The 60,806-nt window shown below is 40.7% G+C and overlaps 4 protein-coding genes and 1 non-coding gene across 13 annotated transcripts; 4 read left to right on the forward strand and 1 right to left on the reverse strand.

Moving 5' to 3' along the window:
- Nucleotides 1-2,441: 2,441 nt before the first annotated feature.
- Nucleotides 2,442-2,513, reverse strand: trnaa-ugc (transfer RNA alanine (anticodon UGC)). The gene has a single exon. It is a non-coding gene; the product is annotated as a tRNA-Ala (tRNA).
- A 5,835-nt stretch (nucleotides 2,514-8,348) lies between these two features.
- tp53inp2b (tumor protein p53 inducible nuclear protein 2b) lies at nucleotides 8,349-17,650 on the forward strand. Of its 4 annotated transcripts, none has more exons than XM_078255148.1 (4): nucleotides 8,349-8,633; nucleotides 12,723-13,059; nucleotides 13,790-14,363; nucleotides 14,473-17,650. In XM_078255148.1, exons 2-4 carry the CDS (start codon nucleotides 12,936-12,938, stop codon nucleotides 14,738-14,740), a joined length of 966 nt encoding a protein of 321 aa, XP_078111274.1. In that variant the 5' UTR covers nucleotides 8,349-8,633; nucleotides 12,723-12,935; the 3' UTR covers nucleotides 14,741-17,650. The 4 variants fall into 4 exon arrangements, with proteins under 4 accessions (XP_078111274.1, XP_078111272.1, XP_078111275.1 ...); XM_078255146.1 differs by having other exon boundaries at nucleotides 8,349-8,629; XM_078255149.1 differs by having other exon boundaries at nucleotides 8,349-8,629; nucleotides 13,793-14,363.
- A 1,263-nt stretch (nucleotides 17,651-18,913) lies between these two features.
- ggt7 (gamma-glutamyltransferase 7) lies at nucleotides 18,914-29,690 on the forward strand. Of its 2 annotated transcripts, none has more exons than XM_078255151.1 (16): nucleotides 18,914-19,492; nucleotides 20,284-20,901; nucleotides 21,407-21,633; nucleotides 21,839-21,990; nucleotides 22,085-22,202; nucleotides 22,336-22,403; nucleotides 23,114-23,187; nucleotides 23,348-23,541; nucleotides 24,211-24,298; nucleotides 25,679-25,806; nucleotides 25,905-25,993; nucleotides 26,106-26,258; nucleotides 26,381-26,495; nucleotides 26,613-26,750; nucleotides 26,881-26,980; nucleotides 27,994-29,690. In XM_078255151.1, exons 2-16 carry the CDS (start codon nucleotides 20,682-20,684, stop codon nucleotides 28,164-28,166), a joined length of 2,037 nt encoding a protein of 678 aa, XP_078111277.1. In that variant the 5' UTR covers nucleotides 18,914-19,492; nucleotides 20,284-20,681; the 3' UTR covers nucleotides 28,167-29,690. The 2 variants fall into 2 exon arrangements, with proteins under 2 accessions (XP_078111277.1, XP_078111278.1); XM_078255152.1 differs by lacking the exon at nucleotides 18,914-19,492 and adding an exon at nucleotides 19,720-19,850.
- A 905-nt stretch (nucleotides 29,691-30,595) lies between these two features.
- On the forward strand, nucleotides 30,596-43,695 carry ncoa6 (nuclear receptor coactivator 6). Of its 4 annotated transcripts, none has more exons than XM_078255153.1 (17): nucleotides 30,597-30,745; nucleotides 31,537-31,862; nucleotides 32,168-32,323; nucleotides 32,470-32,592; nucleotides 32,771-32,896; nucleotides 32,997-33,824; nucleotides 33,980-34,111; nucleotides 35,786-37,106; nucleotides 37,220-37,338; nucleotides 37,478-37,947; nucleotides 38,060-38,293; nucleotides 38,426-41,450; nucleotides 41,827-41,883; nucleotides 42,035-42,065; nucleotides 42,523-42,564; nucleotides 42,803-42,936; nucleotides 43,314-43,695. In XM_078255153.1, the coding sequence occupies exons 2-17, from the start codon at nucleotides 31,577-31,579 to the stop codon at nucleotides 43,358-43,360; spliced, it is 7,131 nt and encodes a 2,376-aa protein (XP_078111279.1). In that variant the 5' UTR covers nucleotides 30,597-30,745; nucleotides 31,537-31,576; the 3' UTR covers nucleotides 43,361-43,695. The 4 variants fall into 4 exon arrangements, with proteins under 4 accessions (XP_078111281.1, XP_078111279.1, XP_078111280.1 ...); XM_078255154.1 differs by having other exon boundaries at nucleotides 32,771-32,890; XM_078255155.1 differs by lacking the exon at nucleotides 42,523-42,564 and having other exon boundaries at nucleotides 30,596-30,745.
- Nucleotides 43,696-43,802: 107 nt separating this feature from the next.
- On the forward strand, nucleotides 43,803-58,199 carry top1b (DNA topoisomerase Ib). Of its 2 annotated transcripts, XM_078255158.1 has the most exons (21): nucleotides 43,803-44,206; nucleotides 44,498-44,522; nucleotides 46,014-46,110; nucleotides 47,130-47,262; nucleotides 47,407-47,462; nucleotides 47,636-47,740; nucleotides 47,886-47,979; nucleotides 48,083-48,168; nucleotides 48,301-48,416; nucleotides 48,506-48,627; nucleotides 48,738-48,860; nucleotides 48,949-49,136; nucleotides 50,764-50,908; nucleotides 51,050-51,193; nucleotides 51,624-51,809; nucleotides 52,350-52,418; nucleotides 52,561-52,675; nucleotides 55,207-55,334; nucleotides 55,511-55,605; nucleotides 55,900-56,049; nucleotides 57,970-58,199. In XM_078255158.1, the coding sequence occupies exons 1-21, from the start codon at nucleotides 44,174-44,176 to the stop codon at nucleotides 58,070-58,072; spliced, it is 2,313 nt and encodes a 770-aa protein (XP_078111284.1). In that variant the 5' UTR covers nucleotides 43,803-44,173; the 3' UTR covers nucleotides 58,073-58,199. The 2 variants fall into 2 exon arrangements, with proteins under 2 accessions (XP_078111284.1, XP_078111285.1); XM_078255159.1 differs by lacking the exons at nucleotides 44,498-44,522; nucleotides 46,014-46,110.
- The last annotated feature ends 2,607 nt before the right edge of the window (nucleotides 58,200-60,806 follow it).

Below are 60,806 nucleotides of genomic sequence, written 5' to 3' on the forward strand. Positions count from 1 at the left end.
CTTTGAGCTCTGATACAGTATGTACACGTTGGGACCTATATAATATGCATGTTTCTAACCCTCTGGTTGACCATCTTTATCATCTTTATATTTCTGAAAAAGCAAATTGGGACACATTCTGCCAAGACATGTATTCTATAAAGTGACCTGCAGTTAAAGTACATCAGGCTGTTGGAGCTGCAGACAAGAGTGACTGATGTCTCTCCTGCTTTTTCACTTTAACTTGACACCATGTGACAATTATGTAAAGATTCTTCATTTAGGTCATAATGTGCAGATTTGTAGTGTGTGGGTTATGCAGTTATTGGCAACTGAATAGCACAAGTGAGGTTTTGACCCTCAGAGTGGTATGGCAGATAATGTGTCATGCAGGATAACCTCGACCAACTTGCTAAAAGCAGATTACATTAATCTAGGTGTCAACTTTTTTCTAGGTTAGGGGTCAATCTAAGTGTATGAGTGTTTGTGTGCTGCTCTTTATAACTTTATTCCCAAATTCCAAAATAAGCTTTGCTTCCAGGAATTCTGTCAGTCCTCTCATTCCTTCCTCTGACGGCAGGCTGAGACAGCAAACCTCTGATTGACCTCTGCTCTTCACTGCGGACTGGGTTTCTATGGCAATGAACGTAAAGAGTTTATCTTTAACAGTACATCATTTTTCAATATGAAAAAAAATCAGCCATCATCCCACACCATTTGTCAACACACATCCAGTCAGAAATGTACATACAAACATACATCTATAATTATAAATCATTTTTGATTTGAAAATCAACTGTTGTGGACATTTACAGTACGGCAGAAAACCTTGAATGTGGAGGCTATTCCTTCAGTTTTTCAGAAGGAATTTTAACAGTTACATGTTTGACTGGGTCCTTTTAATCTTAAATACTGTGGCTTCACTTTACGCTCTGGCTTAAGAGGCCTTGTGACCCCTTGGGCCCTTGGGCTTGTGCCATATAGCCTACACACAACAACACTGATGAAACATTAATACAAACAAAAAATTTGAGCTTGAACAAAAAGAAAATTGCATGTCCTGGCCCAATATATATATATATATATATATATATATATTGGGCCAGGACATGCAATTTTCTATGTAGCCATCTGTATTAAATTGCATTCTCATGGCCCATACTGCTCCATATTTAATATATTTTTCATTAGTCTTTTTTTTTTTTGATCTAAAACTTATTTAAAAAATAATTTTCAAATAGATTTTATTTCCTGTGACATTTACTTTCTGAATAATATAACAGAATTGTTGCACTGAAATATAAGTTGAAACTTTCAGAGCAGTTTACTGAGCTGGAAGTTATAGAGTGGGAACATGTAACTTTAAATGATTGATAAGTCCTTTTCGAGTCCTTTATCGTTTTTTAAGCTCGGATGGTTGTTAGTGTAATTCCTGTGTCATCGGATTACAGTTTTTCTTGATTGCTTTGACACAGCAGTCAACTCAAACTCCACATTTTTCAAAACAGTTAACACACAGGCCGAAACAGTGGCACTCATGGTCAAAATGACACATTTTGTTTGCACATGGCTCTAACTGTGCCAAAACATTTAAAAAACGCAACAAAAGCTAATTTTGCCTTCAAACAACACAACTTGCAAACAAGTGTATGAGCTCTTCCAATCAACCATTACACAGTGGACAACAAAATACTAAATACAGCACTCAGTATGAATCAATGCACCATTGATTGTCACTGTAGCCTATTACTGTACGTAGCTTTCATGCCAGTGACATTTGTTGACAAATTTGCCTTCTTGCAAAGATTTGGAACCAGAATCAGAAATGCTTTGATGCAAATTGTATTGATTCCATTGATTCTTATTTTCAAACTGTGGCTGAAAACTGAAATACTGTAAATATTACACAAAATACATGAACAATATATAAACCAAAATAGAATCTATTAGAGTATAAGAAATTAAGAAAATAAAAATAAAATCTATTCTACAGTAAAGTATAAATATCTATTACTGTAGAGTATAAGAAATAGCCACTATTGATACTCACTCTCTTCTGTCTTTGACCTCTTCCATCCATGTTGGCAAAGAACAACACAGACGCTGCACCTTTAAGGCCTGTAGACTGATTGCTAATTGAAGATTTGTGTGAAGGAGTGTCAAACAGTTGCTTCAGTGATTTCATACTTATGTATGTAGTTTCTAATAGTTAGGAACAGATGGTTTCTGTTTGGTTACCATAGCTAAAACAATGGAGTTTGGACTGCTGGAATGACATCCGTGTTAACTGTTTTGCAAAAGGGTGGGGGAAATGTTGTGTCTTCTGCTCTGCTGAGACAGTGATGATGAAAACCGAGTGGATCCCATTTTCTTTAAGCAGGTCAAAGCAATCAAGAAAAACTGTAATCACAACTACTCGTCACAATAGAAGAAAAACAAGTAAAATGCAAAGTCAAAAGGAGTGGAGATGCCGGGGATTGAACCCGGGGCCTCATACATGCAAAGCATGCGCTCTACCACTGAGCTACATCCCCCACTGAACGACAGGGGAACGATTAAAGGTATATAAAAATGTTAGCAGTGTTGGACGACTTGACATTTGTAATAGGAGGGGACTGTTGAGTGGGATGGCTATTCTGTTCTGACTGAGGCCAAGTTATGTAATTTCAGGTCGCAACCGTTAGCCTGGTTTCAACTCTTGACCCAGCTCCATGTACTGTATTTCTTCTGTGTGTGTGTGTGTGTGTGTGTGTGTGTGTGTGTGTGTGTGTGTGTGTGTGTGTGTGTGTGCGTGCGTGCGTGCCTGCGTGCGTGCGTGGGGGGTCCAAAGTGCTCCAGTTCAAGAGACTGAGCTGTTTTTAGTGGTTTAGAGGTTTGTAAACACAAGAAGTGAAGTGACGCCAGCCGTAGGGGGGGAAGTAGCCTAATGGAAAATAAACTGTAGCTCAGTTTTCTTTGATTTTTTTCTTGCTTTGTGCTAGTCTGCAGGTCATATTTTGGTTTCACATCTGAGCAAAGGGCTCCTCTTCCTCCCACGCTAACTTGGAAGGAGAGGAGTCAGAGGACACATTGGTGGGGATTAGGACCAACGTTGTGAAAGAATGAACATACAGCACAATATTTAAGATCAGTCAAGATAAACTCAGTCAAGTCACAGGTGTCTGAAATCCAGTGCTTTCTCTTCACCCAATGTAGCATACCTTAATCCTTTGGGGAATTTAAAATAGCTCCCCTAATGTTTCATGATATTCTCCAGGGGAGCGTGAATGAGTGGCTGTCGTCCCCCTCTTGAGAGCACAGCTTGTCCTCGTTAATGCTGTGTTTATCAGCACACCCGTGCCAAGGACACCACTTTTAGGCTCTGTTTGCTTAAGCCTTGTAGGGACAGACCCATGAGATGCCCACATGGCATAAGGGCTTTAGGAGGGCTGAAGAAGGGAACAAAAAGGAAAGACGCAGAGACAGGATGAGAGACTGACACCTTCCCAGCTTTTTCTCTCTCTCTGTCTGTAGAATGAAACGCCTGCAGAGGGGTCTCCCAGGAGAAGGGAGGAACACTGGTATCAGATCTGTTGTTGTATGGATTTGGATTGGTGACAGGAACCCACCATGTTGAGCCTGTGTAGAGGGGGGTTAGTAAGGGACTGTAGAGGGCTGGTGAGGGCAGTATGTACAGACAGGCTGTATGCAATAGGAGATGCAGAAAGAAATACTTTATCTTAGGACACAGACCTCCAGACGTTACAGTGGACAGTGCCCAATGGGAATGGCGAGGGTAGTAGCTAATAATAAACTAAAGCAAATGACACTACAGGTATTCATAATGAGTATGATCAGCAAAATATACTCAAAGCATTAATATGAAAGTACTCATTATGCACAAAAATGTCCCCTGTGAGGGATACATTATTAAATCATTAATACTGAGGCATTTTACTGCTGTAGCTGGTCGAGATGTAGCTAGTTTTAACTACTTTATATACCTTTAAGAAGTTTAATTTGTAGATTATGTTCTGAATTCATTGATTCATTGTTTGGTTTAGATGCCTATTGCAATTTCCTAAAATGCAAGTTGACATATTGTCCAATAAACAGTCCAAAAACCCAAAATATTCAGGTTAGCAAATATCAAACAGAGAAAAGCAGCCAATTATCAAATTTGAATGGTTGAAACCAGTGATTTTGTTTTGTCATTTTTGTCTTACAGTAAAACGCTTAATCGATTAGGCAAATGGTTGTCAATTAATTTCTTGTCAAATGACTAATTTTAGCTATTTATAAGCATATCATATGTTTTTTTTATGTGAAAACTGAATAGCATATATCGTACATGGAAATACAAGTATCTCAAAATTGTATTTGAGCACAGAACTTGGGTAAATGTACTTTGCTTTTCCACCACTGTCTCTCTCACACACATACACACAACACATTTGGACCAAACATCAAGGGCCTGCATCATTGAAGGCTTATGTTTGGCAACAGCTGCATGAATCAACTATTACATTTTTACAGATATTATTTTTTCCATACCCTATCTTGTTGTTAGGCATGTTCGTGTTTGTCAGTGTCTTTAGACATAGATAGAGATCTCTTCACCAGCATTTTAAAGGAAGTTTGACATTCAGGAAAATACTCTTATTTGCTTTTTTTTTAAGAGTAAGATAAGAAGATTGACAGCACTCTAATGTGTGCATTATCTATGTAGCAAGAGTCGTTAGCTCAGCTTAGTATAAAGACTGCAGGAAGCCTAGCTCTCTCAAAAGTTCATAAATACAGCACCAGCACTTCTAAAACTTTTCCATTGACATGTTATATCCTGGTTGTTTAATCCGCACACAGACACAAATGTAAAAACATTGAGTTGTAGTTACACAGGGAGTTATATGGTAAGTATTTTTGGCAGGTCTGATCTAGTATCTTCTGGGGCTGCTGTCTTATCATCTGCCAGCAGCAGGGGCTAAGAGAGGCCTGAGAGCAAAGAGAGACACGGAAAAAAGCCTGCAGAGCAGATGAAAAAGATGTTGATGAGGTCATATAAAAATTAATCTAAAGAATTAGTAATTGGACACCATTGTGAAGTTTAAGTTTATTGGATGTATGCATGATTCATTATACTTCATCAACCAAATCATGCCGTGAACCTCAAAGAAGGGAAATGAGTGTTCAAACCATTACCATTTACTTTTCCTTTCCATGTTTTTACATTTTCTCTTTTTAAAGAGAATTACTTCAGGAAGTTATTCTTGTCTGACTTGATTGTTCATACAGAAACTTAAATCAGCAGAATATTGTGTGAACAAAAAAAACATAAGGTGCCTCTGTGAACTTTGAGTAGTACTGGCTTCTACATACACAGCATCCCCTTAGGATCTGTTTTGTCCCCACTCAAGGAAGGGATGAGTTGTCAAATCAAATGACTTCTCACAAACAAGTTAGTTTACTGTCTGTTTCAAGCATCAACACACAGACAACAAGCTGGACTTCTGAGTCAACTTGTCTATCGCCACACCTCCGTCTATAACCACCAACAAGAAATACCAGTGTTTGCGTGCATGCCTGTCCTTGCTGGGCCTAGGACAGGCATGCTGTTAAACAAGAGCTGCATGTAACATACATGAACATGAACCCAGAGCGAGGGAGAGGAAGGGAGGGAGAGAGAGAGAGAGAGAGAGGGGAAACGACATTACTGTGACCTTTCACCTATTTCTCCAAGCAGCTTGGGAAACTGTGGGAATCCTGTGAGGCCAAGCAACTTCAGTGAAAGCTATGGCATGGATAAAGAAAAGAAAAAAGGAGGCAGACAAGGTCTTATTTGTGAATGACGTGGTTGTGATCCCATCCATTAAGGGATATTACTACACATATCTTGAATTGTATTACTAATTGTGCATCACAGCTACTGACATGAACACAATGACATAACAAGTTCCACCAGACCTGTGACTTCTTTTGACTAGTTTGAGAGCTCAAACAAAAGCAAAGATGAACAAATTGTTCTTGCTAAATGTTTGTGTTCACTGTGTTACTGGGGTTTAGACATCATCATCGCTGCAGGGTGTGTGTGTGTGTGTGTGTGTGTGTGTGTGTGTGTGTGTGTGTGTGTGTGTGTGTGTGTGTGTCTGTGTGCATGTGTGTGTGTGTCTGTGTGTGTGTGTGTGTGTGTGTGTGTGTGTGTGTGTGTGTGTGTGTGTGTGTGTGTGTGTGTGTGTGTGTGTGTGTGTGTGTGTGTGTGTTGCCTAGCACCTGGTAACTGTATAGCCGAAACCTTATCATCCTTCCTTTAGAGAGCTCATACTGTGCTGAACTCTTGTTATCGTCTCTCACTGCTGTGATAATAAAATGACAAAGTCTATGGCAGAAAAAGTAGTCTACGAAGGAGTCTGTATGAGACACATCTGGAGAAACAACCTTGTAAGGTGTTGTTTTTAACATTTGCATTTAAAACATCCAACCAGGCCTGATTACTCCCAAGCACATTCACATGTATTATAAAATATGAAATAACATACTGTAATCTAAGTGCTATGGATAGCCCTGAAACAAAACACAGTGTACAGTACACCTTACACTTAGTATTAGTTTTATACCATCTGCACACAGTAACGACAGTATCTTCTTGACAAGTAGCTATGTGTCCCTTTGGCCATGGAGAAACAGTCATAAATAAAGACAATGCATACAGATACATACATATTTCTGTCATTAACCTGGTTAAACTACCGGCTTGCCCTTAAATTTGATAGCATTCCAGTTCAAATATGATCAATCATGTTGGACTTACTGGGTAGCAGGGAGGACATCCAAAACCCTGGTACAGTACAGAGTAATGTGCGCAGACTGTCCGAGTAACCTGTCCAGGTTTGTGCAGACCAGAGTAGAGCCTCAGAGATCTTGAAACCCAGTTGTTGTGGACAGACTTTGGAGATACATTAAATTAAGTGCTCCCAGCTTTACTAAAAGAATTCCCTTTTCTGCAACAAGCCATGTCAACACATATATTATTATATTATATAATATGCGGACATAAACATGCACGTATTGACACATATACACAATCATACACGATGTATGTATGAACACAAGCACACTGTGAGTATACTCTATTGGCTTAAATCCATTAAAGTACACATGAGGATTATAATCTATGGACATTCAAACACAACACAGGATGATCTCTCACCTAGAGAGACACACACATGCATGAACACGCACACACACAGTCACCAGTTTGCACAATCTGCAATAATAAAGAGCAGTGAGTATTCTTTTTTTGTTTTTATCTTTGGGCTTTTTCCACCTTTATTTGATAGGACAGCTAGGTGAGAAAGGGAAAGACATTAAGGATATTGTTAGAGAGCAGAGTCAAACGCTGGACCTCTGCTTTGAGGAATAAAGCTCTCAGTATATGTGCTCCTGCTCTACCACTGATCCAACCCAGCCACATGGTGGATATTCTCAAAGCTTCACAGCAGACTGCAGTGTAAAAGTGACCACCAGGGTTTGTAAAACCTCTCCACAGCTCATTGGTTACTCAAATGCTGCATTCTGAAAAAAACACGTCTGATTGGTTCATATAGATTGAGTGGCACATGTAAGTGCTTCCAACTAAGGTGGAGTGAAAAGATGGATGTTGAGGGGGAGAGGAAAGAGCTCTATTTACAAAGAAATTTAAAGTTAAAGTAACATTCCCAGTATCACTGGACAAGGAAAGCTAATATGGTTGGTGAACTGGGACTATTCAACAATGTAAATATTCAAGGTTGGCATGAGCATTTGTTTTAGTTAAGGATCAATTGTATAACTCTGTCACAAGAGGAGAATATGCAAAGAAGATTAGGTTACACTGTCTCTTACATGTTGGACAATATTCAGCACCTGATGAAAAAACAATCACTAAAAATATGCAGTTTGACATTTTAAAACAAACATCCACAGAGTAACATAGGATACAACACAGAGGTTAAGAGTCCAAAGTCAATTAAGGAGGTAATATAATAGGTTAGTTGCAACAGCCTCGGCTCTGGGTTTTTTTCTGTAGTTGCTGTCAACAGATATTCATCGTTTCTTTCTACAGAAGGGTTGCATTTGCAGCTATGTGAGCACAGACTCAGGATCAGTTTACCATCCCCCAGCCGTGACTTCAAACAGCAATAATGGTGAAAGGATAAGCGGATCCCGGATCAGCCTCTGAGTGAAGTCACCGTTTCCATCTGGGTGCAGGTTGACAGCTCCTCTCGCCCAGCCCCCACCCTGTTACCTAGAAGCCCGGCTTGTGGCTTGTGTAATATTCTGATTGGCTGGTTTGTTTGGTGTGGGCGGGGAAAGGGGCATGGCCGATCGTATTGTGATCTCACAATCAGCTGTTTTGTACGTTCTACATTCTGATCCGAGGATCAGCTGGAGGCAGCAATAAAGCGAAGGAAAATCTGCAGCGGAAAAAATAGAGGAGAGGAGAAAAAAGCTGCAGATGTTATGATCTAAAAACATCAGTGTAACATTTTTACACGAAGCCCTTCTTCTAAGAAGAAAGCGATTTATTTTTGTATGTTTTAACTACCTCACTGAAAGACTAAAGCTATGCTTTAAGAATTATTGTTGTTTCTACTGTGTGTGAGATCTCGTTTACAACTTGAATAATATTGCAAAGGCAGGTAAGCTCTTCTTCACTTTGCTTTAAATCTGATAACTTGGTGTGTTTTGTGTTATGTGTGTGATCTTAAGAGGTATCAATTTGTCTCTGCCAGTAAAGCGACTGCATTCCTTAGCCTAAATATTCTAGGCTACTGAAAATATTCATCAGATATTAGCCATCATGAAATAGGTAGAATTACATAGCTTTGTTTTGTCAGTGACTCATTAAGAGGTTATATTTGACTGCTGCATTATAATAGGTAATGACCTATTATTAGGCCATGATTCAAAACAGCATAGCAGCCCAAACCAACCGGCTTAATTAGGTCGATTCGACGTCCTATATCCCGAAAAATGACACCGGCCTGCATACGAATATATATTACAGAATAGCAGCAGCTGTTGTTTTGTAAATTGCACCAAATGCTGATGTGGAGTCGATGGCGGATGTTGATGTTTTTTCTGGGAGGCGGACCTTGTAGGCTCAGGTTTTCTGCAATAGTTTTCTGTTATAGTCACTTATTTTATATTATGTGAAATATTATATTATAATGTAGGCCTATTATCATTAGCCTATCCAGCCGATGTCCTTCGTGCACTGTCGCTGAGCCACAACTGTCATTGCTTTGACCCTTCAGCTGTAGAGCTTATAGCCTAGGCTACGGATAATTCATTTTTAATCTGGATACTCTGTGTACAGAAAGTCTTGTCTTCTCTCGACTGGTCGGCTGTCGACAATCTGAGGCCGAGGTCGATGTTTTTTTAATTGTGTTACATCAATCTTAAGGTATCTTAAATGTAAACATTGTTGCTGTGGGCAGCGGATTTTTTTTTGTAGGCTAACGTCAATGGCTTTCGACTCCGACGATGACCGTCGACAGTAGCAGCTAGAGTCACATATGGATTGTTTTCGGCATAGTGTAGCAAAATGCAGATGAGCCATAACAACATATATGTCGCATACACATGGTCATAATGTCTTATATTTATGCTATGTTTGCTATTCAGATGTCTCAGATGTCTCCTTTTTCTTCGGTCGCCAAAAAGGCTGGAGCCTCTCTGTCAGCGTCAGTGACGTGCGCGTGACGTCACAGGCATCTTGTTTTTATTTCGTGTGTCCCCTCCCATCCTGCTCTGCTCCTCCTCCTTTAAAAAAAAAAAGAAAAGAAAAAGAGACCAATGTCAAAAGAAAGATCCATAATTCAAGGTCCTTTTTATATTTTAGGATGTGCAGTTGTACCTGTAAAGTCTTATTTATAGTGTGACTTTTGAATAAAAACCGAATATGAGGCCTGTCTGTACTCCTAATGACCATATCAGAATAAGGCAACATCTCTCTGCTGTAGTGTGTATGTCATATCATGTCTTTTAGGTTTAATCTGGTTAATGTATTAGATTTTCCCAGATTTTACTCATTTATTAGTTTATTTGACAGTGACAATGCTCATTGATCAACAAAAAAAAACTGTAAATGAGCCACAATTAGCCTAGAGGGCTAATTTAACGTGTTGACCAAGGCCAGATGTTGAAAAGGTATCCTAAAAAATAGAATTAAATGACCTGTCAACATAATAAATATTCACACGATAGTTCTGTACACATCCACCATTAATTAATACCACAGTGTAGTTACTACATTATAAGGACAAGTAAGGAAAAAAGCAAGGTTAGTTAGCTAGTTAGTTAGTTATATTTTATTTCTGTGTCATGCCAAACATTTTGGCCCATCCCACATGGGATTACAAGACAACACAAACTTACTTATTTAACAAACGTCTTCCTGTCGCATATGCAAATCATTCGGAGAAATACATAAAGACAAATATATACATATACATATATATACACACACATTACATACAAACAACAAATCCTCATCTGCAGTTAATCTCGATTAAGAGCTTTTTTCCTCTTCTCACAAGCTTTCTCAAGATAACTGGCTAATGTATATGTTTCATATGTGAACAGCCATCTCAGTCTTTGAGCATCATCCATATTTACCAAATCAATCTCTGCTTTTATCTTACGAAACAAAAAATCACGCTGTTCACAATAAAAAGGACAGTAAAAAAACAAAATGGAACTCATTTTCTATATCATTCAAACAACATGTGGGACAGATCCGTTTTTCCTCTTCTAAATTAACATATCGTCCTGTTTCAACAGTCAAAGGCAAAACCCCAGATCTCACTTGAGCACATAAAGATCTTTGCCTTTTTGTCAAATTATATACAATATAATTCTCTGTGCCATATTCCGGATTTATCATCACAAAAATACACAATTTTGGCTTAGCCCATATATCGTCGGCCCACTGCCTTTTGTCTTTAGCAAACACAGATGTTTTAAACAAACCAATATTCAGCTTTTCATTATTTAAAAACAACTCACCAAAACCATAATTACCAAACAATTTGCATATATCGTTAGACCAAGGACCAAGAATATGTTTATCCCAGAGAAATATTTTCCTCATCAACCTATTTGCGTCCATATCTAATAAATGATTCCATAACTGGAGGACTGTTGCCCTTTTGATGTATACCCTCCTGTTTTTACCTCTTATGAGTTTCTCCTAATGTCAGCAATTGATTTTTAATTTTTTTAGCAAGGACTGTTAAAGAAAAAATAGGACTGACAAAGACAGAGAAGACAAAACAAGAAAGCCAGACATAATGCTTCTACCTATGCCATATATTATGGAACTGTCTCCTCCAGGATATAGGCCATATCAGTGTTGGTTATTTGTTCTCTACTGGCAGTGTCAATAGCTATTTTACACCAGTCAGATAGCCATGAATTAGCTGGTACAGCCACCAGATAAAATAGTTTTATCAGGGAAGTGCTACATGTAGTCAATGTTGAGTGTGTGTGTTTTGTAAATGTCTGCTGCACCTTATGCAAAGCAGGCCTCAGGCCTTGTCACCAATTTTTCAGGATTGGTCATGGTCTCATGACTTAAATTTATTAAGTTCAGGAATGCATTAAAACAGGTTCAGACTCAGTTTGTATCTTTTTGGTTTTCCTTTGCAACCCCCCACCTTTGAATCTGTGCTCCTTTATTAATACCAACCTCATGCAGTCGGTGAAATAGTTGAAAGTCAGAAGCACATATTGGATTTCCATAAAGATAGATCAGTCGGTGGGTCAAACAGATCGTGGACTGAAATAGTTTACTATCTGGAATTTAACTATCTACAACTTTGAAACTACTATACAACTAAACTAATGCATACATAAAAGCATATGGGAAGGAACCAATTTAACCTAAAAAATCAAGAGATATCTTTAAGTGTGTGAGCAAGTATTGGCAGAGGTTTGCTCTCTGTGATCTCTTCAGTCATTCCTTCTTCTGCACTCACACAGTTTAAGTAAATAAAACTCAGCCTTTGAACATGTAAGGGTTAGTCTTGTAAGCTATGATGGTTCAACCATCTGTTCAACATTACATCATCATGTTCACATTTACGCACTTTTCCTTTGCCTCAGTACCTTCTGTCCTAATGACGGCTTTCTGTCTTCGCATTTCAACATTGTGCACATTCACTTTGTTTGACTTTTGTATCACCTCCTTTCACTTCCTCCCCCTCTTCTTCTCTGGCCTGTCCATCTGTCCTGAACCTGTGCTGACTGGTCATCTAAACTTCACAGGGGAGGGGAGTGCAGTGCAGCCATTGTCCACCAGCTTCTTGCTAGCCTCAGTGCTGTTAAATTATTTTGAATAAAAGTGGGAAATGTGTTGCTTCATTCAAGCCAATCTTAAGATCTCCAGTTCATCTAATATGCAAGCTATACAGCATTGTTCTTCTGTATTTAATGGCACATTGTTTATAGGCTTGTCAACCTGTCATTACAATACAGGTCAAAATTCTTTGTGGTTTGAGTCCAAAAAGTAGTCCCAACTTGTTGTAATGTGTCTTGAAATAACCTGAAGCTCTTACTACACACATTTTTCATTGTGCATATCTAGTGTTCCCTGACTAAGCATTAGAAAATTAACCCAATAAGTGACTTCTCTTTTTAAAGATAGTGATAGTGATAGTGAAGTACCTTATCTTCTGATTACACTGACCACCCTCTTCTTTCTCTCTCTTCCTCTCTCTCTCCAGGCCTTTGCTCCAAACCAAGTGAAACCTTATATTTGCACTACTGAAGCCTGTCCACTCCTGTTTGTCAAGACCGAGATCCAGCAAAGGGCTTCAAGTGAAAAAAAGAGACAAAAACGTGATACCTAAAACACAAATAAGAAATTCAAAAAGGCAGCTACAGCTTTTTCTTTGTGGAAAACAAGAAGTCATCAACACTTGACAAAACAAGCAGTCATGTTTCAGCGTTTGAGCAACCTGTTGTTTGGGGAGGTAGAAGAGGTGGAAGCTGAGCTGAAGGGACCCAACCCCTGTGTGACGGAGGCCGACGAAGAGGGATGGATGCTCGTCAACCTGCCTGGTGAGTCTCAGCAAAGGGAGTGCCGCAGTAGCTCGGATAGGTCGGTGTAGCGTTTTAGAGCCACGCCAAACTGGGAAATAGTCAAATTGTGTTTGATGTTCAAAGATTGAGGTAGATGTTCCCTTTGCATGTATATAATACTAACATTTGAAGTCTAGAAGTAATGATGGGGATGATGGGGTGAGGTGAAGAATCAGTTGGGGCGTGGCGCAACTACACCATTGTTTACCCATATTGCTGCAATACCAAAAGTGTTGTCTGTCAGTCAATGGAAACACATAATTCTCTGTGAACATACATCTCCTTCCTCTTTATTAATGATCTCAATCATGATAAAGGCAATGACTGAGTATGAACATTTGCTTTAGTGCCTTTTCAGAAGCCAACCAAACATCAAAAGCAACATAAAAGTACCTCTCAGGAGAGTCAAATCAAACATTATGTCACTGACATAATCACAACCTTAGAGGGTCAACACAACTAATGATGTGACTCTTTTATGTTTTGTGTTTCCTTACCCCCTCTTCTTCCCCTCCTCCAATTTTTTTAAACTCCCTTACATTACCCACACTGGTATGTGTGCGTGTGCGTATGTGATCCCTAAAAAATTGCCCCCTTCAACCTGCATGGCTTTTTGAAAATGTACCACATCTGCATCATTTTTGCAACGTCCCCCTCCCACCTTAAACATCTGTCTTTATTGACCGTCTCATCGCTGCCATGTGCTCAGAAGAATCTGACTACATGGTGCAGGCGGAGGATGAGACGGGAGCCCCACTGATTACACAATCATTCCCAGACAGTAACTTATCAAATCATCAAGTCACACATACAAGGACTGAATGCCCGGCCCCCATTCCCCACCCCCCTCACAAGCGCCGCAGGACACATAAAGGTCGGGCACGAGGTGCAGTAGCACTATCAGACCCCATGTCTTGTCCAAGCGCAAGTCCGTCAGACTCGGGTGCCACCACACCTGTGACCCTGCCGAGACGGGCCAGACTATCCACACCCTTCTCCACCCCGTCATTGTCCCCTGGCTCTGGAAGTGAGTGTGGGGGCAGTGGGGGTAGAAGTAGGGCAGGTCCAGAGAGAGGCTGCATGGATGAGAGCTGGTTTGTCACCCCTCCCCCCTGTTTCACTGCAGAGGGAGCCACAGCAGAGGCCAGCCCGATGGAGGACCTACTCATCGAGCACCCCAGCATGTCTGTGTACGTCTCACCAAGCAACTTCTCCATGGTCTCCAACAGCAACCTGTCTGTGGTGGGAGAGGAAAGCATTGTCAGCCTGGCGAGCAGCGTGAGGTCAGGAATGGCGCTCTTTATGCTGGCTACACTTGACCTTCAACTGCTTTTTCAGCATTAGCACAACTATCACAACAATCACACCTTCATTTTTTCTTTCCCCTTACAGTAGAGTGGCAGAACCAGCTTCTGCCCCCGCCAGCCGCAGCACTATGCCCACCAGGGTGAGCCGTGGAGCAGCTGCCCAGGCTGGAGCTCTGGCCAAGGTCACCCAAGTGGCCAGGGTCCAGCGTAACAAAGCCCGGATCGAGCGACGCCATCTGGGCCGTAACCGCATCCAACGCCAAAACCGCACCAGGGAGCAGGTCCCGCGCCACGCAGCCCACGCCAGAAACACCTTCCTTCACCAGCCCAGCAAGCGTAACATCTGCCACTAAACCTCCCAGCAACCAGGGGGCATTGTTTACTCTGAGGGCATTAGCAGTGCATAGTCAACTCCAAGACACACAAGATTAAATGTATTCACCCACTGCATATTTGCTTTCATTTCTGCACATTATATTATAGTCAGATACCAGTTGACCAGCTTTTTGTTTTGGTCTAGTAGTCACAAACTAACTCCACCTGATAGTTATGCCCCGTTCTGCTGTTATGAACCAAGCCCTCTGAGTAGTTCCATGTAGACCTTCATTATACTTGTTGTCTATTGCAGTATCCAAACAACTAAAAATGTCTTCATAATATTGATACAGGTTATACTTAGAAACAATAATGTCTGAGAAAACAACAAAAAGTTTAGCTCTATTGATTTTTTCTCCTATCTTAGTAAAATATTATTTTCTTTCACTCTTCATCAAGGCATGTTTTTTAAATAATTTAATAATTTAATCCCTAAACTACTGTTTTAAATTTGGAGATAATGATTTGAAATTTCAAACACCTAGTGTACCTAGTGTACTTTAAGACGTTTCTGGTGGAAACCATGCAAGACAGAGACAAGTTAATTCATCATGTATTCAAAAGCTTTACTACACAGGTGATTTATTTTTTCAGAAAAGGTGGAAGGATATACCGTTTGTGACGAGTGGGAGAGGAAAATCATTAGACTTTGTTTCTCTCCAGTTTGGTCTGTCAACATGTAAAGTAAAAGACAAAGGCAAGGAAACATGGGGCAACCTGTTTCATCATAGGAAACAAATATTGTGATATTTCTGTCTTCTCACTTTGTGAAGGATGAGAGAAAGTAGAAGATGGCGAGAGAGCAAAACAGACTAAAGAGTAAAAGTAATGTCATGAATTATAACTAGACGTTAAAAAGAATGTGGTTAACATGAAACAGTCATAGGAAAGTGTTATGTAACCCTGTCAGCAGCCTGTGAGCATTTAGAAAATGATTTTCTGTGTTGCTCTGGATAAAGAATAAGGTTAAACCTAACCCTTTTTGTGAACATGAAGATTGGTGTTATGGGCACCCTTAATATATACATAAATAGAAAAATGTATAAGGAGTATGAATGGAGTTCAAGTGAAAGAATACAGGGCTTGTCTTTGGGTTACAGGGTATGGCAGGTTATAGTAAGTGCAGTGCGGTATTGATGGCAACTCTTTATTTTGTTTTGTGACATTGTTTTCTGCTCCTTTTGTCTATTAAATCAAACATTATTTTACAGTCTCTCTCTCTCTGCATGGTTCCACCATAGACAGAAAAAAAGCTTGTTCCGCTCAGACAAAGAGAAAGTACACTTTTGGCTTTTAAGACCAACAAATAATTTAAAAAAAATGCTCCCTGTGGTTAATACACAGCATGATGATCATTAAATGTGTGATCTGTAGACTGAAGCAATGTGCCCAGCACACATCAGCCATTTTCATCCGTAGTGTGTGCTGTGATCTTACGTTATCCATGTGAACATCAAAAAGAAAGTACAACTCATTTACACATTAGGCCATTTCATTGAAAATTCACTGACCGCCCAGGAGGCAACTGTCAACAAGCCTAATCGTCTTGCATATGGTTGTGCAACCCATTGCTTTCTAACATCTACTCCATTGCTGTCCACTCCTTTCCCGTTAGCACATCCAGCTCTAACAGTTTCCACTTAAAGATCTAGCTTACTGATATGTATTCAACAACAATAGTAAACAATGGTGCTGAAGTGCATACTAATGTTTGTAAATTATTTGAGACATGGATGTAAGTTTGCACTGTCATACATTTTGTGAGTCAAAGTTTTAGCAGTGTGCTGTGTGCTTGTTTTTTGTTTTTCTTTTGTGATAATTATTTTATTTTTGTTTTGATTCAAATTGTGTGTGAAAAGGTGTACTGACACGTTGCTAGAAACTCTTAAAAAAAACAAAAATAATAGTCATTTTCTTGTAAATATTACAAAACAATTTATAATGCTCCGTTAGATGTCAAAGCCTCTCAGGACTTGAGTCCACAACGTTGTGTCCAATGGGATTAATTAGAATCCTCTCTCTGCCTCACCTCTGTGCTCATTTTCAAATCAAGAGGGCATTTCATTGGCCAAAAGTGGTGTGTTTGCCCCAACTTCAGTCTCATCTCTTTGAGATGCACCATAAAACAGCACTAGATTTAGAGTTGATATGCTATAGGTAAACACTGCCCTCCAGAGGGTCCACTTAGCACAGCTGTATGGATGCTGGTGAGGATATGTACAATGACATGGTTTTAATACAAAGTGTTCAAAGGACATATTGTCTGGGGAGTCATGTCAGATTGTTTGGAAAATGGAAATGTTTTGTCTCATTTAGATCATCTAAATGAGTAAAATACATTATTTCCCTATGAATGATGTACACCACCATTTTTTCATTTCTGCCAATAATCCTATACATGACTGTTTTATCCAGAATATCTGTTAATGTATGATATAATATGAATTGTATATTTTATTCTGTTTAAAGATGACTATTATGTATCCTGTTGATTCCTCCGAATGGTGCAGGAGATGGATCTGAGGGAATGAGTCTAACATGCACACACAGACACACACACATAGTGATCTCTATTAAGGCTTACTATTCTAATTGATTGTGTTTCCAAGTTGAATTCTGTTTGTTTGTTGTAAAATACATACAGAGTGAAAACAGAGTAATAATGAGAGATCACATGTGAGTATGTGTGTGTGTGTGTGTGTGTGTGTGTGTGTGCGTGTGCGTGTGTGTGTGTGTGTGTGTGTGCGTGTGCGTGTGTGCGTGTGCATACAAAAATGTAAAGACCACCACAGATACCCCTCTGCCACTACAAACCTGTCCTGTTTGCTTTCATTTTATGTCTTCCTTTCTCACCCGCATCATGTAAAAAAGGAAATGTGTTCTCAGTATGTTGTGTGTGGTTATTGGAAGATGTGGTTTAAGGGTGAAAGTCAACAATGGGGAGAGGGAGTGGTCACCAGGTGTGTTGATCTTATATGATGTGGACAGGGAAAGGATGAGTCAGGAGATAATTTATATATTAAAAACAATATTAAATGTATGATAAAAAATACAATAGAATATGCTTGTATTTTCCCATATAGTTATTATAACAGTGGTTCACCAATAGGACGTTTTAAATGTGAGGCATTGAATGTCTGGGGAGTTCCATATGTTTTATGTTGTGCCCTAAAATGATGGCAGCTTAACACTTGGGGTTGCGCCCATGTTACATCTAAATTAGTACAACCATCCCCTCATAAAAATGAAATATAGAGACATATAATATTTGGTGTATCTGATATTTACAGTATGGTGATTGTGCCTTTCACTATTTCTGCATGGTTTTTGTGATGTATTGATTTTTCCATCCCCAAAGTGGACGGTAGTCCACTGACAGGCAAGACCTATGCAAAAATCAACTGATGGGTTTTCCAGCATCCATTCAGAAAACACAGGTACACGCCAAAAAAACAACAACAATAAATACTCAGGTTAACACCTGAATTGTGTCATTATTTTCATGTGGGATTGAAGGAGGGAATAGAATTAAAGCAGAGAGCTTGTGATCTATTGTCAGTGGTGGAAGGTGGATCCTTTAAAAATTACCACAATATAAAAGTAAAAGTTTTGCATTCCAAATAGAACTTAAGTAGAAGTAAGGAAGTATTATCAGGACATTTTTATATCAACAAAAATACTCACTATGCAGCAGAATGGCCTCTGTCAGTGTCATAATACGTTTTATAATTATTACTGATGCATTAACATGGAAGCAGCATTTTTTGGTTGAAGCTGGTCAAGTGAGCGCTAATTTTGGTTAATCTTAGTTTACACTGATGCAGATTTACCAGTGACCAGTTTATATATAATTTATATTTATATAGTCTATATTTATATATAAACTGGTGTAAGTAACTCTTTAGCTGTTAAATAAATGCAGCGGAGTAATAAGTAGATCTACTATATGTTAAGTAAAGTAGAATATAAAAAAAACATGGAGTGAATAAATGGTAGTACTCAGTAAAGTGCAAGTATCTAACAATTGTACTTTATGTACACGTATTTTGTTAGATTCACTGCCCACCTTGTAGATGACTGTGAAAAAGTAGGCGGAAGTTTACAGTATGCAAAAAGTGAAGAGGTGAACAGACGGGTGTGGTAAGTGTAAATAAAGCCTACTATGTGGAATGAATATGGACGGAGTGCTATCATGCACAACATGGACTTAAAGTGGCTTGAAAAAGGAAGACATTAAAAATAAGCAAACTATGAGAAAAGTAGATTGATTAGTGATTAGGTGTAAACAAGCAAAAGAGAATAAGATCTATTTTTGCAGCAGAGTGCTCTCAACATTGTGTTGTGCTGAGACATATGTTGTTGAGTTCCCCTGTAGTGTTACTGCTTTTCTGTGGATTGAAGCAGGTAAAACAATATCCTGTTGAGGAATCAGTATCAGTATTCTCCACTGTCAATTGAAACTGTAGATGATCTTCTGCTACTGAAAAGTGGAGGAACAAGAAAAGAAAAGGGAGGGACAGAAGGTTTGTAATTGGAGCATGTAGGCTATTCAGACCTGCTATGACCTGTCTATCCGCTTCACCAGTATTAAAATACTCAGTGTAGAGACTTGGAGGGCCTGTGTCCTGGGAGAGTTTTCTATTACACTGTCATACTGGATTGGAAATTGCTTGAAGCACCTGTGCTGGAGAAGAGGGGATTCAGCTGGTCCCAACGCCATTTACTATGAAGTAAGTCTCATATTGGCACAGGCATCACCCGCATATCCTATGTGAATATGTGTAATTTAAGAATATTTCCTCTTGAGTTATACATTTAAATCATTCCAGGTTGCTCGTGGTGTTTAGGTCACAGAAGGGAAACATTTACTAAAATTCTAGTTGGCTATTTACCTAACAAGTCTTACCGGTTTTACTGAGCTGTAACATAAAGCTAACATTCTGCCGTGTGGTCGCGTGAATCAGGTCAGGAGCTCTTGTAGTCGTGGTGACGGAGAGCCTCCTCTCATCTCACCTGCCATGTTCAAAATCCCCAAAATAACACCGTCAATGTTTATCTTTATTTGACTGCACGCATTTTCCGACAACGGTAAGTAACATTAACTTCGCCTTGAGCTCTTTGTAACCGCACGTTTGTGCGTAATTAACAGAAAAATGTGTAAGCTAGCTTGTGACAGCGGTAAACCGGTGAACAGACAGCACAAGTAACGTTAGTATAACTGCTAACGCTTCGGGGTTTATCTCTGTTTGTGTTTTAAACGGTAATAATGCTGTTGTTTTAAAATATAATGTCAATGTGAATGTAGTTTACCGCTTTTCGGCATCATAGATAAACGGATGCAAACATATTGTCGCATGTCAATATTTGCGGTAACGTTAGGCTAACGTTATGTTTACCTAGTGGAATGGCCATGTAGCTAGCTAAATAAAAGGACACATCCTCAAGACAGACAAATGCTTCTCTAAGGAAATTCCTTGCTGAAATCGAGTTGACCTAACGTTACATTGTTTATCTTATGCAGGTGGCAGCCTACATGACTGGAAAAGTGCATCATCATCGGAGCTAACGTTAAACACCCGTGTCTTGGCCTATCAAAAATATTCCCTTAAGAAGTAAAAACTGCAGAGATCTTGTAGTAAGGGTTGTTATATCATACAATAAAAACTACATATCCCTGTAGGGGGGTTGGGATATACTTGGATATTAATAATTCCATCAAGTACTGTAGATGCAGTAATTCCTTAACACCACAGCAACAGTGGTCCATAAAGGCATATTACAGGGATTTTTCATCTGGATGACAGTAGCAGGTGTGTGACTAATTATCCCAGACAAGAAACACGTGTGACTGGAAATATGGCTATCCTAACCCTCACATCCTAAGATAAAGATAGGTTAACTGCAGGATAAACAGTAGTCATGCACAGCCCTGCTCCTGAAATTGTGGCAGGGTACCCAAGTGGATGTGTGGCAGATAAAGATGCCAATCCGGAGACAATCCTGGGGAGTGCCTACTCTCCGGTGGACTACATGAGCATCACCAGCTTCCCCAGGCTGCCAGAGGACGACGCACTGTCTGCGGAACACACCGTAAGGTCACGCAAAGAGGATGACAACGTCCTGAGTGAGCAAGATACAGGTGAGTCAGCCAGGTCAGACAATTACTACAAATCTACCTTCCACAGACATAGTTGAGTGTGTTTAGGTCTCTGGATTTGGATTCATAGAGCAGCATTGTTTCTCAGTCAAATCTCCGGAGTTGTTTGCACTCCTCATTAGTCACAAATTATTTCTAAAGGTTGTAGTTGAACTAGGGCTGCAACTAATAATTATTTTTAATCTCAAATAATTGCCCAATTATTTTCTCAATTAAAGGGATACTTTGTCGATTTTCAACCAACCTTGTATCATAACAATGTGGGTAGTATGTGTAAATTAACTATGGTAAACCTTCCTCCATCTTGCCAGCGCCCAGATCTCCGTGCTCATCTCCCAGCTCAAATCGCATAGACAGCCCATTTTTATGAAAAGATCCTCTTTCCAGCTTTAAAATACTGAAGTTTGTTGTGAGAGAACAGAGCATATTGCTCTTTGCTGTTCAATCTAAGCCTTTTGGTTGTTGTTGTTGTTGTTGTATGTCCCAGACCCAGATGTGTTTCTGAAGACTGCTCGCCTCCAGCGTCTCCCCTCCTCCGCTTCGGACCTGGCTAGCCATGATCTTGCATCCCTGCGGGAGACCACCAGAGACCCCTTTACAGAAGACTGTGCCTGTCAGCGAGATGGACTGACAGTCATCATCACAGCTTGTCTCACCTTCGCCACAGGAGTCACTGTAGCTCTCATCATGCAGATCTACTTTGGAGACCCACAGGTTGGGGTTGCATATGTATTACCTGAGTTGTACTTGTATAACCATGTTGCAATAGTGTTGCATTTCTCAAATAACTACAGATGATTATGGGATTATGAGTAGTTCTACATGCTTCTCTCACTTCCCTCCCACACAAGCCCAAGTCAGTTTAAAGGCTTATAGACAATCTCTAACTTCCTGCTTTGTTCTCCTGTTTCTTGTTAAGATCTTTAACCAAGGGGCAGTGGTGACAGATGTGGCCCAGTGTACATCTCTTGGCTTTGACATTCTGGGGAAACAGGGCTCCAGTGTTGATGCTGCCATCACTGCTGCCCTTTGTTTGGGAATTGTCCACCCTCACACTTCTGGTATTGGAGGGTAAGATTCTCTTCTGAACAGGACTACCTCTGAGGTTCTTAAACAGGGTTGAATATGGAGCTTTTAAATCCTTTGATGCTCTGTTGATGTTTAGTGGTGGAGTTATGTTGGTGCATGACATCCGTAAGAACGAGACGAGGGTCATTGACTTCAGAGAGACGGCACCATCTGCCATCCACGAGGAGATGCTGCAGACAAACCTTGATCTAAATGTAAGGCATTTTTTTTCTGGTGTATCCTTTTTCTAACAGTAAGATGTTATGGATGAGGACAGAAGACACTCTTATTGATATTGTTTAGTACTGGGGTTAATGTGTGCACCCTGTTCTTGCTGTTGCATTTCAGCCCGGCCTGCTGGTGGGAGTACCAGGCATGCTCAGTGGGATGCATCAGGCACACCAGTTGTATGGCAGGTAAGGTAACTATAATAACTACTTTAATGTAATACTATGTTTGTTTGTTCAATCTTTCTCCATGCCATGCCATACAATCATAGTCCTCATGCTGGTTTCTGAATTTTCTACATTCCTTCCTTTGACATTATTTGTGGCACTCCTGGTTTTCAAATACCACTTATAAATTATATAATAATATTATTATTATTATTATATATGTATATATGTATATATATATATATATGTATATGTATATATGTATGTGTATATATATATATATATATATATATATATATATATGTATAGTATGTATATGTATATGTATGTATATGTATATGTGTATATATATGTATGTGTATGTATATGTATGTGTGTATATATATATATATGTATATATATATATATGTATATATATATATATATATATATATATATATATATATATATATATATATATGTATGTGTGTATATATATATATATATATATATATATATATATATATATATGTATATATGTATATATATATATATATATATATATATATGTATATATATATATATATATATGTATATGTATGTGTGTATATATATATATATATATATATATATATATATATATATATATATATATATATATATATATATATATATATATATATGTGTGTGTGTGTATATGTTTTAAACATTTCTAAACTAAGCCAATCTTTCATGACTTTTGAACTCTCCAGAATGCCGTGGAAGGATGTGGTTACCATGGCAGCAGAAGTGGCTAGAAATGGATTTAATGTTACTCATGACCTAGGTAGGTATAGTGCAATGTTGTACAAATCACTGGGTATAGTCCCTGCCACTAATGACACTGCTATTAAAAGACACCAACATTATCGCCCGGCCCTCCATATAAAGGAAGTCATATAAATATTAGGTGTGAGCTCATCTTTCTTTCCTTTCTCTCTCCCTAGCTGAAGCTCTGGCTAAAGTTAAGGACCAAAACATGTCAGCTGCATTTCGGGATTTGTTCCTTCCCAACGGCCAGGCTCCCCTCTCCGGGATGTTTACCAGACGTCTTGATTTAGCAGCCATCTTGGATGCTGTTGCAGTTAATGGGATATCGGAGTTCTACAGTGGAAACCTGACGCAGGAAATGGCAGCAGCAGTAAGGAAGAATGTTGTGTTTGTTTTTGTTTTTTCCCCCCCAACTCCAATTCTGGTTATATGACTATGATTATATAAGTATTCATAAATTTTGCATAGATCCATGGGGAGTCACTTTTAGTCCCTTTCACTTCTGCTTTTTACATTTTGGCTAGGGTGAGGTAATGATTCAGTATTGTTGTAATGTGACAAAAATAATGATGTCAGTTAATTATGACCCATAATTCTGTGGTCTAAAGGAAAGATTTAAAGATGGTAGTTATTAGTTACACACATTCATCTAACAAAACAAAGCCAGAGTTGGTAAAGTTAGTATTTGTAGTTAACATGCAGTTCAACACAAACCCAATCAGTTTATTTAATCATTAGTTCTTTGCATTGCACTAAGAAGATCTTTAATTTGTTTAAAAAGTAAATACATGTTTTTAATTTTGACTGAATTGTTACGGCTCTATAGCTAACCACAAACACCAGAGGTCAAACCAACTCACATTTGAATTTATTTTCACTAGGCATTATTTGACTATGAATACATTTGTGAGTTAAGTAGGTAAACTTGTAGAATATAATCAAGTATCTATTAAGGGTCAGATGACTGAAATGTTTTTGACAATACAATTAGAGATTACTCATCAATGTACAATTTTAACTCATTATGCATTTTTAATAGGTACAAGCAAGAGGTGGGGTGCTCACAGAGGATGACTTTGGAAACTACAGCACCGTCTTACAGCAGCCAGCAGAGATCATTTATCAAGGTAAATATATGTTGTACTATTTACTTTAGAGATGTTTGAGGAAGACTCTGAAAACTGTTAAGTGGGTGGGGCTAAACTCTTCTGAACTTCCACCTACTCCCACAATACAGTTTCCATTCTTTATACATCTTTTTTTTTTTTTATCGAATGTAAAAAGAATTGTATTTCATGTTAAAGTATGGGGGAAGCTTCTCTATCTCCTCATATGTCGAAGCAGGCACACACACACACACACACACACACACACACACACTCTCCTTCTAAGACATAGCAATGCTTATAGGGTTTAGACATCAGCTGATGGTTTACCCTTGTAACTACTAACTAAGAGACTTAAATGACACTCAACTCCTTCTCTGTACACTTAAACGTGACCTATTATATACTGTTTTCAGATCCATACTTGTATTTTGTGATTCTACTAGAACATGTTTACATGCTTTAATGTTCAAAAATATACTGCCCATGGCTGCTGCACCTGTATCCACTCTCTGTATGAGAGGCACTATTGGAGCGCATGTCTCTTTAAGCCCCCCTCCCGAAAAAGCCCAGTCTGCTCTGATTATTCAGCGTGTTTTTTCGCATCCCAGGGTCTTCTAGAATCTCAGCTGGAGACTGACTGCAACGGAGTATATAGCAGGGCTTTGTACCGTGAAGAATCACCAATAAAGGATTTTTAACCATATACTACACAACCACGTTGGTCACGTTTAACATGAAAATCTGATTGTAACTATATAGATATGACAGAAATACGGAAAAGCAAAATAAGTTCCCTTTAAGCTAATTAAGCCCCTACACTATAATTTATTTCAACACATTTCATAGCTTACACAAAATGTGGCCCCCTTTATCCCCTACCTGCAATTTGAACTCGTCATACTTCGTCTCCATACAAAGTTGTTTATCTGTGTTTTTAAGCCCCCAACGGCAGCGCTGCCTGGATGGCACTAGGATTAGGCAATGGTTATGGTTAAGGTTAGGGTTAGGTGCCTTAAAGTCAACAGTCGCAGCGCTGCCTGGAAGGAGACGTTGGGGGCTTTAAAACACCATTGATTCACAAAGTTAAGCTAGCAATGCAGTTTAGCTCCCAGCTTTTCATTAAGCAACAGAGGTCAGCGTCAGCTTTTCAGCGGCCAGCACTCCCACATCAATTTCCAAAGACATGTCCACTTTGACAAGGTGAAATGCGGGAACAGTGTACACCTATAATTCAATTTTCTTATTCCTCACATTGTTCCATTTGTCCCATCTGTTATATATTGGATATATTATCGGTTTCATTCTTTATGCTATTTTATTTTGTCCGTGCAATTAGTCCATATCTCAATAGGAATTGTCAAAATGTTTAATCTTAATAATGTGTTGGTGTTTCTGAAGGACACCATGTGATGGCAGCCCCGGCCCCACATGCAGGTGTTGCCTTGATCACTGCTCTAAACATCCTGGAAGGCTACAACATCACCAGTCAGGTGCCCAGGAACAACACCTTCCACTGGATTGCAGAGGTAGTATACTAACTGGCCTTTTACAGCATAAAGAGTGTGCAAAGTGCAGTCATTTGTATGAATTTGACTGAAGTATTCATTTTGCGTTACTCCTCCAGGCTGTAAAGATAGCTCTTGCCCTCGCTAGTAGGCTGGGAGACCCCATGTATGAACCTTCTGTCTCAGAGATTGTCGCCAAGATGCTGAGGTAGGTATCCCCATATCATCTTTAAAAAATGTAGTGTGTATGTCCGTTGTCCACCCTAATTCAAAAAGGCATTTTCGTTGAACCCTGCCCTTTTATTGTTCCCATCTCCAAGTAAATCACAGGCTTCCCTACTCCGCCAGATGATCAACAACTCTCAGGCCTTCCCTGTCGGCCATTACGCTCCTTCATTTACCTTGGAGACGGGTGCAGCAGCTTCCCAAGTCGTGGTTATGGGCCCGGACGACCACATTGTGTCAATCATGAGGTACATCATACTTTAATTGAACTGCTAATGCACGTTGCTGAAACAAATCCCAATGACAGTTAAGAGAGGGTTGATATCACTAGGAAAGTAAACTAAGAGCTTTTTACTTGTGGCTGTTTTAGCTCTCTGAACAAACCATTTGGCAGCGGGATCGTGATTCCTTCAGGAATCCTCCTGAATAGCCAGATCCTGGACTTCTCCTGGCCTAATAAAACACAGGGCTCATCACCTAACCCAGTAATTGTGCATTCTCTCTTCTTTTTTATTTGATTGCAGTATTAAATTATTTTTCATTGAAATATTTTTTCTGTAGCTGCTCTCATTCCTCATGGTTTTTGTGTTCTTTTGCTGTAGCTTAACAGCGTCCAGCCTGGGAAGAGGCCCATGTCCTTCCTGATGCCCACAGCAGTGAGGCCTGCCGTGGGGTTATGTGGCACATATGTGGCTGTTGGATCTTCCAATGGAGAGCAAGCTCTCAGTGGCATCACACAGGTTATTTAATTACTGGAAGAATTCATTAAATGATTGATTGTTAGATTTTTTTTTTCTTATCAGTGTGAAGCTATATCTTTCTATGTTATTCTATACTGTATATCTAATTCTTTTATCCGATCCTTCACAGGTGCTGATGAATGTTCTGTCTTCGCGTAAAAATATGAGTGACAGCTTAGCATACGGAAGACTCCACCCACAGCTGCAGCCCAACACTCTCCTGGTGGACTGTGAGTTTTTTCTACTGATCCATCTATAATGTAGTTTGGTCCAAATATAAGTCCCTTCTAGTCTGGCTATCACCAGACCAAACTCAGTCTTTTAAGACTGAACATTAGTCTGGGGAGTCTGCTCTGTATTTTCTACTGCACAAGAGGTGTGATCAACGGACATAGTTCAAATGACTCTGTACGCAATTGGATAGTCCTTCAACCAATCAGACCAACGATCCGTGTGACGTAGCAGTGACAGCGGCATCAACGGGTTTCTGCGCTTCGGTGGCCGCTATGTTGAATGTAAACAAGAAGCTGCTTGGTCGCGTCTCTATCGTCATCGCGTTTAACCCGCCAATAGCGCGCCAGGTGGATAAGCCAGTTTGTGATTGGATCCCGCAAAATTGTAACGGAAGCAGGATAGATAAACGTACAGGTTTCCAGCCTGAGCTGCAGGGCGAAATCAAATCTCCGGCAGATCGGGCTGGGTTTACCCAGTCTAAGTCCCTTCTGAAGCTATGATTGCAGTGTTTTGGGCAGATTGGCTTTTTTACTTTATTTTCAATTTAAATTGTCATTTCCTGCTATTAACATGCAATATGCAACAGTATATGCCATCTAGTTAAAGAACAATCCAATTAGAGCTGCAAAGATGACTCGATTTTAAAATACCTTCTTGAAATCACATTTCTTGCTCGCTCTGTGAGTGAGATATATCAATTTCTGGTACATGGTCATAGTACAGATCAGGTTGTTTTGGATCTGGGTGAGATCTAAATATAATCTGACATGGTCCTAGGTAGTAAAAGGCTACTGGGTGTATGTTTGGTTTTAAACATGATATACTATGACCTGCATGCGTGAAAACCCACATAGTCATACAATCCGAACACACTGGGATTGCTTCACCTGTTGTGTGAACTCACTCCGAGTGTTATTTTCCATTAGCAGATGAATCAATTTGACATTTATTCCTCATTGTCCATTCTTCCCGCTAGCCTCAGATCATCCTCCTCTTTTCTCTCCTACAGCTAAGTTTCTAGACGAAGATGTGGCGCTGCTGCAGGCCAAAGGTCATAAGGTGGAGAGGAGAGATGTTCTCTCAATGGTGGAGGGCACCCGGAGAACCAATGACCTCATCATAGGGGTGAAAGACCCCCGTAGCGCTGATGCCTCCGCTCTCACTATATCCAACATGCCATAGTGTACCCCCTTGCCCCCTACGCACACCTAATTAAGAAAGGATAAGAGTAACACTGTATGATTGATGGTTAGTGAGGGAGTAAGGAGGCTGCTCAACACCTAATACACTAAACATAAGTTGACAGAAAACAACAGTCAACAAAAATAAATGCAGCTTTGTCTGAGATGACCTTGTAGGAATCTTGATATGATGCAATAGATTTTTTTAGCTGACACACAGAAAACTACAAAGGATCACCATCTCACATACCGATGTTGGTATGCCCTTTCTCACAGCCTCAAGTAACGTTCAGTTGCAGTGTAGATAGCGTTCAAAATGTATGTCCATCACTTAATGACATCAGTCGAAGTCTGCAGCCAGCCTATATTACGCAGAGCAGGGTCTGTTCATAAATTCAGATCTGATGTCCTCCAGGTCCACTTAAAGGGAGCAATATACTCACGAGGTTTACAGTGGATTTACTTAGTTAACATCAGAGAAAGAAAGTAGAAAAGTGTAATGGCCTTGTGAAGCTATTTTCACAATGTTGAGTGACGGAACGTTTTTGGCCTCTGAGGTACTGATCAGGACATTCAAGAGTGTTGCACTCTGAATTTAGGATCAGGAATCTAATGATGAACAAAATGATTCTTTGCAAGAATGGGCAGACATGAGAAAAAGTAATGATGCCACACCATGAAGTCACCATTCACAACACGTGCATGGTCCTCCACCTTTCTGCTTTTCAACTCTTCCACTGCATTTCACCATCATTTGAAATAACGCATACGATCATGTGAAATGGTGAAGGTAATACTATTTAAACCACTGATTAAGCCATACATTGTAACACCTAAATTAGAAAATCACAACCCTGCTCTTTATATGGTGTGTGTAACTGTGGTGTTGTTTGGTACAGCTGCTGGAGTTTTAACTGTTACGAACAAGCAATGGCTCCTTGGGACCGTGTTCAGACTAACACATTATTAACACAAAATACATCATTCAGAACTATCCATTGATTTCCTTATACAAGAGGATTTGCTTCAGTTTCACAGGTATTAAATATTGCTAATGATAGAATATGTGTATTTAAAGATATAATTTATGAAATTTTAGTTGTTGCATGATTTTGTTCTCATTTAAGATTATTTTATTTAGAACAGGGATACTTGTTTTTAGAATGGGAATAATATAATTCTTTACAGATGGATTGAATGTAATCTGTCTATTTTTATATGAATATTTGTTGGGCTATATACATTATTTCTACTGTTGTAACTCAATGCCTTCAATCAGCTCATTTTAGAAAAGGCTGTTGTAAGGGTGTTTATTTTTGTGTACTTGTGTAATTATTTTAGGTAGCATATTTGAAGTAAGAACGAACAGCTTTTCTAAAGCATTGCATTCTAAAAGTGGTTCAGTTGAATTCAGAATGGCACATGCTGACTGATCAAACGAGCCCTTAACCTTATTGTCTTTGTTGTTGTTGGGCACTAGTGCAATATGACTGTTGATGCTTGTTTCCTGTACTGTAGAATAACATGCATTCAGGCACGCATTTGCACAAAACCTGAACCTGTTTGATTTCGTCAATGCGCATTGGTATCAGATTAGCATTGTTCAAATCCAAGAAATAAAATGTTTGCACACATCCTAACGTTGAACACTGGGCTTTTAAAATTGTGCAGATGTTTGTTTGTGTATTTTTTTGTATTTATTTTTTTACAAATTTCACATAACCTATTTATTACCTGTTATTAATGAACGCCGATGTCCGATGAATGTGTAGACCAATCAAGATTATGCTACACTTATATAGAGGCATTCTAACAAGTGTGTATTTTATTTGGATCCATCCATAAACATCCACTGTTTACAATCTTCATAAAGGTGTTTGTTTACATGTGTGTATGTATGTATGTATGTGTATGTATGCATGTGTATATGTACACTTTTTATACATACAAACATATATGTACATAGTAGACAAATGTTTATGTTTACCTTGTTTTAAGCCCTGTCTGTTTCTGTGTACTTTGAGAGCAACAAAAAGGCAGTCAAATTCCCTGTATGTGTTAACACTTATTTACCATTAAAGCTGATTCTGATATGGATCCAACTAAAACACACACTTGGTTAGCTTCAAGGACCATAGAATACTGTAAACTTTGAATTAATTTCAGAAAACTGAAAACAAGTCTTTAAAGGCTTAAACACAAATGCTTACGATAATTTGATACAAGGATCCAAGAATTGGAATATAAATAGAAATGTGATGCTTTGATTTTGCAAAGGCGACGTTTGGAGGGAATGTAACTGGATTTGTTTTTGTAACTACTTTATTATTTATTGATAATATAAATAATAATTATTTATATCGTAATAATATAACTTATCGTGTTACTTTAAGTGTTTTGTTTTTTCTCAAAGGGACGTTGCTTCTTCCTCAATTTGGATTTTATTTTGGAAAGCACTACCGGAAATAGTATATCCGCTACCTTGACATCGTTTCTGATTTGCTTGTGGTTCATGTTTTGTTAGCTAATCTGGCTAGCAGATGTCGACTGGTCGAATTTATTTTCAGATGAATATATGTGGTAAGGCTTTTGCTTTTTTTCGTGCGGAATCTACTGCTGATGATATGTTGCAAGTTAAAGCTAACGAATTTGGAAGCCAAAAAGTTGTGTTTTAATGCATTCGTAATGAATTAACTGCTGTGCTACCTAGCTAACGTTTGCTAACTGGAGCTTTCGATGAAGCCAGCAGGAACCGCCTTGACATTCATTTTTATCCTCTTTCATAGTGCGATAACTGCTAGAAACGTATTCATTTGAATTGTAAGTGTTGTTCTTATCGGCATTGAAATGCACAATGACATGGGATAACGTTACGGGATATTTGTGTTCTCCCTGCCGATTTAGATTTCGTTTCGTTAGCTTATGTTTGCGCTAAGGCCCGTGCTACTGCTGGGCCGATCATGTTAACCAAGCTGCCCACCGGTTAGGGTAGTGGATTTCTACAATGTAACTTTAACGTTATTTGACATGCAAATCATGTCTGCTGTTATAAGTTTAGCATCGTCACAGTGATGTCACTAACATAGAGGTGTGTTGTTAACGTTACTGTGATAACGTCATATATTTACTTGACGTGAATAAACAAAAAGAAAGAATACATTTTTTTTATTTGACCTTGTCTCACCTGAAACTTGCAGTGTATAACTGAGAACGTACTAAACATTTATCCAGCATCTGATCTACAGTTTTTACTAACGTTACTCCAATACTGATAGTATCCACTTTACTTTGTCAGCTCTGTCCTTTTTGACTGTCAGTAGTGTTTTATAGGATGGACTAGTGATTTGTGTCTCTCCTATGTGCAATTTCAGCATAAAACGGTTCAAACGCCACTCCTAGTAAGAGGGGAGGATGGCGCATCGACGTACCCCACCTCCGCTGTCCCAGAGGACTGAGTACCTGGAACCTGATAATGATTCCGACAGGGACTCTGGTGTTGGGGAGGATGATGACAGTTGCCATGGAGGCACAGTAACAGAAGAGGAGAAAGACAACACGCAAGATGGCACGGAAGAAAACAGCGAGGAGGGAGAAGGATTTACAGTTTTTGTTGCCTTTCAAGGGAATATGGAGGATGAGGACTTCATTCAAAAACTTGACACTATCCTCAGTGGGATACCAAACATGCTTGATATGGGTTAGTTTAATGTTGTTTAACTCTAATTTACGTTGGGGAAAAAACAGTACATATTAATTTGTTTGTTTTAAACCTTAACTGCTTATATACTGACAATTCTCAGAGATTTGTTTTCACTTTTACAATGAAGATCTTTTTATTAGTTGTAAACAATTCCAACATGTCTTGATTTCTGCGTGCTATTGTATTTCCCAGCAAGAGTTTTGTTTGTCCATCTTTCCTTAGGGTTAGTTTTTTTTTTTTTTTCTCTCCATCTTGTATACACTGCAATTGTAACTTGGATCCATTAAATGTCCCTCTTTTAGGCTCGGAGAGGCTACAGCCACAGCACGTGGAGCCGTGGAACAGTGTGCGTGTTACCTTCAACATTCCTCGGGATGCTGCTGAGCGACTCAGACTGTTGGCCCAGAACAACCAGCAGCAGCTCAGAGACCTGGGGATTCTCTCCGTGCAGATAGAAGGTAACTGCACAGCCTTCAAGCTCCATGTCACTTTAAAACAGCATCCAAGAGACAATGTTTTATCTGTCTGTGGCACTTAAGAATAAAGCATACAAGCTAGGCCCTAATAAATGTTAATTTTACATGTTCCCTCTATTGTTGTTCAGGGGAAGGGTCCATCAATGTGGCTGTGGGACCAAATAGAGTACAAGAAGTCAGAGTGAATGGACCAATTGGAGCACCTGGCCAGATGAGAATGGATGTTGGCTTTCCAGGTCAGCCCGGTCCAGGTATAACTTTACTGAATTGATTACATATTGTCTCTATAAACAGTATACCAACTAGACTGAAACTGTGCTTGCATATTGGACAATAGTTTGTTTAGTAGTAGGAGTATGATTGTTTTCTCTTTTGTATTTCTGTTGAGGGTTTAAAGTGATTTAAATATGCACATATTTTTCATAATAGGGGTTAGGATGGCTAATCCAACGATGGTTCCCACTGGGCCTGGCATGGCAGGTCAGGCTATGGTACCAGGCAGCAGTGGACAGATGCATCCTCGTGTTCCGAGACCATCTTCACAGACAGGTTCAGGTCTTTGTTTCTTGTACGTCAAATGATAAATGATGTAATTTTGAATATCTTACAGCTTGGACAGTACAATAATGGAAATCTGCATCCTCCTCTCCTACAGATGTTATGGATCCAATGATGCCAGGCATGTCAGTTCAGCAGCAACAGCAACTTCACCACCAACAGGCCGGTCCCCATGTCTCAGGCCCAATGCCTCCTCAGGCTGCCCATCACATGCAGGGTGGGAGACCACTCAACCCTGTTGCACTGCAGCAGCTTCAACAACAACAACAACAACACCACCAACAGCAACAAGCCCAGCAGCAAGCTCAGCTCTCCCAGCTTGGACCTAGACCTCCATTCAACCCATCGGGCCAGATGGCTGTGCCTCCTGGCTGGAACCAGTTGCCCTCTGGGGTCCTCCAGCCACCAGCTGCCCAAGGAGGCCCTGCCTGGAGAAAGCCCCCACCCCAAGCCCAAATGGTTCAACGTCCACCCTCCCTTGCTACAGTTCAGACTCCCAGCCACCCTCCACCCCCTTACCCATTTGGCAGCCAGCAGGCTGGGCAGGTATTCAATGCCATGGGACAGGGACAATTACAACAACAGCAGCAGACAGGAGTTGGTCAGTTTGCTGCCCCCCAGCCTAAAGGCCCACAGGCTGGCCCTGGTGGTGTTGCAGGACCACCCAGACCCCCTCCACCACTTCCACCAACTTCTGGACCGCAGGGCAACCTCACTGCCAAGTCCCCTGGTTCCTCCTCGTCTCCTTTTCAGCAGGGTTCACCTGGGACTCCTCCCATGATGGCTCAGAGACCTACAACTCCACAGGGTTTTCCCCAGGGCGTTGGATCACCAGGAAGAGTAGCCCTCGGCCAACAGGGTAACATGCAACAAGGATTCATGGGAATGCCCCAGCATGGACAGCCTGGGGCCCAAGTTCACCCAGGTGGGTTACAGTTGGTAACCGTTTCTTGGTAGGCTGAAATGCAAATTAAAAACGTTTTTTCTTTCGTGTGTTTTTTGCCCATGTATATGCCTTATTATGGGATTTAAAAGTACTCTGATGTCTACAATAACAAAATCAATGAATACTGATTACAGGCATGCAAAAGCGTCCCATGGGCTTTCCAAACCCAAACTTTGTCCAAGGTCAGGTGAGTGCCAGCACTGCAGGAACCCCTGGTGGAGGAGCCAGTCAGCAGCTACAGAGCAGCCAAGCGATGACTCACACAGGTAAAAGATTTGCTGTTTACACATGCACAAACATTGTTGGCAAATATCCCTATTACATGTGACAATTACATGTACTGAGGCAAGACATTTTACATTTTACAACTATTCTTTGTCATGATATGCTCTTTGACTGATACAAACAACTGCTGGAAAAACAACAACGACATGGCTACTGAAGCACTACCGCATCTCCTATATGCCGTTAACTTCTACAAAACTAGTAACTACTGAAATAATTAAAGATTTAGGTTTTTCCCACTGAAAACCGCACTTATAGAACCATGCTTAAAATGAATTTATAACTATTATTAAATAGTAATGGCAAAATGAATAGTTGTAGACCTGAAGTTTGAGATCAGCACATATGAATTGTTATCACCAGCACAGAAGATTGTTGAGACTGCAGCTAGTGGACTAAAATGGTTTTAAAAATAATAAACTGCAATGGGTCATCAGTTTACCAGCCATATGAACTACCAACAGTAGGAATCACAGCTTAATCTAGTATTATTTTAGATAAGTAATGTTTTCAGTTCACCGTAGACTTGTTGAAATTGAGTAGCTTAAAAAAACAACCTTTAAAGTGATCATATTATATTTTGAATTACTAGTGCAATGCCTGTTGAAAACATGCAGGTTCAGAACAGGTTGATTGCTTTACCTGTGGTTTTGCTGCATGCAGCTTTCTTGAAACCCGCTCCTCCAAACCACTTCACACTCAACACTGGGCTTTCTTGGTCGCCATCTTGGCAGTACCTGCCGTTGGCTAATCCAAAAATGGGCAAAGAGGTGGAGCGTGGATGAAGCTGAGGAGGGCTGAATGAAGCCTACAGTGTATGCTCGCCTCCTGTGATGGCAGCCTACCTGTCACCCAAAGCAACACGCCCTCAAGTATGCATAAATATGCACTGTCGTTTTTGGCACTTTAGCATTGGCTTCATTTTTCAGCACCGAAGGTTGCCACTTGGTCAGTTCGCAGAGCTCTGAAAAGCCCCGCTTCTGCACAGAGCGCTCCCTATGGTTTATTCAAAGTGTATTAATAATAAACACGTGTCAACACTGCACCAAATTGTGACATGCAATCTCATTGGGGACAAAATCGAATGACGGACAAGCCGGACTCTCTCTCTATCTCTCTCTCACACACACACACACACACACACATTCCTTCCTTGATAGTTAGATTTAGTTAAATTAGCTTAATTTAGAATGTCACTAATATTTTACCCCATGCTGTTTCTTGTGGTGGTAATGCAACAGTCAAACTTGAACACTGTCAGAGTAACATTCATAACACAAACACATCAAGATTGCAGAATTGTCACATGAAACAACATTAGTGTACTTGGAAGAATTGGTGCTAGTGGTACATTTTGTTGCTGTTTTAGGACAATTTAAAGACACTGCACATTAGCCACCAAGTGTTTTTTATCACTTTAAAACTATATTAATACTTTGCTAATAATAATACTTAACTCTTAAAGTCCCAGCTGTGCAGTCTGTTGGTTGTTGACATTTAGATTTGATGAACTGCTATGATGTGTCAACAGCCTCATCTGACACGCCATGTCTTAACATGGAGTTAGCAGAAGGCATAATAGCTTATAACCTGTTGCAAAACCCATTTAAACTGATTTAAAAAAATATATATTTTCCCTCTCCATTTTACATCAGGAGCTCCTCCTTCAGCCTCCACACCAAACTCAATGCAGGGTCCACCTCATGCCCAACCCAATGTTATGGGTGTACAAAGTAGCATGGCAGGTCTGCCCCCTGGTACAACCGCTGGGCCTATTATGGGCCAGCAACAGCCTGGCCTCCAGACCCAGATGATGGGCCTCCAGCATCAGGTCCAGCCCGTGTCTTCCTCCCCCAGCCAGAAGGTTCAAGGCCAGGGTGGAGGTCAGACTGTCCTTTCAAGGCCCCTCAGTCAAGGGCAGAGAGGAGGGATGACCCCACCCAAGCAAATGATGCCTCAGCAAGGCCAGGGGGTGATGCATGGGCAGGGTCAGATGGTTGGAGGCCAAGGGCACCAGGCCATGCTCCTGCAGCAGCAGCAGCAGCAGCAGCAGCAGCAGCAGCAGCAGCAACAACAGCAACAAAACTCCATGATGGAACAAATGGTTGCCAATCAGATGCAAGGCAACAAGCAGGCATTTGGAGGCAAGATTCCAGCTGGGGTCATGCCTGGCCAGATGATTCGTGGCCCTGCTCCAAACGTTGCAGGTAACATGGCTCAGTTCCAGGGCCAGGTTGTACCACAGCAGATGACTCCACAACAGCAGCAGCAAATGGCTCAACTCCAACAACAGCAATTACAACAGCAGCAACAGCACCAGTTGCAACAGCTACAGCAGCAACAACAACAACAACAACAACACCAGCAGATGAACCAGCAACAACCCCAGGTTCCTATTGCTGGCAATCCTAATCAAGCTATGGGCATGCATGGGCAACAGATGAGGCTCCCTGCAAGTCATCCTCTTATCCAACAACAGTTGCAGCAGCAGCAGTTACAGCAGCAGCAGAAACAACAGCAACAGGCCATGTTGCAACAGCAACAACAGGCAGCTCAACAACACCCACATCCTTTGGGAGATCCTAATAGTGGGACAGGGGAGTTGGGGGTCCAACAGATGGTCCCTGATATGCAGGCGCAGCAGCAGCAAGGCATGATGGGGGGCCCTCAGCACATGCAGATGGGAAATGGCCACTTTGCAGGACATGGCATGAACTTTAACCCACAGTTCCCAGGTCAGATGCCAATGGGGGGACCCTGTGTACAGCCAGGAGGCTTTCCCGTCAACAAGGATGTAACACTGACTAGCCCACTGCTGGTCAACCTGCTGCAGAGTGATATATCAGCCAGCCAGTTTGGGCCAGGAGGAAAACAGGGAGCAGGGGCGGGCAATCAGGCCAAACCCAAAAAGAAGAAACCAGCACGAAAGAAGAAGCCCAAAGAGGGAGAGGGACAACAGCAAGTAGAGGGACTTGGGTAATAATTTGTATTTCTTACAGGTTTGTTTTTTCCATGGTGGACAGATGAAGTATGTTGTATCACTATTACATTAATTCATTGATTCAGTGTCACCTATTTTTTTCTTTTAGTGGTGTTGATGTGGCTGCTGGCATGGAGGATTCCGAACTACCAAATCTGGGTGGTGAACAGAGTTTGGGTTTAGATAACTCTGGCCAGAAACTCCCTGATTTTGCCAACAGGCCTGCGGGTAAATGACAGAATCAATTTTGGCAATTATTTTGTATCTGCTTTTTCATTTGTAGTAGTAACTTTACAGTATGCTTTACTTGTCAAAATGTGTACTTGAGTCCAATTTGTATATGTATGCCTCTCTACACTTTACCTAGGCTTTCCTGGCCAACCTGCAGACCAGAGAGTATTGCAGCAGGTACCCATGCAGTTTATGCAGCAACAACAGCAGCAGCAGCAACAACAACAGCAACAACAGCAGCAGCAGCAACAACAACAACAGCAACAACAACAACAGCAGCAGCAGCAGCAACAACAACAACAAATGCAGCACATGCAACAGCAGCAGATACAGCAACAACAAATGCAGCAGCAGCAACAAATGCAACAACAAATGCAACAGCAGCAAATACAGCAACAGCAGCAACAATTACAACAACAGCAGATGCAGCAGCAACAACAACAACAGCAGCAGCAGATGCAACAGATGCAGCAGATGCAGGGTCTCCAGAATGCTCAAGGGCAACAGGGGATGACGGGGCCGCAGACTTCGGGTCAAGGCCAGCCCCAGATGCACCCTCATCAGCTACAGCAGCAGCAAACTCAACAACCACACCTGCAGCAGCAGGTATTATTATTATTATTATTATCATCATGATGTTCCTTAATGACAGCGTTTTGTTATGAACACAACGGCTTATCTAATTATGCTTCATGGTGATCCCCATTTTGAATTTTAGCAGCAGCAGATGATGATGATGCTGAAGATGCAGCAGGAGCAGACAAAGAATCGCATGTCCATCCCCCCAGGAGGGCAGCTTACTCCTAGGGGCATGGGCAATCCACCTGAGGTGCAGAGGCTCCCAGTCTCACAGCAAGGCAACATACCTGTAATGATCAGCCTTCAAGGACATGGAGGGGTACCGCTGTCACCTGACAAATCCAGAGGGATGCCCCTGATGGTGAACTCACAGGTGAGGGCCATGTGCTCCAGCATATGTAAACATAATCCTGACATTCACATCTCATGATTTGAATTTTACTTGTGAGTGCACTATTTATTTTCTTAGGTGTAAACTGTACACTGTATTTGTTGTCCTTTCTAGCTTGTAGGCGCTGCACGAAGAATGTCCCATCCTGATGCAGGTCCTCAAGGCACTGGAACTGAAGAGGCTATTGCAGGGTCCCACCCGAAGCAGGACAGGCCTGGTGGCCCCGACATTGGGTTGCAGCCTGGAAATGGAACCCAACAGATGATGGCCAATCAGGGCTCAAACGCTCACATGATGAAGCAAGGCCCTGGTCCATCACCAATGCCCCAGCATACTGGAGCCAGTCCCCAGCAACAATTACCAAGTCAGCCTCAGCAAGGAGGCCCCATGCCTGGCCTTCATTTCCCCAATGTCCCCACAACCTCACAGAGTTCCAGGCCAAAAACCCCCAACAGAGCCAGCCCCAGGCCGTACCACCATCCTCTCACCCCAACTAATCGTCCACCCAGTACTGAGCCCTCCGAAATCAACCTTTCACCTGAGAGGCTAAATGCTTCTATTGCAGGGCTGTTTCCTCCCAAAATCAACATTCCTCTGCCTCCCAGGCAGCCTAACCTAAACAGGGGATTTGATCAGCAAGGTCTTAACCCAACAACACTGAAAGCAATTGGACAGGCCCCTCCTAGCTTAACTTTACCAGGGAACAACAATGGCACTGTGGGTGGAAATAACACTAACAACAGTCAGCAGCCTTTTTCTACTGGCACTGGCACTAAACAGGACAGGCAGACTGGAGGGCAGGGTAAGAGGGCAAGTCCTAGTAACAGTAGGAGGTCAAGTCCAGCCTCTAGCCGTAAGTCAGCCACCCCAAGTCCAGGGAGACAAAAAGGGACAAAGATGGCCATCACCTGCCCTCCCCCCCAGCAGCAGCAGTTGGTCAACCCTCAGGGGCAAACCATGATGCTAAGCCCTACCTCAGTACCCCCAAGTCCAGTATCTATGCCTTCACAAGTGAGTGGGGCCATGGAGACACCGCAGACCCAGAGCCCCTTCCATGGGATGCAAGGTAACCCTGCTGAGGGAGCCAGGGAAAGTCAGGGAATGATGACGGCAGAGCAGCGACAGATGCCCCAGCCACAGTCTTTGAGGGAGTTATCAGCTCCCAGAATGGCAAGTCCTCGTTTCCCCATGCCTCAGCAGCCTAAACCTGACTTGGAACTGCAGGCTGGTGCAGTCGAGAGGCACCCAGCACACACAGCATCTATGCAGGACTCTGAGGTCTCACCTACTCTCAGGTCAGCTCCAACCTCCCTCAACCAGTTACTGGATAACTCGGGTATCCCAAACATGCCTCTTCGACCAATACAGAGTAATATTGGTAGGGATGTTATGGGGAAGGACAGCCCTAAGTCTGCTTTGGATCTAGAGAGACCACTCCACAGTAATTCCCAGAGTACAGATATGTCAGCTGCTGTCACTTCTTCCACTGCCACTATAATTGAGTCAGAAGCTAAACCCAAACCTGCTGTAAAAATCCCTACCAGCAGTCCTAATTTGCAGCCTGCTTCAATTTCCAACTCGCAGTCTAGCCCTAACAGGACCTCTAATACTACCCTCAGCCTTAGCCAAAACCCCATCTCCAACCTTGGTGTCAATCCCAGTCCAAATATAAACCCAACACCTACCCTCAGCCCCACCCTCAGTACTAACACTAATACCACCACAAGTGTAATCCCCAACCCAGTCACTTCCGGTCAGAGCAGTCCTGCCTCAACTGTTAGTACCAGTTCGAACTCCAGCTCTGTTTTAAACCCAGCCAGCTCAGTGCTTAACTCAGCCAGCTCAGCTCTAAAACCAAGCCCTAGTCCTAAACCTGTGACAAGTGTTAACTCAGTCATACAGATCCCTGCCTCTTCTAGCACAATTTCCCCCAGCCAGATAACTGTGTTTGTCACCTCTAACCCCATCACCTCCGCCCCCACTCCCCAGGCACCCACATCTATGGTCTCCACCATGGTGGCTGTCCCTAACAAGAACATTAGACCTCAGGACATCCAGCAGCAGGCCCCTGTCCCCCGTCCTCCTCAGTTTATCACCACCTCCCCTGTATTTATCAACCCAATTTTCCAGGTCCCAGGTGCATCTGTGGCTCCCAGTACCACAATGGTATCACAGTCAGTCACCATGGTGGGGCCTATCCAAGTGTCCACTACAAACCTTCAACTTTCTTCTGCCCCAAGCTCCACCCAGTCCTCATTGGCTAACATGACCAGCACTCAGCCTACCAGAAGTGCTGTTGGACAGGTCCAGATTGCCACAAGTGTGTCCTCATCGGTCCCAGTTGGTACTCCCTCAGTTCCCAAGCAAATTAACCCAGGGGCTCCCAAAACCGAAAATCCAGGTGAGACAGGTTTTGCTCAGAAACCTATTCCTCCAGTCCGGCAGCCATCTCCCCATCCAAGCCCTTCAACAACATCTCCCTTTCCGCCACCCCTGGCTTCTCCTCCTCTCTGCTCTAGTCCTGGGGCTGCTAACACTATTCGAAAGAGCCCCATGTCTCAATCTCCCACTGCCCAGCTGAAAAGTAAACCTGGACAGGCTGCTGCAGCTATTTCTGGTACAGCTGACTCCCAGCAGAGTCCTGTAGAAAGGTCTGCGCAGGGGCCCACCGGGGCTGTGCCACCACAGAGCTTTCATCCTCCTGCTAGTCCTGCCATTCAGATTGAGACACTAGTTCCTCAAACTACTACTGCTGCTGCTCCAAACACTCCTCCTGCTGTCTCCTCTTCAATCCCAGTTCCTGGCCAAGTGGCTGTTCCTACTCAGATTGTTACCCAGGCTCCAGTGCCTGCACCAGCTTCAATCTCAAGCCAGGCAGTAACTTCTCAAGCTCCTATTGTCACTGTAGTTGGTGCTACCACAGGTGTCTCTTCTGCTACCCTCTCTACGGTTGCTCCCGTACAAAGTCCCGTACCGTCCATTGTTGCTGGATCTGGACCTGCTCTGAAGGTTGCACCTACCACATCCTCTCCAGTTGTTAACCCCAGCAGAGTTTCAGCAGCTCAGCCTGACCCTCCAGCTATAGAGCCCCCCATGCCGCCAGCTGCTGTATCTGCTGAAACCACTCAGACCACCCCAGGTAAATGCACAACTATTAAGTAAACAGGATAATGACCATATTCTGGCCATGATCCTTCGTAAAGTGTCATGCAATCTTAAGTATTAAGCTTTCCTGGGTTTGTACATTTACAAAAAGTATTTAGTATTCCCGAACTGTTTTTTTTTTTTTCTTGTTTTAAAAAGGAAAATTATTGCTTTGTGCAAAACTTTTGCTAACTGGGGGTGACAGTGGAGGAGAGACTGTTGCGCAAGCCTTCTGCTCAACACTTTATATACATTTACAAAGCCACTCTATATGTGGTTTTAGTTGAGCAATCGGTGATACATATTCCTAACTAATAATTTGTTTTACATATTCAAATGTGTCAGTTGAACTATTTTATCCTTTTTCCCAGCACCTATTCAACAAGATGTCCCACAGGCTCAGGAACCTGTTGCCAGTGAGAAGATGGGTAAGTGTGGTCACCTTTGTTTTAAGAAGTTGTTAAAAAACGCTTATTGTGTATATGTGTATTAAATAGAAAAGAACATTTCCATATTATCTTATATGAGCCACTTGGGACTAGGTGGCATAACATTAACTCTTGTTTTTGTCCTGTTCAGGTGAAGAGGTCTCGACAGGTTCTGAGCAGGGGTAAGATTCCTCGTAACATTTGTATTCTTTTAACTACTATGTTGATTAGCTGTGTAATGCTTCATGTGCTGGGGTCTATGAAGGGAGTTACTATTGATCTCTGAAAAGTTGGCCTAGTCTTAAGTCCTGTGCTCTTGAAGGGGAAATGCTTAGACATTTCTAACTGTACTGAAACTCAGGGAGTTCATTTGGTTGTCCAAGGAGGTACATGGCGAAAACAATGAGCCACGTGGCCTCAGCACTTGGTATGTATGATTGGCATGCAACAATATAAATATTCTAATGCATGTCAGAAGTTTAAACAAAGAACAGTCTATCACAAATCAAATTGCACCACTCCACTGACCTTTCATAGCCACTTCTCTTTTCCTGGGGTTTGTCATATATATGGTGAAGTGAAGCCATGTTTGTTCAGCACAGTTTACAGTTTGCCGCTGTTTTTCCACTTCTATCACAGATGGGCAAAGAAAAGAAAGACGCCCATCAACTTAGTCCCAAGGTATGTATTTTAACATGTTTGTGCTGCAAAGACACAAGCAGTCATGTCGACGTAGTGGATGCTGTCGGGATGAAGACGGACAGCATCTGTGGTAGACGAGGAAAAACAGCAGAGTCCTGAGTGGTATTATATCTTTCTCTGAGTAGAGCAGAGTTAACTCACACCCTTGCATCTTTAGTAACACATCCGTGTGTTGTCCTTCCCTTCTTGTGGTTGTTTTTCTGTCTGGTCCTCCCAGGGCTGCTGTGGAGAAGCCCAAGGGACCGAGCAGACGCAGCTCCCGGGCAGAGAAGGAGGTGGAGGAAGAGCCAGTAGCAGACAGCGGCTTTAGGAAGAGATCAGCCAGGCCTGGCACCAGTGCTGCTGTAAAAGGTAACGTAAACACACAAGCAGCTTTAAAGACAGAATATCTATTAATAGAGCTCAACAGTGACCACCCACCTTTTTTTCGGTTCTGTCTCCGGAAGTGTTTTTCCCCATTCAATTGTTTCATTGACGCAAGGTTGATTTCATATGGACTTCTAGCTTCTACAGCAGCAGAAACCTTCGTTTCACAACCACGTAGCTCGGGGTCAGTCTACCTCGGATGGTTTAGACATTATGACTGATATTCTAAATCCTTATGGAGAAAATCAATGGGATTTTTACTTCCGGAGTCAGCTGTGGGACTGTTGAGGTCTATGTGCCTAAGCTATACACATGGCATTACTACCTTTTCCCTAATACACTTGTATACGCTTTTTTAACAGAAACTGGAGCAAGCCCCACCCAGGCCAAACGAAGGAAGTCTAAATAGGCACAACTCCAGTTGTGGCAACCTGTGAACTGTACTGTAAATGTTTTTGTTTCCCGCTGTGAATCAGTCTATCGGTTTCTGTGTCCCAGATTATGAATTTTCAGTGGAGGAAACCATGTACAGATCGTTTTTAAAAAGAATTATGCTATTGTTTTGTCAATGCTATTATGTGAGATTGTAGTTAGAATGTGTGCAATACCGTCTGTTTGTGGGAATGTGCTTTTTATATTAAATGCTGGATTAATCATGTGAAGACTGATAATGGAGTTTGCCATGATTGTATAATTATGTTGTAAAACTGAATTAAATTTTCTACTGCTTGTTGTTCTATGAAACTGTGTAAAAATGATTCATGTATAGTCATTAGGTTGCTGATCATTTTAAGGGCAGTCTCTGCTTGCTAATTCCTACCAGAACTGCATTAAAGTACTGTATTATTGAAAAGCGCTAGTAGGAGGCGGAGTGTGATGTAAACAGTCAGGACTGCATTTACGTGAAGAGAAGTTAAGGTCCTGACAGAACATGATGCCCGAGGATATGTATCCTGTATGAATGTAATAAAAATAATGAGTGTAATTTGAAAGGATGAAGTATCAACATTGACGTAACCGACTTGACATTTTCATACTGGTTCAGGTACAGACCACGCAGAGTATTTTCTCGGCGTTCAGGTCGGTGTGAGCATGCGCAGTCAGTAAATGTTGGGACTCCATTCCAGTTCCAGTCTGTCAGTTAGGGTTCCCTGAGCCTCGCATCCTGAACAGCTGTCTACTGTGATAACTTCACCTGCTTTATAAACAGAAATAACTTGCCATGAGCGGAGAGCATGGACATGGAAACTCTCAGGTACCGCTTGGTCAATAATTTGTGGTTTTTGGTCAGTTTGTGTTTATAGCTTGGTAATAACAGAAGTATTAATCGTCATGATATGAAATAATGGTTAAGAAACGTTAGCTAACGTAATAAGTTACGCTGTTCTCTTTGTCATTTTAGTGAAAACTTTGAAATTATGTGGATTATTTGCATTATATTGTAGCAAATTGCATGCATTTCCAGGGTGGTATGAAACTTGAATAACCGATCAACCGGCATTTTCTAAATTGAAATATTAAAATCATATTTTTTCACCATTTCCAGGTCAATTATGGATCTAAAGGATGCGGTAGGTCCTCTGATGAGGATTGTTATTCATATTGACTCTTATTTCTAGTCGGAATCGTGCCCAGTCTACTGTTAGTTTTTAAAGGACAGAAATGGCGTCCCAGAGACTAAGTCCCTTCTCCTCCACTCTCTTGCGGCTATTGTTCAAAAAGAGGGTCCGAAATGCACACTTGCGACTCTCGGTTTTTTAATCTGCTTGGGTATTCCGAAAGGGCCTGGCATCGTGTTTATTTTGCATGCTTTGATTTGATTATATGTACGTGCAATTGCAACGAATTATGAAGCTGAAAGTGGCAGAATTGGGGCTGAGGACTTAGTCTCTGCGCCATTTTCTTTTTCTGTATGTAACAGCCAGGGCGCCGATCATAGGGCCAACTGTCTGCCGTGATATGGAGGCGAGAGCTGGGAGCTTATCGCCTCTCCCTGGCCGTATCTCACCACCAGCTGCCCTCTGCCTCCATCTCTGTGCTAGAGACATTATATCTGCATTGCCAACAGTAAATGCGCACACATAAGTTTAAAACTTCAAGACACAGAAAATAAAGTTGCACTTCATTATTAAAAGCATAGCCTTGAGCAGTCATTTTTGCACAAATTAAAGCCTCCACACAAGAGTATTAGTTACCCAAGCAAAGTTGAGAGCACTTTTTCTTGGAGGCTTAATTTGCTGCCTGATGTTATGAAAAGCAAAGCAGTCTATGGGAATTGATGTAGTTTATAATTGGGGATGTGTGTTACTGTTTTATATATAGCAGATAATATCATGGATAATACCCGTTATTAAACTGCCATAACAACAGGGCGCCACGAGGTGATGATCAAGCCAAACCAGGTTTACCTCGGGATGGATTTTACTCAGCAGGATACATGTTAATATGTAGACTCATAAGGTACTTGTTACAGCCTAATCATTTGACTAGGTGCACTGAGAGCGAATGAGAGTATGACAATTCCTTTTCATCTCAAGTACAATCCCATATTTTCTATTTAAAGAGCTAAGCCTACATCAAAAGTTGGATGAAAGCCATCGGAAAAAAGCTATTATGTATAATATAGGCGACAAATGTTTTGAGAATATTGACGGAATATTACAGTGATCTTGTGGCAAAAACTAGTATAACAAGGTTACTATCATTATCAAGTCCCTTTTAATTTTGTAAGGGAAATACCTCTAACATCACCATACAGGTGTGTCCTGGAGGATGGAGATGAAGGTTGAACCTCAGCGGGATTGTGGGTCAGCTACAACAAATTTGTGTTGGGAGTAATGCAGGGCACTGAGGGCTAATTGGAGTGTAACTTTCAAGAGTAGGGTAGTGGGATATAGAAGACATATGGAGGATGTTGTCTGCTAGTGTTAATACACTTCCAAGCTCAAATAAACACATGGGGCATCTAAATCAATTCTCATATATACACATTGGGCAAATATGTTTTTATTATGATTCTTTTGTGTGCTGCTAAACAAGTTGATATCTCCTTTGTATCCTAGACACCCACAAACATAAAGACAAGCACAAAGACAAGGAATACAGACACAAAGACCACAAGAAAGACAAAGAGAGAGAGAAATTCAAGCACAGCAACAGGTAGGATAGCTTCCTATTATTTTTTTGTTGACGGGACTCAAGTAGATGTTTTTGCATATTAACTGACCAATGCTGCTGTCTACAGTTCCTGAAATGATAATCTTTCAGTGTTACCATTACTCATATCCTCCTATAAATTCTGTTATGAAGTGTTTTTTTAAGTTTAGTTTTTTTTAGATATTTTTGGGCATTTTAGGCATTTAGTTATTTAGGGCAGCTGAAGACATGAAAGGGGAGAGAGAGGGGGAATGACATGGGGGAATGACAAGGGCCGCAGGGCGGAGTCGAACCTGCGGCCACAGCGCTCGATAGTGTTTTAAGCCACCAACGTCTCCTTCCAGGCAGCGCTGCAACCGTTGACTTCAAGGCACCTAACCCTAACCATAACCGGAACCATTGCCATTGCCTAATCCTAGTGCCTTCCAGGCAGCGCTGCCTGGAAGGAGACGTTGGGGGCTTAAAACACCGATAAACGGGCGCTGCGTCAAGGAGTAAACTTCTATATATGGTATATGGAGCCTGGGTAGCTCACCTGGTAGAGCAGGCGCCCATGAAGTGGTAGTTTTACCTGTCATATCTGAATCTTTATTGAGGGGGATCATGACAAAGTCCATGCATTTGGATACAGATTCTGGCAGTATGAAACAAAAAATCCAAGTATTTCAACAAGAACATAGAAGAATCACCTAGGGTACAGCTGATTTAAATGAAACTAATAGAATGCTGCAATGTTAAATCAGCAAACATACATCACAGGGACTCCTTGAAATCCACTTTTATGAATGACATCTGCAGAGCATTTGTAATTTGAACCCTTGTGGGACAGTGGTTATGTTTTCATTTTTGTCTGGTTCAGTCACAACTTTGGCCATTCTTATTGGCAGTTGTCCATGACACTGTAATTGTTTTTATTTGCTGGTGGCTGGTGCTTTGTCGATGAAATCTTTTGTGTCTGCGCATCTGGACCACGTCTGAACTCTTGCACTTGATCTCTGACCTCTGTGGCTTCTGTGTTCCAGCGAACATAAGGACAACTCTGAGAAGAAACACAGGGACAAAGAGAAGCTGAAGCACAGCGATGGCAGCTCAGACAAGCACAGGGAAAAACACAAAGAGAAAGACAAGGACAAAGAGAAGAGGAGAGAAGAGAAGGTGTGTTTAGTCTAAATATTATGACGTGTTTTGTCATCAGGACCATTATTATTTAGTGACATGAACTTCAGCGGTTAAAGTACATTTTACTTATGAAAAGACAGAGAGCGATATGCTAATATATTTCCCCCCTGTTTCTCACAGATAAGATCATCCCATGTAGACAAGCCTAAAAAAGAGAAAGAAAATGGATATGTAAGGTAAACAGCATTGCTCTGTTGTGTCTGATGTGAAATGAAAGTATTTATAAAGCAGTTCTGGCCATAAGTTACTCTGTAAAAACATTAACTTCAAGCTTAACCATTGCTTGGTTATGATTAATAGGAGATTGCTAAACTAATATGTAGTTAAATGTCTTTAATATGTGACTTAGAGATACAAGCCCTTCTGCCATTAAGAGCGAGCCTGAAGAAGACAATGGCTTCTACCCTTCTCCACAAAACAACAAGACCTCCAAACGGGAATATGATGATGAAGAGTGGGTATCATACAAATTGAACCAGATCTTTACTTTATGCTTTGTAAAAAAGGCCATGGCCCTAACGCTTCATGGTCTGTCACTGTCTGTTCTGTAATCTGAGATACCATTATTAATAAGTTATTATCAATACATTTGTTTACAGATTTGTATACAAGCCCAAAAAAGTCAAGACAGAGCATGACAAAAAGGCCAAGAAGAGGAAACATGAGTATGATGAAGATGATGAGGATGATGAGGTTCATTACGTTTTTATTTAATCATTATTTTGGTGAGTACATTTTCATGTCTGTCTGCTGATTGTGTTCTCTCGAATGAATCTGTTCTCTTCACTTGTTTTAGGACATCAAGCCCAAAAAGAAGACAAAAGACAAGAAGGGAACAGAAGGAAAGAAAGCCAAGAAAGAAGAAGAGGAGAAGTGGAAATGGTAAGATAACGTCAGGGACAAATTGTTCTTTTCCTCAGGAAATTACACAACAGACAAGGATATAAACAGCTACTGTATATGCCGTATTTGTCCTTTCTCATGGGTTGTATTTTTGTTGTTTGTGGTGATTAGGTGGGAGGAGGAAAGGTCTACAGATGGATCCAAATGGCGCTTCCTTGAGCATAAGGGTCCAGTGTTTGCCCCCCCGTATGAACCTATGCCTGACAAAGTCAAATTTTACTATGATGGTGAGACTGTCTGTGGAAAAAAAAAATATTATTAATAATTATAACATATTTTTGGTCAAGACTACGATCTGATGTTTCTGTCTTTGTAGGTAAGCCTATGAAACTCAGTGCTCCTGCTGAGGAGGTGGCTACATTTTTTGCTAAGATGTTGGATCATGAGTACACCACTAAGGACATCTTCAGGAAGAACTTCTTTAAGGACTGGAGGAAGGTGAGGAGATAAGACATATTCAAGTATCTCGAGCCAGAATCTACAGAGGGTGTATACTCTGTAAGTATTTAAGTTTGTGCATGCTTCAGATGTCTTCTCTTTAATTTCAGGAAATGACATCCGAGGAGAAGTCAAAGATCACCGACCTGAACAAGTGCAACTTCAGTGAGATGAATGAATACTTCAAGGCCCAATCAGAAGCTAGGAAACAGATGTCAAAAGAGGAGAAACAGGTAGGCTTGCATTCATGCAGACTCTCCCAACCCTAAAAAACATCATGACAGCTCTCATTGTATTTTCATGTTTTTATACACTTTGTAGAAAATCAAAGAGGAGAATGAGAGACTCCTCCAGGAGTACGGTTTCTGCTTAATGGACAACCACAAGGAAAGGATCGGAAACTTCCGCATTGAGCCACCAGGCCTGTTCCGAGGACGAGGCGATCATCCGAAGATGGGCATGCTGAAACGACGCATTAGACCTGAAGACATCATTATTAACTGTAGCAAGTAGGTAATCTCACCACCAATGTTATGACCACCCTCACTGCCATGGATCTTTCCATTTTAGTTTAGTTTTTGGATGCATATGAAGAACACAAAACTCTGATGGTAATAGTATGTCTAGTTCTGAGTTGTTACCACAAGGTGGCCCTGTCAAACCATTGTAGGTGAGGTTACATGAACTTAAAGGAAAATTCCGGTCTATTTCAACACGTAGCTCTGTTGTTTGTAAATTTGGAGTGCTGTCAGCGAGAAAAACAAAACCAATCGGTGCTGCCTACACCGTGTTATCCTCCTGCTAGCATTAGCACCCAACAGGCTTAAACAGGGCAAGTTTTAAACTTGCTTTTAGCCTCTTAACATGTTCAAAATGTCATTAAAAGTGCCTACCCATGTGAAGTGATTCCTTCCGAGTGAACACAGTGAATCTAACTGCAGTAGATGTGAAAGAAATGCATAAAAGTTCTGCTAATTCAGCCCTGTTTAGTTCTGAATTTGTAACCTCTGATTTGACAGAGCCACAGAAATATACCTCACATTCTTTGTCCTGCTTTTAACCCCTCTATCCCTGTTGAACCTTCTTTCCCTTCATCTTCCCTTCCATCCTCTAACTGCTATGTTGTGATTGCTCGATTTATTTATAGAGACAGTAGGAATAATTTTATTTTTATGTCTGTCACTCCGTGCCTCAAGGGCAGTGTGTGAGTGTGTGTAGAAAGGCTAATTTGTACCATTGATTTGATTTATTTAGCACGTTAAAATAGAAAAGTAGCATGTTAAAAACAAAAACAAAAGCAAAAAACAGTAAGACATGCAAAGGAAACCCAGAAAACCTTGAAGGGGCTTGACATGTTGGGTTCCCTAAAATAATTCAACGAAAGGTAGCATATAGAAAATAAAGTAGAAGACAATGTATTTGCTACATGTGGTATGTACAGTATGCTACATGTGGATATGCCGGCGATGTCTCGAAGGTAGTCTTCCTGTCAGAGTATGTTGCGTGTGTGCAAACAATAACAGGACCCAAGGAGGACATGTCGACCCCCACATACTGGTCATAATGGGGTTTGTTTTACAGTGACATTTCTCTGTACACTATTATTTCATAGCGGTAGTGTTTACAATATAATGTTAGTCCTAGACTGGCCCCTTAAGATGAAAATAAATCCCAAATACTTTATGGAAGTACATTCATTTCAGGTAATAAGGGCCGTTTAGTGTACCTTAATCAACACACAGGTAGAAACACCGTGTCAGTGGACACTGCTCCCAGCTAAACATACATTGGGGACAAGCTGAGGCCTAAGATTTTCTTTTAAGATTATTTTTTGGTGCATTTTCAGCCTTTATTTTGACAGGACAGCTGAAGACATGAAAAGGGAGAGAGAGGGTGGAATGACATGCAGCAAAGGGCCGCAGGTCGGAGTCAAACCCAGGCCCGCTGCGTCGAGGATTAAACCTCTATATATGGGCACCCGCTTTACCAACTGAGCTATCCGGGCGCCCAAGGCCTAAGATTTTCATTGCCAACGACTACTTCTGTATTGTTGTGCACATGATTAATAAAGAACCTTAAACCTAGCTGTCAACACATTTCACACCTATTCATGGTAAACCTGCCTCTTTTATGTAGGGACTCGAAGCACCCTAAACCTCCCCCAGGAACAAAATGGAAGGAAGTTCGCCATGACAACAAGGTAACCTGGCTGGCATCTTGGACAGAGAACATTCAGGGCTCCATCAAGTACATCATGTTGAATCCTAGCTCCAGGATCAAGGTACCTGTGCTCTCACACCTTTTAGCTTCAACCCTAAAAGCCTGACTTAATCCTAAATGTAAATATTTCACCAGTTATTCCTTGATGAAAAAAATGATCCATCTGTTTTCCTATTGAATAAGCAATTTGTGTGTATGGCAGGGGGAGAAGGACTGGCAGAAGTATGAGACTGCTCGGCGGTTGAAGAAGTGTGTAGATCGCATTCGTACCCAGTATAGAGACGACTGGAAGTCAAAAGAGATGAGGATCAGGCAGAGAGCTGTGGCACTGTATTTCATAGACAAGGTAAGGAGAACTACAGTAAAACTGCAATGATAAAATACAAAAAAATAATGTCTTGCAAACATCATATCTTTGATTTGAACTAGTGATGCATATGAAAAAAGCACTGGATGGAGAATGAAATTTACCATAAGAGTAAGGTTCCCCTCAGTGTTACATTGCACCTTTGCAATGAAACGCTGAAATGTACAGTTTTAATTTTACTACAGACCCCATTTTATCATTTCCATTAACCACAAGGGCTCCCTTCATGAATACAGGTATATTCAGATTTCTCAGATTTTTCTTTGCTTTTTTTTTTTTTTTTTTAATTACAGCATGTAAACATATTCTAGGAGAAATACCAAATACAAGTATGAACCTGAAAATGAGAATAATTCCCCTTTAAGTCTTGGTAATAATAATGATGTGTGATCATGTTTCCCACTTGTAGCTTGCACTGAGGGCAGGCAACGAAAAGGAGGAAGGTGAGACAGCGGACACAGTTGGCTGCTGTTCGCTGCGGGTGGAGCACATCAAACTGTACCCCAAGATGGACGACCAGGAGTATGTGGTGGAGTTTGACTTCTTGGGAAAAGACTCTATCCGCTACTACAACAAGATCCCTGTGGAGAAGAGGGTAAGAGTATGGGAAGGGACAATGAGTAGAGGAATGTGGGAATGGAGGGAGAGAAGAGAAGACAGAACAGATTTTATGTGGTTTAATGAGGGTGGTGTCGGGTGTTTATTTGACAAATATGTGAATTTAGTGTTAATGAGGTAAGAAGTTGGTACACTCAGGAGGATGTTTGCACAGACAGGTGATCAGGCACTGAAATCTTTCAGTCAGCACTGCCTCAGACAGTGGTCTGTTTCCTGCTTTTACCGGAGCAGACACATAAGCACACACACGTGCACGCAGACATACACTACACATGTTCTGTTGTCAGTCACAAATTCTTCAATACGCCTGGGCACCTTCTATTTGGCCACACTTCCTCTCTGCGTCCCCACTTCCACATAGAAATACATACAAAAGACAATTAACCATATATAACACAGACATAATATAGCACCCCCATCTGGCAGAAAATGGTTGTGCATCCCTGAACACCGTTAGTCTGAAGTCATAAATGTAAGTGATTTCATGCTAAAACACTCTTTGCTGATTTCCTATCAGGTCTTTAAAAACCTCCAGCTGTTCCTAGAGAACAAGCAGCCTGAAGATGACCTCTTTGACAGACTGAATGTAAGAAACACACATGAATATATGCCTCCGGGGCTTCAGTCTATATGAATTTTTTTTAGTTGTAACGCTTGTTTCACTCTATTTCCTCTGCCTCTCCCATCTGACCCTCTTTCCCTCTATTCTTTCTCGGTGTCCCCTGCAGACTTCTATTCTGAATAAGCACTTACAGGAGCTGATGGATGGCCTGACAGCCAAGGTCTTTCGTACCTACAATGCCTCCATCACCCTGCAACAGCAGCTCAAAGAACTTGCCTGCCGTGAGTGACAGCAGCTTCAGCCAGTCACACTGTTTCAGTGTTTTTTTCCTTAAATGTCTATGGAAATCTGAAAGATTGATCTTTAAATGTGCAATGAATTGCACAAAAATGTCTGGAAAATTATAATAGGAAAAAGCTTTATGGACCAGTACACATTGGTTCTCAACAAATGATTCCACATGATGTAATCTAGGTAATAATCATATTGTTTATCAGCATACATCAAATTAAACACCCAAAGAATAATTAAATCCATCCATTATTTTAATTAATTAAGGATTTCTAAAGTGTAAAATTGATAGAGAACAGTTTTTTTGCAAAAATGATTCCCTTCAATAATGCGGTGTATGTGAATAGGATCTCTTTGGAGGACAGATAATAAAGAAAAACCTCCATGTAAATAAAACTGCCCGCTCTAGATCTTCTCCCACAGGGGAATAGTACAACAAAAGGCTTTGTAATAGAATGTTCAACATGGAATATAAATTCAGGTACAATAAAACATACCTGACAGGAAAAAATAATAAATCAGAATCTCCATGTAAAAAAAGAAAAACACCCCATCATCTACACAAATGAAATACATAAAGAACGTGAGTGCTCGCTTTGTTTACTGTAGCTATAATCTTGTAGTGTTGAGCTATGAAAAACACCATTATAAGTCTCAGTACGCTGAAATATATATCGACAGGTTAAGACAGACATTTTGATATTGGGGAAACAAATACACTGTGTTCCAAATTATTATGCAAATGATATTTTACACTGATTTTCCTAAATAGTCGATGCAAATGACAGTCAGTATAATTTTCAAGTCACCAACCGTTAGGGTATAAGTCGAATTTCATTGAACAAACAATCCAATGAAAACAGTATTGTTTTCAAAAATAAAAAACTCCAAATGCACTGTTCCAAATTATTAAGCACAACAGAGTTTCAAAACATTGTATAGGTTGTAAAGAACTGAAAATGGTCATTTGCTGAATTTGCAGCATTAGGAGGTCATATTTACTGAAATCAAAAGCTATTTCAATCAAACACATCTTAACAGGGCAAGTTACATGTTAACATATGACCCCTTCTTTGATATCACCTTCACAATTCTTGCATCCATTAAACTTGTTTATGGAGAGTTTCTGCTTGAATTTCTTTGCAGGATGTCAGAATAGCCTCCCAGAGCTACTGTTTTGATGCAAACTGCCTCCCACCCTCATAGATCTTTTGCTTGAGGATGCTCCAAAGGTTCTCAATAGGGTTGAGGTCAGGGGAGGATGTGGGCCACACCATGAGTTTCTCTCCTTTTATGCCCATAGCAGCCTATGACACAGAGGTATTCTTTGCAGCATGATATGGTAAGATGATTTTGCTACGGAAGGCACAGTTCTTCTTTTTGTACCATGGAAGAAAGTGGTCTGTCAGAAACTCTACATGCTTTGCCGAGGTCATTTTCACACCTTCAGGGACCCTAAAGGGGCCTACCAGCTCTCTCCCCGTGATTCCAGCCCAAAACATGACTCCGCCACCTCCTTGCTGACCTCGCAGCCTTATTGGGACACCAACCATCCACTACTCCATCCATCTGGACCATCCAGGGTTGCACGGCACTCATCAGTAAACAAGACTGTGTGAAAATTAGTCTTCATGTATTTCTGGGCCCACTGCAACCATGTCTGCTTGTGATCATTGGATAGGGGTGGCAGAATAGTAGGTTTATGAACAACTACAAGCCTCTGGAGGATCCTACACCTTGAGGTTCGCGGGACCAGCAGCTTCAAATACCTGTTTGCTGCTTTGTAATGGCATTTTAGCAGCTGCTCTCTTAATCCGATGAATTTGTGTAGCAGAAACCTTCCTCATTATGCCTTTATCTGCACAAACCTGTGTGTGCTCTGAATCAGTCACAAATCTCTTCATGTAACTTGCCCTGTTAAGATGTGTTTGATTGAAATAGCTTTTGATTTCAGTAAATATGACCTCCTAATGCTGCAAATTCAGCAAATGACCATTTTCAGTTCTTTACAACCTATACAATGTTTTGAAACTCTGTTGTGCATACACAGTGCATTTTGAGTTTTTTATTTTTGAAAACAATACTGTTTTCATTGGGTGGTTTGTCCAATGAAATTCGACTTATACCCTAACGGTTGGTGACTTGAAAATTATACTGACTGTCATCGACTATTTACGAAAATCAGTGTAAAATATCATTTGCATAATAATTTGGAACACAGTGTATATAGCAGCCAAAATTAATTTACATTTGGGATTGTAGAAGTAGAGATAAAGGAGATGGGGCTGTGAACCCTACAGAAAAACAGTGTACACGTACTAACTTTAGAAGCCTTCTCAGTCAGGTTATAAGTATATTTTGACAGATTTTGTGTAAACATTAATTAACTTAATTTACTGTACATGACTAAGACTTATTGTGCCTTTAAATACATAATCACTACAAAATTTGGGTCAGTGATTTCACAATTTCAATAATTTGAAACTACTTCTCCTACCTTGTGTAATTGTTGGTGCTCTAGCTGATGACAGCCTCCCAGCTAAAATCCTGTCATACAACCGTGCCAACCGGGCGGTGGCCATCCTCTGTAACCATCAGAGAGCTCCACCCAAAACATTTGAGAAGTCCATGCAAAACCTTCAGACCAAGGTAAGCCTGTGTTCCAGCTTTTCTTGTTTGTTTGTTTTTGTCCCTCCACAAGCTATGATGTCTTGGTATCTTGAAGAAAATTGGGATTCTTTTGTCATTATGAAAAATAAGGATGTTCCCTCTCTACGTGATGCAGATTATTTACTTCACTTGGCGCATGTTTGTTGTGATTGCAGATCGACGAGAAACAGAATCAACTGTCAGCAGCCAGGAAGCAGCTAAAGGCCGCCAAGGCTGATCACAAGGCTTCCCATGATGACAAGAGCAAAAAGTAAGAAAGCCGGACCGCTGCTAACCATTGTGAGAGACGTCATGTCATGGTTTTATCCGTTACTTACCTAATTAAACCTGGTGGAATGTAAAGCCACAAAGTTGTCTTTGTACAGACTTCTAAACGTCAAGGTTATGATGTTTAGGACATGTGTTTTTTCACTCAATCTCTATAATTCTTCCTCTCTCTGTGTCTTTGTGTCCATGCCTGTATACATCTCTGTTATTCTCTGTATGTCTCTTTTTCTTGATCTATCTTTCTTCTTCCCTCTGTCTGTCTTTGTGTCTCTCTCAGGGCTGTGGAGTTGAAGCGTAAAGCCATCCAGAGAATAGAGGAGCAGCTGATGAAGCTCCAGGTTCAGGCCACAGACAGAGAGGAGAACAAGCAGATTGCTCTGGGCACCTCCAAGCTCAACTATCTGGATCCACGCATCTCTGTTGCCTGGTATTTATGTGGCACAGCAGAAGCTGTTTACCTCTGTTTATTAACTACTAACAATTATTTGACTACAGCTGTCACTACAGTAAAAAAGAAAAGAAAAACAGTGACCAATGAGTAAATGAGTAAGCCGCCTACTGTTTAATAGGCCAGCTTTCTATGGGTGGGTGCGCGGGGTGCATATCTACCTTGGTGACAGAAAGGCAGGAAATACTCTTGCATTGTAGGAAAAGGAGCAGCACAAGCAAAAAAGCTAACGGCTGCAGAAGGAAAATAAGAGGAAGAAAAGCGTGTGAGTGTGAGGAACAATGGTGTTTGTTTCTGAAAGCCAGGGAGCGTCCCCAAACATCACTCCTTCCTCCATGTGGGAAGTCAATGAGGAGCTGACTGTGGCTGAATGAAGGGACCGGCCACAGAGAAGGGGAACAGTGGTCAGCCCTCCCTAACCCGTGCCCCACAGCTATTTATGGAGAGCCTCCTCCTCAAGCACAATGGATACAGGAATGCTCCATGTTTCGCCCGATAGTAAGGCCCCCCCTTATAGGGTGGTGCACAAAATTAACAAGAAAAATTACGAGGTAGCTAGCTACCAAAAATATTATGATTTATTTTTTCAGAAAATATCACTTATTACATTATATTACATTTACACAATTATATGTTTATGTTTGTATTACTCATTGGCAGTCCATTCCGAGTTGTTTGTCACCACCTTTTTTTAGTAGCTCCTTTATTCCTGCTTCACATTATATTGTGGAACAGTAGCCTCTATTAACAATGCAGTTAACAGTCAAGCACAGCTTGTGTAAAACTTAACATTTTATTGTAAACTGCTTTGATCATTGTTCTAGTGTGACCTTATTACAGACTTAAAAAAACAGAATGACAGTTTAATCCAAAATGGGAACACAGGTGTGCCTTAAAACTTGAACAATTATCACGTAGGACTCACAGCATCCCTTGGTTTTAAATACATTTCTCAGTTTAAGTGCATCTTTGTGCATAACCCCGGAGTAAATTTATGATGTTGCTGCATTTTAAGACAGAGAAGTCACTTGTAGTCCCTGCTCCCCCTCGAATGGTATGGTTTGCAGGACAGTGGCGAGAGACTGATGAATGATGGTCTGTCCAGTCAGAAAGCTCGGGGCCAAGTGCTTCTCAACTTAGTGTTCAGAATACCCACCTATAAATAAAATGTACATGGTTGAGCCAAGTTCTCCAACAGGCCTTTTTCACTGCATACATTTTGACATGGTCATCGCATGAAAAGCACAGGTGTTACTAATAACATTAAGGATGGCTCTGTTCTGTTAAAGTGTCCCAGTAAGCCGTGTCAGTGTGACAGTGAGCCACCATACACAATGGACCTTTTTACAGCAGACATTTTGGCATGTCCTAACAGGAAAAGCACAGGTGAAATCACATACATACAACATATAATAATGAGTGCATTCCATTTAGGTAAGCTAGTTTCAGGCTACTGGTATTTTGCATGCTTGCTCACTGGTATTTACACTTAATGGAACTGAGCAATTGTTAATTAAATTTGTTTCACCTGTGCTTTTGCTGCTATGATGACAAGTCAAAAGATCTGCCGTTTAAAAGGTCTCTACCAGGACCCTATCATATGAGTAAATTAAGGTTGTATTATAGAAGATATTACAATCATATAGTAATACATAGTGGAACCTTTCCCAGTTCAATATAAAAAGCAGTAAACAAGCAATGGTCACTAATCAAGTTCCAACAACATTAATGCAATGCACATGAGCCGAATAGTTTCAGACTTTCTGTTGACCACTGACTCACTGTCACTTCTTTATGGAATTCCCTATGCAGTGAATAGTGAGCAGTGTTGCAGCCAGTGGGTGGATTAGCTCAGTCATTTGTTTTGCCCTTAACTGGTCCATCTTCCCTCCTCTCCAGGTGCAAGAAATGGGATGTTCCCATTGAGAAGATCTACAACAAAACCCAGAGAGAGAAGTTTGCCTGGGCGATTGACATGGCTGAAAAGGACTATGAGTTTTAAACACACTTAATGTTTTACCTTTTTGAAATATGCCTTTGATTGTAGAGATGGTTTGTAGTGGATATCAAATGATTCTACCGTGTGGTTACTGTAGGGCTGTGAGGACAAAGCTTTGTTGGAACTGTGACCACAGTTTAATAATATATATATATATATATATATATATATATATATATATATATATATATATATATATATATATATATATATGAATTGGCTGTGAATATAGGAAAATAACTCCTAAACCATTTGACCAAGCTGCTAAAGGGCAACTCACTTAAAAAAAAAAAATGACAGTAGTGTGTATGTAGCTGCAGCTGCCCACGATCAAACACCTATAAACACATTAGTATTATATTTAGTCAGACACAACTGTACTGAAATTTGTAAGCCATCAGACTAATTGAGACATTCTATATTCTCATAGAATAATGAAATAATACATGTTTGTATGGAAGACTGTGAGGAACGACGAGAGATAATAGGATGAGTTTCAATTTGTGGAATTGTGTGAAAGATTGGTACATTCAAATTACAGACTGATGACAGTGTGAAGAATATAAAACTCTAGCACTATGCTTATATAATTATTAGCACACATGTCATCTTTTTTGCATTTAATTTGATTATGTTGTTTATTTCAGGGATGTACATATTTTAGTCATTTTTCAGTATCTATGATTCAGTGTTTTATAAAATGTGTGCTATATGCATTGTCAACAAGAAGCTCTTCATTGTTCATATGCAACGTGTGTGTATCTGTTTCCACAGTTTCACAATGGTAACATTCCTCTTGGTTACTTGAAGCAGCTGAAGTAAAGCATCATGTTTTGTGTGCCAGCGCTAAAAGAGACTGTTCCTTCAGACAGAGACATTTTCTAAGAGGGATGTGGATTTTGCCAAAAAAGATCACAGAAGTCTATCATTGTAGTGTGCTGTTTATATTGCTGTGATTAAGCAGAAAGTGGCCTCCTTAATTTCCAAATGTGAATGGATATGCTAACTTTTGTCTTTAATATTTCTTGCTATTTGATTATTTATCACACGACTCCAGATTGGTTGAATGCTAATTGTTTTGAGCTTTGTAGTTTTCAGAATAAAACATCAACCTTGTCCTTTTCGTCCTTGCTTTATCCTTTTTTGTGTGTAAAAATGAGCTGATTCCCTGACGATACAAAGAAAAACATAATCCTGTTAGAGATGTAATCAACAGTGATCAGTCAAGTCATAGGTCACATTCCAATTTCCAATGATGTCTCTCAAAATATATTTCTCAATATTATTTTATATTTTCACCCAAAGGGAACATTTCATTTCATCCCCATTAGGCTAAATGATCAAAGACAATGTGATTGTTTTTATAGAAAGAAAAAAAGTAGATCAATTTGAAGAACAAAACCAACAACTTGGGCTTTTATTTGTCATTTGGATCTTGCAATGAAATGCGGTATTAGTTACAGGGGAAATTATCACAAAGTTACCTGTTAACTTGACAAGTTATGTTGAGGGGACAGCTAATTATGAAGTACAGTATGAGCAGAAGATCTGCTTCTTTAAGAGGCCAATAACAGGCGCTCCTACTGGAGACATGAGCTGTGTCAAGCTGACTTCAAGATTACCGGAAGTAGGATAATTGTGGCCAAATAAAGAGAATGGTAGTCACTTCTATCTATCTTTTTTTTTTTTCTTCTTTTTTTCCCACCTTTATTTATCCAGGTAAGTCTATTGACAACACATTCTCATTTGCAACGACGACCTGTCACATTAACACAGTTACACATTCATACCTGGAAGCTGCCCAGTACAACCACGGTGATCTGCTGGCCAATGAGCAGCTCCACTGGAGCGGTTGGGGTTAAGGGCCTTGCTCAAGGGCACCTCAGTGGTGATTATGAGGGAGGGACAAGCGCTGCTCTTTCATTTTCCCCACCCAGATTTTATCCTGTCGTTTTTTGTCGGGTTTTGCAGTTTTCACAGTTTAATAATTGTGCTGTATATGAATTGTCTTACTGCAATGTACATTGGATGTGGGATATCAGAAGACACACCACAAAAGTAGTTAAACTTTAAAGTAGCCGTTACATAGGCAAAATGACAAAACATCAGAAATTAAAAAAAATACTGTGCTGTGAGTTGTATAAATAATGTATGTATGGCAGGGCTTCCATTCATACATGGCAACGCAAAAATCCTATAACATGTAAGGTGCAGGAAGCTGGAAAAAGATATAATGTGATTAATCATCTGTCTCCCTTTTATGTACTATTTAGATGGGTTTACATTTAGGTCATAGTAAAATCCAATAAAAAGCATACCTGTTGTCTCATTAGGTCTGGTGATGGTATCCACAAATTAATATCAAGCCTATTTAAAGCACCTTGTGCAATTTTGGATTTATAGGATATTCATCCAGCTTTCACCTTTTTTTGAGTCAAGGAAGGATGCAATTTGTGTTTAAATTCTAATGCTCCATACAATGGAGGAATATATAGCAGACAAAAAAAAGAGATTTAAGTTAAATATATTAATAATTGCATTTCTTAATGTAATTAAAGTAATAATAGTAAGTTATAGTAAGTAAGTTAGTAATTATAGTAAGTTATAATTAAAGTAATAATAATTACATGAAAGGTACAAACTAGGATTAATACTAAAACATATTACCAGTGGTGGAAGAAGTATTCAGAGCCTGTAAAAGTACCAATACCACAGTGTAAAAATAGATGAAAGTAAA

This window comes from Sander vitreus, chromosome 7 (assembly GCF_031162955.1).
Source record: "Sander vitreus isolate 19-12246 chromosome 7, sanVit1, whole genome shotgun sequence".
Classification (NCBI taxonomy): Eukaryota; Metazoa; Chordata; class Actinopteri; order Perciformes; family Percidae; genus Sander; species Sander vitreus.

What these genes read in the sequence shown, in the direction of transcription:
- tp53inp2b (XM_078255148.1), top strand. Translation starts at nt 12,936, where the DNA reads ATGTTTCAGCGTTTGAGCAACCTGTTGTTTGGGGAGGTAGAAGAGGTG. An exon ending in GATGCTCGTCAACCTGCCTG is followed by an intron (nt 13,060 to 13,789) that starts GTGAGTCTCAGC and finishes CCATGTGCTCAG; the next exon opens with AAGAATCTGACTACATGGTG. An exon ending in AGCCTGGCGAGCAGCGTGAG is followed by an intron (nt 14,364 to 14,472) that starts GTCAGGAATGGC and finishes TTCCCCTTACAG; the next exon opens with TAGAGTGGCAGAACCAGCTT.
- ggt7 (XM_078255151.1), top strand. Translation starts at nt 20,682, where the DNA reads ATGCACAGCCCTGCTCCTGAAATTGTGGCAGGGTACCCAAGTGGATGT. An exon ending in CACACTTCTGGTATTGGAGG is followed by an intron (nt 21,991 to 22,084) that starts GTAAGATTCTCT and finishes GTTGATGTTTAG; the next exon opens with TGGTGGAGTTATGTTGGTGC. An exon ending in AGGGCTCATCACCTAACCCA is followed by an intron (nt 26,496 to 26,612) that starts GTAATTGTGCAT and finishes CTTTTGCTGTAG; the next exon opens with CTTAACAGCGTCCAGCCTGG.
- ncoa6 (XM_078255153.1), top strand. Translation starts at nt 31,577, where the DNA reads ATGGCGCATCGACGTACCCCACCTCCGCTGTCCCAGAGGACTGAGTAC. An exon ending in TGGGGCCCAAGTTCACCCAG is followed by an intron (nt 33,825 to 33,979) that starts GTGGGTTACAGT and finishes TACTGATTACAG; the next exon opens with GCATGCAAAAGCGTCCCATG. An exon ending in CCCTGATGGTGAACTCACAG is followed by an intron (nt 38,294 to 38,425) that starts GTGAGGGCCATG and finishes TGTCCTTTCTAG; the next exon opens with CTTGTAGGCGCTGCACGAAG.
- top1b (XM_078255158.1), top strand. Translation starts at nt 44,174, where the DNA reads ATGAGCGGAGAGCATGGACATGGAAACTCTCAG. An exon ending in AAAGAAAATGGATATGTAAG is followed by an intron (nt 47,463 to 47,635) that starts GTAAACAGCATT and finishes TATGTGACTTAG; the next exon opens with AGATACAAGCCCTTCTGCCA. An exon ending in ATCCTAGCTCCAGGATCAAG is followed by an intron (nt 50,909 to 51,049) that starts GTACCTGTGCTC and finishes TGTGTATGGCAG; the next exon opens with GGGGAGAAGGACTGGCAGAA.